General features: G+C 46.4%; 1 protein-coding gene and 1 long non-coding RNA gene across 2 annotated transcripts; both read right to left on the reverse strand.

The window, feature by feature from the left end:
* Positions 1-24,900: 24,900 nt before the first annotated feature.
* LOC144673434 (RNA-binding protein 39-like) lies at positions 24,901-37,384 on the reverse strand. Its single transcript, XM_078535274.1, has 8 exons — positions 37,273-37,384; positions 36,336-36,488; positions 32,318-32,455; positions 31,376-31,441; positions 29,182-29,386; positions 27,684-27,773; positions 26,150-26,231; positions 24,901-24,961 (listed from the first exon to the last, which is right to left on the reverse strand). Exons 3-8 carry the CDS (start codon positions 32,393-32,395, stop codon positions 24,901-24,903), a joined length of 582 nt encoding a protein of 193 aa, XP_078391400.1. The 5' UTR covers positions 32,396-32,455; positions 36,336-36,488; positions 37,273-37,384.
* Positions 37,385-45,705: 8,321 nt separating this feature from the next.
* Positions 45,706-48,046, reverse strand: LOC144673432 (uncharacterized). The gene is made up of 3 exons (XR_013574310.1): positions 48,000-48,046; positions 46,419-46,472; positions 45,706-45,864 (listed from the first exon to the last, which is right to left on the reverse strand). It is a non-coding gene; the product is annotated as an uncharacterized LOC144673432 (long non-coding RNA).
* Positions 48,047-72,089: the final 24,043 nt, after the last annotated feature.

Consider the following 72,089-nt stretch of genomic DNA (forward strand, 5'->3'; position numbering starts at 1 on the left):
TAACACAGCGTGCGTTACTGGGTATAACGCTGTGTAAATTACATAATCACACACCGTGTGTTACTGGGCATAACGCTGTGTATATTATATAATAACACACCGTGCGTTGCTGGGTATAACGCTGTGTATGTCATATAATAACACACCGTGCGTTACTGGGTATAACGCTGTGTATATTATATATTAACACCCCGTGCGTTAGTGGGTATAACGCTGTGTATATTATATAATAACACACCGTGCGTTTCTGGGTATAACGCTGTGTATATTACATAATCACACACCGTGCGGTACTGGGTATACCGCAGTATATATTATATAATCACACACCGTGAGTTACTGGGTATAACGCAATGTATATTATATAATCAGACAACGTGCGTTACTTGGTATAACGCTGTATATATTATATAATAACACACCGTGCGTTACTCGGTATAACGCTATGTATATTATCTAATCACACACCGTGCGTAACTGTGTATAACGCTGTGTATATTATATAATCACACACCGTGCGGTACTGGGTATAACGCTGTATATATTATATAATCACACACCGTGCGTTACTGGGTATAACGCTGTGTATATTATATAATAACATACCGTGCGTTACTGGGTATAATGCTGTGTATATTATACAATTGCACACCGTGCGTTACTGGGTATAACGCTGTGTATATTATATTATCACACACCGTGCGTTACTGGTTATAACGCTGTGTATATTATATAATCACACACCGTGCATTACTGGGTTTAACGCTGTATATATTATATAATCACACACCGTGTGTTACTGGGTATAACGCTGAGTATATTATATAATCACACACCGTGCATTACTGGGTATAACGCTGTGTATATTATATAATAACAGTCCGTGCGTTACTGGGCATAACGGTTTGCATATTATATAATCACACACCTAAGGTTACTGGGTATAACGCTGTGTATATTATATAATCACACACCGTGCGTTACTGGGTATAACGCTTTGTATATTACATAATCACACACCATGCGTTACTGGCTGTAACGCTGTATATATTATATAATAACACTCCTTGCGTTCCTGGGTATAACGCTGTGTATATTGCATAATCACACACCGTGCGTTACTGGGTATAACGCTGTGTATATTATATAATAAAACACCGTGCATTACTGGGTATAACGCTGTGTATATTATATAATCACACACCGTGCATTACTGGGTATAACGCTGTGTATATTACATAATAACACACCGTGCGTTACTGGGTATAACGCTGTGTTTATTACATAATCACACACCGTGCGTTACTGGGCATAACGCTGTGTATATTATATAATAACACAGCGTGCGTTACTGGGTATAACGCTGTGTAAATTACATAATCACACACCGTGTGTTACTGGGCATAACGCTGTGTATATTATATAATAACACACCGTGCGTTGCTGCGTATAACGCTGTGTATATCATATAATAACACACCGTGCGTTACAGGGTATAACGCTGTGTATATTATATAATAACACACCGTGCGTTAGTGGGTATAACGCTGTGTATATTATATAATAACACACCGTGCGTTTCTGGGTATAACGCTGTGTATATTACATAATCACACACCGTGCGTTACTGGGTATAACGCTGTATATATTATATAATCACACACCATGCGTTACTGGGTATAACGCTGTATATATTATAAAATAACACACCGTGCGTTACTGGGTATAACGTTGTGTATATTATATAATCACACACCCTGCGTTACTGGTTATAACGCTGTGTATATTATATAATCACACACCGTGCGTTACTGGGTTTAACGCTGTATATATTATATAATCACACACCGTGTGTTACTGGGTATAACGCTGAGTATATTATATAATCACACACCGTGCATTACTGGGTATAACGCTGTGTATATTATATAATAACAGTCCGTGCGTTACTGGGTATAACGCTGTGTATATTGCATAATCACACACCGTGCGTTACTGGGTATAACGCTGTGTATATTATATAATAACACACCGTGCGTTACTGGGTATAACGGTTTGCATATTATATAATCACACACCTAGCGTTACTGGGTATAACGCTGTGTATATTATATAATCACACACCGTGCGTTACTGGGTTTAACGCTGTATATATTATATAATCACACACCGTGTGTTACTGGGTATAACGCTGAGTATATTATATAATCACACACCGTGCATTACTGGGTATAACGCTGTGTATATTATATAATAACAGTCCGTGCGTTACTGGGTATAACGCTGTGTATATTGCATAATCACACACCGTGCGTTACTGGGTATAACGCTGTGTATATTATATAATAACACACCGTGCGTTACTGGGTATAACGGTTTGCATATTATATAATCACACACCTAGCGTTACTGGGTATAACGCTGTGTATATTATATAATCACACACCGTGCGTTACTGGGTATAACGCTTTGTATATTACATAAGCACACACCATGCGTTACTGGGTGTTACGCTGTATATATTATATAATAACACTCCTTGCGTGACTGGGTATAACGCTATGTATATTATATAATCACACACCGTGCGTTACTGGGTATAACGCTGAGTATATTATATAATCACAAACCGTGCGTTACTGGGTATCACGCTGTGTATATTATATAATAACATACCGTGCGTTACTGGGTATAACGCTGTGTATATTATATAATAACACACCGTGCGTTACTCAGTATAACGCTGTGTATATTGTATAATAACACACCGTGCGTTACTGTGTATAACGCTGTGTATATTATATAATAACACACTGTGCGTTACTGGGTATAACGCTGTGTATGTTATATAATAACACACCTTGCGTCACTGGGTATAACGCTGTGTATATTATTTAATAACAAACCGTGCTTAACTGGGTATAACGCTGTGTATTTTATATAATAACACACCGTGCGTTACTGGGTATAACGCTGTGTATATTATATAATCAGACACCGTGCGTTACTGGGTGTAATGCTGTGTATATTATATATTCACACACCGTGCGTTACTGGGAATAACGCTGTATATATTATATAATAACACTCCGTGTGTTTCTGGGTATAACGCTGTGTATATTATATAACACACCGGTTGTTACTGGGTATAACGCTGTCTATAGTATATAATAACACACCGTGCTTTACTGTGTATAAAGCTGTGTATATTAGATAATAACACACTGTGCATTACTGGGTAGAACGCTTTGTATATTATATAATAACACACCGGGCGTTATTTGGTATAACGCTGTGCATATTATATAATACACACCGTGCGTTACTGGTTATAACGCTGTGTATATTATATAATCACACACCGTGCGTTACTGTGTATAACGCTGGTTAAATTATATAATCACACACCGTGCGTTACTGGGTATAACGCTGTCTGTATTATATAATCACACACCGTGCGTTACTGGGTATAACGCTGTATATATTATATAATCACACACCGTGCATTACTGGGTATAACGCTGTGTATCTTATATAATCGCACACCGTGCGTTACTGGGTATAACGCTGTATATATTATATAATCACACACCGTGCGTTACTGGGTATAGCGCTGTGTATGTTATATAATCGCACACCGTGTGTTACTGGGTATAACGCTGTTTATATTATATAATCACACACCGTGCGTTACTGGGTAAAATGCTGTATATATTATATAATCACACAACGTGCATTACTGGGTATAACGCTGTGTATATTATATAATAACACACCGTGCGTTACTGGGTATAACGCTGTGTTTATTACATAATCACACACCGTGCGTTACTGGGTATAACGCTGTGTATATTATATAATAACACAGCGTGCGTTAGTGGGTATAACGCTGTGTAAATTACATAATCGCACACCGTGCGTTACTGGGCATAACGCTGTTTTTATTATATAATAACACACCGTGCGTTACTGGGTATAACGCTGTGTATATCATATAATAACACACCGTGCGTTACTGGGTATAACGCTGTGTATATTATATAATCACACACCGTGCGTTACTGGGTATAACGCTGTGTATATTACATAATCACACACCGTGAGTTACTGGGTATAAAGCTGTATATATTATATAATAACACACCGTGCGTGACTGGGTATAACGCTATGTATATTATATAATCACACACCCTGCGTTCCTGCGTGTAACGCTGTGTATATTATATAATCACACACCGTGCGTTACTGGGTATAATGCTGTGTATATTATATAATAACATACCGTGCGTTACTGGGTATAACGCTGTGTATATTATATTATAACACACCGTGCGTTACTCAGTATAACGCTGTGTATATTGTATAATAACACACCGTGCGTTACTGGGTATAACGCTGTAAATATTATATAATAACACACCGTGCGTTAGTGGGTATAACGCTGTGTATATTATATAATAACAAACCGTGCCTTACTGGGTATAACGCTTTGTATATTATACGATAACACACCTTGCGTCACTGGGTATAACGCTGTGTATATTATTTAATAACACACCGTGCTTAACTGGGTATAACGCTGTGTATTTTATATAATAACACTCCGTGCGTTACTAGGTATAACGCTGTGTATATTATATAATCAGACACCGTGTGTTACTGGGTATAATGCTGTGCATATTATATATTCACACACCGTGCGTTACTTGGTATAACGCTGTATATATTATAAAATAACACACCGTGTGTTTCTGGGTATAACGCTGTGTATATTATATAATAACACACCGTTTGTTACTGGGTATAACGCTGTGTATATTATATAATAACACACCGTGCTTTACTGTGTATAAAGCTGTGTATATTAGATAATAACACACTGTGCATTACTGGCTAGAACGCTTTGTATGTTATATAATAACACACCGTGCGTTATTAGGTATAACACTGTGCATATTATATAATAACACACCGTGCGTTACTGATTATAACGCTGTGTATATTTTATAATCACACACCGTGCGTTACTGTGTATAACGCAGTTTAAATTATATAATCACACACCGTGCGATACTGGGTACAATGCTGAGTGTATTATATAATCACACACCGTGCGTTACTGGGTATAACGCTGTGAATATTATATAATCACACACCGTGCGTTACTGGGTATAACGCTGTGTATATTATATAATAACACACCGTGGGTTACTGGGTATAACGCTGTGTATATTATATAATCGCACACCGTGCGTTACTGGGTATAACGCTGTGTATATTAGATAATCACGCACCGTGCGTTACTGGGTATAACGCTGTATATATTATATAATCACACACCGTGCATTACTGAGTATAACGCTGTGTATATTATATAATAACACACCGTGCGTTATTGGGTATAACGTTGTGTATATATTATATAATCACACACCGTGCATTACTGTGTATAACGCTGTGTATGTTATACAATCGCACACCGTGCGTTACTGGGTATAACGCTGTGTATATTATATAATCACACACCGTGCGTTACTGTGTATAACGCAGTTTAAATTATATAATCACACACCGTGCGATACTGGGTACAATGCTGAGTGTATTATATAATCACACACCGTGCGTTACTGGGTATAACGCTGTGAATATTATATAATCACACACCGTGCGTTACTGGGTATAACGCTGTGTATATTATATAATAACACACCGTGGGTTACTGGGTATAACGCTGTGTATATTATATAATCGCACACCGTGCGTTACTGGGTATAACGCTGTGTATATTAGATAATCACGCACCGTGCGTTACTGGGTATAACGCTGTATATATTATATAATCACACACCGTGCATTACTGAGTATAACGCTGTGTATATTATATAATAACACACCGTGCGTTATTGGGTATAACGTTGTGTATATATTATATAATCACACACCGTGCATTACTGTGTATAACGCTGTGTATGTTATACAATCGCACACCGTGCGTTACTGGGTATAACGCTGTGTATATTATATAATCACACACCGTGCGTTACTGGGTATAACGCTGTGTATATTAGATAATCACACACCGTGCGTTACTGGGTATAACGCTGTATATATTATATAATCACACACCGTGCATTACTGGGTATACCGCTGTGTATATTATAGAATAACACACCGTGCGTTACTGGGTATAACGCTGTATATATTATATAATCACACACTGTGCATTACTGGGTATAACGCTGTGTATATTATATAATCACACACCGTGCGTTACTGGGTATAACGCTGTGTTTATTACATAATCACACACCGTGCGTTACTGGGTATAACGCTGTGTATATTATATAATAACACAGCGTGCGTTACTGGGTATAACGCTGTGTAAATTACATAATCACACACCGTGCGTTACTGGGCATAACGCTGTGTATATTATATAATAACACACCGTGCTTTACTGGGTATAACGCTGTGTATATTATATAATAACACACCGTGCGTTACTGGGTTTAACGCTGTGTATATTATATAATAACACACCATGTGTTAGTTTGTGTAACGCTGTGAATATTATATAATAACACACCGTGCGTTACTGGGTATAACGCTGTGTATATTACATAATCACACACCGTGCGTTACTGGGTATAACGCTGTATATATTATATAATCACACACCGTGCGTTACTGGGTATAACGCTGTATATATTATATAACAACACACCCTGCGTTACTGGGTATAACGCTATGTATATTATCTAATCACACACCGTGCGTTACTGCGTATAACGCTGTGTATATTATATAATCACACACCGTGCGGTACTGGGTATAACGCTGTAATATATTACATAATAGCACACCGTGCGTTACTGGGTATAACGCTGTGTATATTATATAATCACACACCGTGCGTTACTGGGTATAACGTTGTGTATATTATATAATTACACACCGTGCGTTACTGGGTATAACGCTGTGTATATTATATAATAACATACCGTGCGTTACTGGGTATAATGCTGTGTATATTATACAATCGCTCACCGTGCGTTACTGGGTATAACGCTGTGTATATTATATAATCACACACCGTGCATTACTGGGTATAACGCTGTGTATATTATACAATCACACACCGTGCATTACTGGGTATAACGCTGTGTATATTATATAATAACACGCCGTGCGTTTCTGGATATAACGCTGTGTATATTACATAATCACACACCGTGCGTTACTGGGTATAACGCTGTGTATATTATATAATCACACACCGTGCGTTACTGGGTATAATGCTGTGTATATTATATAATAACATACCGTGCGTTACTGGGTATAACGCTGTGTATATTATATAATAACACACCGTGCGTTACTCAGTACAACGCTGTGTATATTGTATAATAACACACCGTGCGTTACTGGGTAGAACGCTGTGTATATTATATAATAATACACCGTGCGTTACTGGGATTAACGCTGTGTATATTATATAATCACACTCCGTGCGTTACTGGGTATAACGCTGTGTATATTATATAATAACACACCGGGCGTTACTGGGTATAACGCTGTGTATATTATATAATCACACACCGTGCGTTACTGGGTATAACGCTGTGTATAATATACAATAACACACCGTGCGTTACTGTTTATAACGCTGAGGATATTATATAATCACACTCCGTTTGTTACTGGATATAACGCTCTGTATATTATATAATCACACACCGTGCGTTACTGGGTATAACGCTGTGTATAGTATATAATAACACACTGTGCGTTACTGGGTATTACGCTGCGTATATTATATAATAAAACACAGTGCGTTACTGAGTATAACGCTGTGTATATTATATAATAACACACCGTGCATTACTGGGTATAACGCTGTGTAAATTATATAATAACACACCGTGCTTTACTGTGTATAAAGCTGTGTATATTAGATAATAACACACTGTGCATTACTGGGTAGAACGCTTTATATATTATATAATAACACACCGGGCGTTATTGGGTATAACGCTGTGCATATTATATAATACACACCGTGCGTTACTGGTTATAACGCTGTGTATATTATATAATCACAGACCGTGCGTAACTGTGTATAACGCTGGTTAAATTATATAATCACACACCGTGCATTACTGGGTATAACGCTGTGTGTATTATATAATCACACACCGTGCGTTACTGGGTATAAGGCTGTATATATTATATAATCACACACCGTGCATTACTGGGTATAACGCTGTGTATGTTATATAATCGCACACCGTGCGTTACTGGGTATAACGCTGTATATATTATATAATCACACACCGTGCGTTACTGGGTATAACGCTGTGTATGTTATATAATCGCACACCGTGCGTTACTGGGTATAACGCTGTGTATATTATATAATCACACACCGTGCGTTATAGGGTATAATGCTGTATATATAGTATAATCACACAACGTGCATTACTGGGTATAACGCTGTGTATATTATATAATAACACACCGTGCGTTACTGGGTATAACGCTGTGTTTATTACATAATCACACACCGTGCGTTACTGGGTATAACGCTGTGTATATTATATAATAACACAGCGTGCGTTACTGGGTATAACGTTGTGTAAATTACATAATCGCACACCGTGCGTTACTGGGCATAACTCTGTTTATATTATATAATAACACACCGTGCGTTACTGGGTATAACGCTGTGTATATCATATAATAACACACCGTGCGTTACTGGGTATAACGCTGTGTATATTATATAATCACACACCGTGCGTTACTGGGTATAACGCTGTGTATATTACATAATCACACACCGTGCGTTACTGGGTATAAAGCTGTATAAAATATATAATAACACACCGTGCGTGACTGGGTATAACGCTATGTATATTACATAATCACACACCCTGCGTTCCTGGGTATAACGCTGTGTATATTATATAATCACACACCGTGCGTTACTGGGTATAATGCTGTGTATATTATATAATAACATACCGTGCGTTACTGGGTATAACGCTGTGTATATTATATAATAACACACCGTGCGTTACTCAGTATAACGCTGTGTATATTGTATAATAACACACCGTGCGTTACTGGGTATAACGCTGTATATATTATATAATAACACACCGTGCGTTAGTGGGTATAACGCTGTGTATATTATATAATAACAAACCGTGCCTTACTGGGTATAACGCTGTGTATATTATACGATAACACACCTTGCGTCACTGGGTATAACGCTGTGTATATTATTTAATAACACACCGTGCTTAACTGGGTATAACGCTGTGTATTTTATATAATAACACTCCGTGCGTTACTGGGTATAACGCTGTGTATATTATATAATCAGACACCGTGCGTTACTGTGTATAATGCTGTGCATATTATATATTCACACACCGTGCGTTACTGGGTATAACGCTGTATATATTATATAATAACACACCGTGTGTTTCTGGGTATAACGCTTTGTATTTTATATAATATCACACCGTTTGTTACTGGGTATAACGCTGTGTATATTATATAATAACACACCGTGCTTTACTGTGTATAAAGCTGTGTATGTTAGATAATAACACACTGTGCATTACTGGGTAGAACGCTTTGTATATTATATAATAACACACCGTGCGTTATTAGGTATAACACTGTGCATATTATATAATAACACACCGTGCGTTACTGATTATAACGCTGTGTATATTTTATAATCACACACCGTGCATTACTGTGTATAACGCTGTTTAAATTATATAATCACACACCGTGCGATACTGGGTATAACGCTGTGTGTATTATATAATCACACACCGTGCATTACTGGGTATAACGCTGTGAATATTATATAATCACACACCGTGCGTTACTGGGTATAACGCTGTATTTATTATATAATAACACACCGTGCGTTACTGGCTATAACGCTGTGTATATTATATAATAACACACCGTGCCTTACTGGGTATAACGCTATGTATATTATATAATAACACACCTTGCGTCACTGGGTATAACGCTGTGTATATTATTTAATAAGACACCTTGCTTCACTGGGTATAACGCTGTGTATTTTATATATTAACACACCGTGCGTTACTGGGTATAACGCTGTGTATATTATATAATCAGACACCGTGCGTTACTGGTGTAACGCTGCATATATTATATAATCACACACCGTGCGTTACTGGGTATAACGCTGTGTATATTATATAATAACACACCCTGCGTTACTGGGTATAACACTGTGTATATTATATAATAACACACCGTGAATTACTGGGTATAATGCTGTGTATATTATATAATAACACACCGTGTGTTACTGGGTATAACGCAGTGTATATTACATAATCACACACCGTGCGTTACTGGGTATAACGCTGTGTATATTATATAATCACACACCGTGCGTTACTGGGTATAACGTTGTATATATTATATAATCACACACCATGCGTTACTGGGAATAACGCTGTGTATATTATATAATAACACACCGTGCGTTACTGGGTATAACGCTGAATATATTATATAATAACAGACCGTGCGTTACTGGGTATAACGCTGTAAATATTATAGAAAAACACACCGTGTGTTACTGGGTATAACGCTGTGTATATTATATAATAACACCGTGCGTTACTGGGAATAACGCTGTATATATTATATAATAACAGACCGTGCATTACTGTGTATAACGTTGTATATATTATATAATAACACACCGTGCGTTACTGGGTATACCGCTGTATATATTATAGAATCACACACCGTGTGTTACTGGGTTTAACGCTGTGTATATTCCATAATCACACACCGTGTGTTACTGGGTATAACGCTGCGTATATTAAATAATAACACACCGTGCGTTATTGGGTATAACGCTGTGTATATTATATAATCACACACCGTGCGTTACTGGGTATAACGCCGTATATATTATATAATAACACACCGTGCGTTACTGGGTATAACGCTGTATATATTATAGAATCACACACCGTGTGTTACTGGGTATAACGCTTTGTATATTATATAATCACACACCGTGCGTAACTGGGTATAACACTGTATATATTATAGAATCACACACCGTGTGTTACTGGGTATAACGCTGTGTACATTATATAATCACGCACCGTGCATAACTGGGTATAACACTGTGTATATTATATAATAACACACCTTGCGTTACTGGGTATAACGCTGTATATATTATATAATAACACACCGTGCGTTACTGGGTATAACGCTGTGTATATTATATAATAACACACCGTGCGTTACTGGGTATAACGCTGTGTATATCATATAATCACACACCGTGCGTTACTGGGTATAACGCTGTATATATTATATAAACACACACCCTGCGTTACTGGGTATAACGCTTTGTATATTATATAATAACACAGCGTGCGTTACTGGGTATAACGCTGTGTATATTATATAATAACACACCATGCGTTACTGGGTATAACGCTGTGTATATTATGTAATCACACACCGTGCGTTATTGGGTATAACGCTGTGTATATTATATAATCACACAACGTGCGTTTCTGGGTATAACGCTGTGTATACTATATAATCACACACCGTGCGTTACTGGGTATGACGCTGTGTATATTATTTAATCACACAACGTGCGTTTTTGGGTATAACGCTGTGTATATTATATAATCACACAGCGTGCGTTACTGGGTATAACGCTGTGTATATTATATAATCACACACCGTGCGTTACTGGGTAAAACGCTGTGTATATTATATAATCACACACCGTGCTTTACTGGCTATAACGCTGTGTATATTTTATAATAACACACCGTGTGTTACTGCGTATAACGCTATGTATATTATATAATCACACACCGTGCGTTACCGGGTATAACGCAGTGTATATTATATAATAAAACAGCGTGCGTTACCGGGTATAACGCTGTGTATATTATTTAATCACACACCGTGCGTTACTGTGTACAACGCTGTGTATATTATATAATAACACACGGTGCGTTACTGGGTATAACGCTGTGTATATTATACAATAACACACCGTGAGTTACTGGGTATAACGCTGTGTATATTATATAATATCACACCGTGCGTTACTGGGTAAAATGCTGTGTATGTTATATAATCACACACCTTTCGTTAATGGGTATAATGCTGTATATATACTATAACACACCGTGCGTAACTGGGCATAACGCTATGTATATTATATAATAACACACCGTGCGTTTCTGGGTATAACGCTGTGTCTATTATATAATAACACCCCGTGCGTTACTGGGTATAACGCTGTGTAAATTATATAATCAATCACCGTGTGTTACTGGATATAACGCTCTGTATACTATATAATAACACACCGTGCGTTACTGGGTATAACGCTGTGTATATTATATATTCACACACCGTGCATTACTTGGTATAACGCTGCATAACTTATATAATCACACACCATGTGTTACTGGGTATAACGCTGTGTATATTATATAATAACACACTGTGCGTTACTGGGTATAACGCTGTGTATATTATATAATAACACGCCGTGCGTTATTGGGTATAACGCTGTGTATATTATATAATAACACACCGTGCGTTTCTGGGTATATCGCTGTATATATTATATAATCACACACCGTGCGTTACTGGGTTTAACGCTGTGTATATTATATAATAACACACCGTGCGTTACTGGGTATAACGCTGTGTATATTATATAATCACACACCGTGTGTTACTCGGTATAACGCTGTATATATTATATAATAACACACCGTGCGTTACTGGGTATAATGCTGTGTATATTATATAATCACACGCCGTGCGTTACTCGGTATAACACTGTGTATATTATATAATAAGACACCGTGCGTTACTGGGTATAATGCTGTGTATATTATATAATAAGACACAGTGCGTTACTGGGTATAACGCTGTGTATATTATGTAATCACACACCGTGCGTTATTGGGTATAACGCTGTGTATATTATGTAATCACACACCGTGCGTTATTGGGTATAACGCTGTGTATACTATATAATCACACAACGTGCGTTACTGGGTATAACGCTGTGTATACTATATAATCACACACCGTGCGTTACTGGGTATAACGCTGTGTATATTATATAATCACACAACGTGCATTACTGGGTATAACGCTGTGTATATTATATAATCACACACCGTGCATTACTGGGTATAACGCTGTGTATATTATATAATAACACTCCGTGCGTTACTGGATATAAAGCTGTGTATATTACATAATCACACACCGTGCGTTACTGGGTATAACGCTGTGTATATTACATAATAACACACCGTGCGTTACTGGGTATAACGGTTTGTATATTATATAATCACTAACCGTGCGTTACTGGGTATAACGCTGTGTATATTATATAATCACACACCGTGGTTACTGGGTATAACGCTGTGTATATTACATAATCACACACCGTGCATTACTGGGTATAACGCTGTATATATTATATAATAACACACCGTGCGTGACTGGATATAACGCTATGTATATAATATAATCACACACCGTGCGTTACTGGGTATAACGCTGTATATATTATATAATAACACACCGTGCGTGACTGGGTATAACGCTATGTATATGATATAATCACACACCGTGCATTACTGGGTATAACGCTGTATATATTATATAATAACACACCGTGCGTGACTGGGTATAACGCTATGTATATGATATAATCACACACCGTGCATTACTGGGTATAACGCTGTGTATATTATATAATCACACACCGTGCGTTACTGGGTATAATGCTGTGTATATTATATAATAACATACCGTGCGTTACTGGGTATAACGCTGTGTATATTATATAATAACACACCGTGCGTTACTCAGTATAACGCTGTGCATATTGTATAATAACACACCGTGCGTTACTGGGTATAACGCTGTATATATTATATAATAACACACCGTGCGTTAGTGGGTATAACGCTGTGTATATTATATAATAACAAACCGTGCCTTACTGGGTATAACGCTGTGTATATTATATGATAACACACCTTGCGTCACTGGGTATAACGCTGTGTATATTATTTGAGAACACACCGTGCTTAACTGGGTATAACGCTGTGTATTTTATATATAACACACTGTGCGTTACTCGGCATAACGCTGTGTATATTATATAATCAGACACCGTGCGTTACTGGGTATAATGCTGTGCATATTATATATTCACACACCGTGCGTTACTGGGTATAACGCTGTATATATTATATAATAACACACCGTGTGTTTCTGGGTATAACGCTGTGTATGTTATATAATAACACACCGTTTGTTACTGGGTATAACGCTGTGTATATTATATAATCACACACCGTGCATTACTGGGTATAACGCTGTGTATATTATATAATAACACTCCGTGCGTTACTGGATATAACGCTGTGTATATTACATAATCACACACCGTGCGTTACTGGGTATAATGCTGTGTATATTACATAATAACACACCGTGCGTTACTGGGTATAACGGTTTGTATATTATATAATCACACACCGTGCGTTACTGGGTATAACGCTGTGTATATTACATAATCACACACCGTGCATTACTGGGTATAACGCTGTATATATTATATAATAACACACCGTGCGTGACTGGGTATAATGCTATGTATATAATATAATCACACACCGTGCGTTACTGGGTATACCGCTGTGTATATTATATAATCACACACCGTGCGTTACTGGGTATTATGCTGTGTATATTATATAATAACATACCGTGCGTTACTGGGTATAACGCTGTGTATATTATATAATAACATACCGTGCGTTACTCATTATAACGCTGTGTATATTATATAATAACACACCGTGCGTTACTGGGTATAACGCTGTATTTATTATATAATAACACACCGTGCGTTACTGGCTATCACGCTGTGTATATTATATAATAACACACCGTGCCTTACTGGGTATAACGCTATGTATATTATATAATAACACATCTTGCGTCACTGGGTATAACGCTGTGTATATTATTTAATAACACACCGTGCTTCACTGGGTATAACGCTTTGTATTTTATATATTAACACACCGTGCGTTACTGGGTATAACGCTGTGTATATTATATAATCAGACACCGTGCGTTACTGGTGTAACGCTGCATATATTATATAATCACACACCGTGCGTTTCTGGGTATAACGCTGTGTATATTATATAATAACACACCCTGCGTTACTGGGTATAACACTGTGTATATTATATAATAACACACCGTGCATTACTGGGTATAATGCTGTGTATATTATATAATAACACACCGTGTGTTACTGGGTATAACGCAGTGTATATTATATAATCACACACCGTGCGTTACTGGGTATAACGCTGTGTATATTATATAATCACACACCGTGCGTTACTGGGTATAACGCTGTATATATTATATAATCACACACCATGCGTTACTGGGAATAACGCTGTGTATATTATATAATAACACACCGTGCGTTACTGGGTATAACGCTGAATATATTATATAATAACAGACCGTGCGTTACTGGGTATAACGCTGTAAATATTATAGAAAAACACACCGTGTGTTACTGGGTATAACGCTGTGTATATTATATAATAACACCGTGCGTTACTGGGAATAACGCTGTATATATTATATACTAACAGACCGTGCATTGCTGGGTATAACGTTGTATATATTATATAATAACACACCGTGCGTTACTGGGTATACCGCTGTATATATTATAGAATCACACACCGTGTGTTACTGGGTTTAACGCTGTGTATATTCCATAATCACACACCGTGTGTTACTGGGTATAACGCTGCGTATATTAAATAATAACACACCGTGCGTTACCGGGTATAACGCTGTGTATATTATATAATCACACACCTTGCGTTACTGTGTACAACGCTGTGTATATTATATAATCACACACCGTGCGTTACTGGGTATAACGCTGTGTATATTATATAATAACACACCGTGTGTTACTGGGTATAACGCTGTGTATATTATATAATATCACACCGTGCGTTACTGGGTATAACACTGTGTATATTATATTATCACACACCTTGCGTTAATGGGTATAATGCTGTATATATTATATAATAACACACCGTGCGTTACTGGGCATTACGCTGTATATATTATATAATAACACAACGTGCATTTCTGGGTATAACGCTCTGTCTATTATATAATAACACTCCGTGCGTTACTGGGTATAACGCTGTGTAAATTATATAATCACACACCGTGTGTTACTGGATATAACGCTCTGTATACTATATAATAACACACCGTGCGTTACTGGGTATAACGCTGTGTATACTATATATTCACACACCGTGCATTACTTGGTATAACGCTGCGTAACTTATATAATCACACACCATTTGTTACTGGGTATAACGCTGTGTATATTATATAATAACACACCGTGCGTTACTGGGCATAACGCTGTGTAAATTATATTATCACACACCGTGTGTTACTGGTTATAACGCTGTGTATATTATATAATATCACTCCGTGCGTTACTGGGTATAACGCTGTGTATATTATGTAATAACACACCGTGCGTTACTGGTTAAAACGCTGCATATATTATATAATAACACACCGTGCGTTATTGGGTATAACGCTGTGTATATTATATAATATCACACCTTGCGTTACTGGGTATATCGCTGTATATATAATATAATCACACACCGTGCGTTACTGGGTTTAACGCTGTGTATATTATATAATAACACACCGTGCGTTGCTGGGTATAACGCTGTGTATATTATATAATCACACACCGTGCGTTACTCGGTATAACGCTGTATACATTATATAATCACACACCGTGCGTTACTCGGTATAACGCTATGTATATTATATAATAAGACACCGTGCGTTACTGGGTATAACGCTGTGTATATTATATAATAAGACACAGTGCGTTACTGGGTATAACGCTGTGTATATTATTTAATCACACACCGTGCGTTACTCGGTATAACGCTGTGTATATTATATAATCACACACCGTGCGTTACTGGGTATAACGCTGTGTATATTATATAATAACACACCGTGCGTTACTGGGTATAGCGCTGTGTATATTATATAATAACACAGCGTGCGTTACTGGGTATAACGCTGTGTATATTATATAATCACGCACTGTGCGTTACTGGTTATTACGCTGCGTATATTATATAATAACACACTGTGCGTTACTGGGTATAACGCCGTGTATATTATATAATAACACACCGTGCGTTACTGGGTATAACGCTCTGTATATTATATAATAACACACCATGCGTTACTGGGTATAACGCTGTGTATATTGTATAATAACACACAGTGCGTAACTGGGTATAACGCTGTATATATTATATAATCACACACCGTGCGTTACTGGGTATAACGCTGTTTATATTATATAATCACACACCGTGCGTTACTGGGTATAACGCTGTGTATATTATCTAATCATACACCGTGCGTTACTGGGTATAACGCTGTGTATGTTATATAATAAAACACCGTGCGTTACTGGGTATAACGCTGCCTATATTCTATAATCACACACCGTGCATTACTGGGTATAACGCTTTGTATAATGTATAATGACACACCGTGCGTTACTGGGTATAACGATGTGTATATTATATAATCACACACCATGCGTAAGTGGGTATAATGCTGCATATATTATATAATAACACACCGTGCGTTACTGGGTATAACGCTGTGTATATTATATAATAACACACCGTGCCTTACTGTGTATAACGCTGTGTATATTATATAATAACACACCGTGCGTCACTGGGTATAACGCTGTGTATATTAAATAATAACACACCGTGCGTTACAGGGTATAACGCTGTGTATATTATATATTAACACACCTTGCTTTACTGGGTATAACGCTGTGTATTTTATATAATCACACACCGTGCGTTACTGGGTATAACGCGGTGTATATTATATAATCACACACCGTGCATTACTGGGTATAACGCTGTATATATTATATAATCACACACCGTGTGTTACTGGGTATAACGCTGTGTATATTATATAATCACACACCGTGCGTTACTGGGTATATCGCTGTTTATATTATATAATCGCACACCGTGCGTTACTGGGTATAACGCTGCGTATGTTATATAATAACACACCGTGCGTTACTGGGAATAACGCTGTGTATATTATATAATCACACACCGTGCGTTCCTGGTATAACGCTGTATATATTATATAATCACACACCGTGCGTTACTGGGTATAACGCTGTGTATATTATATAATAACACACCCTGCGTAACTGGGAACAACGCTGTGTATATTATATAATCACACACCGTGCGTTAGTGGGTATAACGCTGTATATATTATATAATAACACACCGTGCGTTACTGGGTATAACGCTGTGTATATTATATAATAACACACCGCGCCTTACTGTGTATAACGCTGTGTATATTATATAATAACACACCGTGCGTTACTGGGTATAACGGTGTGTATATTAAATAGTAACACACCGTGCGTTACTGGGTATAACGCTGTGTATATTATATAATAACACACCTTGCGTTATTGGGTATAATGCTGTGTATATTATATAATCACACATCGTGCGTTACTGGGTATAACGCGGTGTATATTATATAATCACACACCGTGCTTTACTGGGTATAACGCTGTATATATTATTTAATCACACACCGTGTGTTACTGGGTATAACGCTGTGTATATTATATAATCACACACCGTGCGTTACTGGGTATAACACTGTGTATATTATATAATCACACACCGTGCGTTACTGGTTATAACGCTGTGTATATTATGTAATAACACACCGTGCGTTACTGGGTATAACGCTGTGTATATTATATAATCACACACCGTGCGTTACTGGGTATAACGCTGTATATATTATATAATTACACACCGTGCGTTACTGGGTATAACGCTGTGCATATCATATAATAACACACCGTGCGTTACTGGGTATAACACTGTATATATTATATAATAACACAACGTGCGTTACTGGGTATAACGCTTTGTATATTATATAATCACACACCGAGCGTTACTTGGTATAACGCTGCATATACTATATAATAACACACCGTGCGTTACTGGGTATTACGCTGTGTATATTATATAATCACACACCGTGCATTACTGGGTATAACGTTGTGTATATTATATAATAACACAACGATCGTTACTGGGTATAACACTGTATATATTATATAATCACACACCGTGCGTTACTGGGTATAACACTGTATATATTATATAATCACACACCGTGCCTTACTGGGTATAACACTGTATATATTATATAATCACACACCGTGCGTTACTGGGTATAACACTGTATATATTATATAATCACACACCATGCGTTACTGGGTATAACGCCGTGTATATTATATAATAACACACCGTGCGTTACTGGGTATAACGCTGTGTATATTATATAATCACACACCGTGCGTTACTGGGTATAACGCTGTGTATATTATATAATAACACACCGTGCGTTACTGGGTATAACGCTGTATATATTATATAATCTCACACCGTGCGTTACAGGGTATAACGCTCTATATATTATATAATCACACACCGTGCGTTACTGGGTATAACGCTGTGTATATTATATAATAACACAACGTGCTTTACTGGGTCTAACGCTGTGTATATTAAATAATAACACAACGTGCGTTACTGGGTATAACGCTGTATATATTATATAATAACACACCGTGCGTTACTGGGTATAACGCTGTGTATATTATATAATAACACACCGTGCGTTACTGGGTATAACGCTGTTTATATTATATAATCACACACCGTGCGTTACTGGGTATAACGCTGTGTATATTATATAATCACACACCGTGCATTACTGGGTATAACGCTGTGTATATTATATAATAACACACCGTGCATTACTGGGAATAACGTTTGTATATAATATAATAACACACCGTTCATTACTGGGTATAACGCTGTGTATATTATATAATCACACACCGTGCGTTACTGGGTATAACGCTGTGTATATTATATAATCACACACCGTGCGTTACTGGGTATAACGCTGTGTATATTATATAATAACACACCGTGCGTTACTGGGTGTCACGCTGTGTATATTATATAATAACACGGCGTGTGTTACTGAGTATAACGCTGTGTATATTATATAATAACACACCGTGTGTTACTGGGTATAACGCTGTGTGTATTATATAATAATACACCGTGCGTTACTGGGTATAACGCTGTGTATATTATATAATAACACACCGTGCGTTACTGGGTATTTCGCTGTGTATATTATATAATTGCACACATTACGTAACTGAGTATAACGCTGTGTATATTATATAATAACACACCGGGCGTTACTGGGTATAACACTGTGTATATTATATAATCACAAACCGTGCCTTACTGGGTATAACGATGTGTATATTATATAATAACACACCGTGCGTTACTGGGTATAACGCTGTGTATATTATATAATCACACACCGTGCGTTACTGGGTATAACGCTGTGTATATTATATAATCACACACCGTGCGTTACTGGGTATAACGCTGTGTATATTATATAATCACACACCGTGCGTCTTTGGGTATAACGCTGTGTATATTATATAATCACACACCGTGCGTTACTGGGTATAACGCTGTGTATATTATATAATAACACACGTTGCGTTACTGGGTATAACGCTGTATATATTATATAATCACACACCTTGCGTTACTGGGTATAACGCTTTGTATATTATATAATAACACACCGTGCGTTACTGGGTATAATGCTGTGTATATTATATAATCACACACCGTGCGTTACTGGGTATAACGCTGTGTATATTGTGTAATCACACACTGTGCGATACTGGGTATAACGCAGTGTATATTATACAATCACACACCGTGCGTTACTGGGTATATCGCTTTGTATATTATATAATATCACACCGTGCGTTACTTGGTATAACGCTGTGTATATTATATAACAACACACCGTGCGTTACTGGGTATAACGCTGTATATATTATATAATCACACACCGTGCGTTACTGGGTATAACGCTGTGTATATTATATAATCACACACCGTGCGTTACTGGGTATAACACTGTGTATATTACATAATCACACACCGTGCGTTACTGGGTATAACGCTGTGTATATTATATAATCACACACCGTGCGTTACTGGGTATAACGCTGTGTATATTATAGAATAACACACCGTGCGTTACTGGGTATAACGCTGTGTATATTATATAATCACACACCGTGCGTTACTGGGTATAACGCTGTGTATATTATATAATAACACACTGTGCGTTAAAGGGTATAACACTGTATATATTATATAATAAAACATCGTGTGCAACTGGGTATAACACTGTATATATTATATAATAATACACCGTGCGTTACTGGGTATAACGCTGTGTATATTATATAATAACAGACCGTGCGTTACTGGGTATAACGATGTGTATATTATATAATAACACACCGTGTGTTACTGGGTATAACGCTGTGTATATTATATAATCACACACCGTGCGTTACTGGGTATATCGCTGTTTATATTATATAATCACACACCGTGCGTTACTGGGTATAACGCTGTGTATAATATATAATCACACACCGTGCGTTACTGGGTATTACGCTGTGTATATTATATAATCACACACCATGCGTTACTGGGTATAACGCTGTGTATATTATATAATCACACACCTTGCGTTACTGGGTATAACGCTGTGTATATTATATAATCACACACCGTGCGTTACTGGGTATAACGCTGTGTATATTATATAATCACACACCGTGCCTTACTGGGTATATCGCTCTGTATATTATATAATCACACACCGTGCATTACTGGATATAACAGTGTGTCTATTATATTCTAAATGGTTATATTGTCGTGTTATATAAAACTGACTCATCCTCTCTCAGCTTCTCTGAGTCACTACCCACTGCAGTTTAGAAATTGTGATGATTATTTGGCACTTTCTGATCGCTTTTGTCTATTTTCTGCCGCACTAACTTCCTCGTCATGTCAGCGGTCTGGATAAATTATTGTTCCAGTGTTCACCAGAACATCATCATTTTCTTCACATGCCGCGAGGCAGAGGTTAAGAGACAGAGATGGAGGGAGAGAGATAGATGCAGTCAGGCCGAGAGAGAGAGAGAGACTAGCAGAGACAGAGATAGAGGGGTGAGAAACAGTGACAGAGAGAGGCAGAGACAGGCAGAAAGTGAGGGGACTGCAAGGGAGCCAGACAAGGAGAGAGAGAGAGAGGCAGGAAAGCAGGGAGAGACAGTGGGAGTGATGTGAAGGCGAGACACAGAGGGTGAGGCAGAGATAGATTGAGACAAGGTGAAACTGTTATACCGGCAGATAGGTTGGAGATTGAGAGAGAGAGAGAGAGTGATGGAGAGGCAGCGAGAGAAAGGGAGAGGGGTAGACAGAGAGAGAGAGAGAGTGGGGGAGAGGGAGACAGAGACACAGACAGAGGCATAGCGAGAGAGAGACCTGGAGAGAGAGAGAGAGAGAGAGTGAGATACGGGGACACATCGAGAGACCTGTAGAGAGTGAGAGAGAGAGAGAGAGAGACAGAGGGGGAGAGGTAGATAGAGACACAGACAGAGGCACAGCGAGAGAGACCTGGAGAGAGAGAGAGAGAGTGAGATACGGGGACACATCGAGAGACCTGTAGAGAGTGAGAGACAGAGAGAGGGGAGAGGGGGAGAGTGAGAGAGATGAAGAGGGAGAGAGAGATACAGAGACACATTGAGAGAGCAATAGAGGGGCATAGAGCAAGTGAGGGGGAGAGAGAGAGAGAGAGTCAGAGAGATATGGAGACACATGAAGCAACCAATAGGGTTACACAGAGAGAGTGAGAGACAGAGAGAGAGACAGAGGGAGAGAGAGAGAGAGACAGAGGGGGAGAGGTAGAGAGAGAAAGAGAGAGACAGAGGGGGAGAGGTAGAGAGAGAGACACGCACACGCAAAGAAAGGGAGAGATAGGGAAACTGAGACACACAGAGGGAGAGGATGATGCAGAGAGTCTGAGGGAGATGTAGAGACAGAGAGGAAGAGAGAGAGAGACAGAATGACAGAGAGAGAGAGAGAGAGAGTGAGCGAGGGAGGGAGACAGATAGGCAAAGATAGACAGCGAGAAAGCTAGGCAGAACAAGATAGACAGAGGGAGAGAGATGGAGAGAGGCAGAGAGGGGGAAGATAGACAGAGAGTGACAGTGTGAGAGAGAGAGAGAGAGAGACGTGGATGAAAAAATGTTAATGTTTTTCACCTCCCAGTCAGAATGCGATCCCAGGAACAATGATCAGTCGGAAACCATCCACCTTTGGAAGTTTTTAATGAACTGGAGCGAGGTTCCAGCAGGCATTAAATATTCTCCTCCATCGCTGTGAAAATCCTTCAGCCCTTTGCCTGCCAAAACCTCTCAAATCCTGGGCAGAAAAAAGTGCTGGGCCGAGGGGAAGTGGGCGGGATAGGGGCCCAGTCCGCAGAGACACGTCCAAATTTTGGGAACATGGGTATCATTTTTAATCGGATGAAATGGATTTCAATTCAGGGCACCCTCTGCGGAGACAGTCATTGGACAGGGACAGGAATCAAAGCAAAGGAGCCAACATTAAAGACAAATAAATCACACAGGGACCTCCCGGACACTGTCCCCATCCAACACTCCCAGGACAGGTACAGCACGGGGTTAGATACAGAGTAAAGCTCCCTCGACACCGTCCCCATCAAAAACTCCCAGGACAGGTACAGCATGGGGTTAGATACAGAGCAAAGCTCACTCTACACCGTCCCCATCAAACACTCCCAGGACAGGTACAGCACGGGGTTAGATACAGAGTAAAGCTCCCTCTACACCGTCCCCATCAAACACTCCCAGGACAGGTACAGCACCGGGTTAGATACAGAGTAAAGCTCCCTCTACACTGTCCCTATCAAACACTCCCAGGGCAGGTACAGCACGGGGTTAGATACAGAGTAAAGCTCCCTCTACACTGTCCCCATCAAACACTCCCAGGACAGGTACAGCACGGGGTTAGATACAGAGTAAAGCTCCCTCTACACTGTCCCTATCAAACACTCCCAGGGCAGGTACAGCACGGGGTTAGATACAGAGTAAATCTCCCTCTACACTGTCCCCATCAAACACTCCCAGGACAGGTACAGCATGGGGTTAGATACAGAGTAAAGCTCCCTCTACACTGTCCCCATCAAACACTCCCAGGACAGGTTCAGCACGGGGTTAGATACAGAGTAAAGCTCCCTCTACACCGTCCCCATCAAACACTCCCAGGACAGGTACAGCACGGGGTTAGATACAGAGTAAAGCTCCCTTTACACTGTCCCCATCAAACACTCCCAGGACAGGTACAGCACGGGGTTAGATACAGAGTAAAGCTCCCTCTACACTGTCCCCATCAAACACTCCCATGACAGGAACAGCACGGGGTTAGACACAGAGCAAGAGAGGAGGTTGTGACGCACACTCTGTAGGCACATTGTCCGGAATTAATTTGTGTCCTCATCCAACGATGCAAAGGCTTTGGTCACGTGTCCTCGGCCTGTTTTGCACGCTTCATTTTTATCCGAATTAGGAGGTGTTTCCATCTCTTTTGACATCCTCAGATGAATCCTTCGCTCCTTGGGCTAGGATTTCTCCTCAGTCACAGCGTTCGATAACTTCTGGCTCACGCTGGGGTCGATGTCTCTGCTAAAGGAGGCAAAAAGAACTCCTTTCAGTTTAATACCCCCACCGTGCAGAGCAGAAGAGGCCTGATCTCACAGCCGGCTCGTTGTATTACAGCCTGCACACATTCTGAACCTCGGACTTCACCACTTACAATTAGTCTCTAGGTGACCCTCAACTTTAGCCTATTTACAGTTTGGACTCAAAGCAATCCTATATTTTACCGTTTACAATTATTCTCCAACTGATCCCAATTTTAGCCTCTTTACAATTGGTCTTGAGGTAATCCCTGGATTTCCCTATTTACAATTAGTCTCTAAGTGACCCTTAATTTTTGCCTATTTAGAATTTGTCTCAAAGTGACCCTAAGATTTCACTATTTACAATTATTCTCCAAGTTATCCCAATTTTAGCCCCTTTAGATTTGGTCTTGAAGTCATCCCTGGATTTCCCTATTTACAATTAGTCTCTAAGTGACCCCGGTTCTCTAGTCCTTACAGCGCCAGATGCTGCAGTGGACAGGACTGGGACGGTAAGCAGTCCCCAGAGCCCAAGTCCCAGGTGTCCAGGACCAGGTAAGTTTTGGTGGTTTCAGTACAGGGTGGGGAGGTGGACGTAGGGGGCGGGTGGACGGGGCACTGGGGTGTCGGTCGAGAGGCTGGGCGGACGATGGGCTCCTGCAGGGGTTAGACATCTTTTGTGAGGGGTGGGGGGGCAACCGATGTTAAACGGAGGCTGCTGATGGAGGTGTCCCCACCCCCCCCCCCCCCCACCTACAAACACACCAGTGAAGCAAGGTTAAATTCTGCCGTAAGTAACCCCAATTTTGGTCTATTTACAATTTGTCTTGAAGTGACCCTAAGACTTCACAATTTACAATTAGTCTCTGCGTGACCCCAATTTTAGCTGCTTTACAATTAGTCTCTAGGTGACCCGGGATTGTCCAATTTGCAATTGGCCTCTAAGTGACCCGCGAAGCCTGTTCTCCCTGCTGCTTGGTTACCACGGTTTTCATGACCTCAAGTGCAATGGCTGGAGATGGGATATTAGGAGGGTAGGAGGGAGGGAGAGAGAGAGAGAGACAGCATGGGGCATAATGGACTGAATGGCCTGTGTATTCCTAGCTACTCCGGTAGATTCAAGTTCTTTTTGATGAGGTTACTAAGTTTCCAACCTCCCCTTCAACCCTCCTGGATGCAGACCATTTACCTGGGGGTCTTGGGGGTCTGGAGTGATGGAATGGAATCCGGGAGAGGGGCTGTTGATGGGATCTGGGCCTTTTGGAGGCTCCCTGGAGAGAGAAAGACGGACAGTAAGAATAAAGGGCCTGTTAAACATCCCCACCCCTGCACTGACCCACCTCCCCGGTCTTAATACCCCACCAACCCTTCAAATCCCTCCCCCACCCTTCAAAGACCATCCAGCAACCTTCACTTCCACCCCCCACCCTTGAAGCTTCTCCCCTTCCCCTTCAAAGCCCTCCTCCACCCTTCAAAACCCCACCCCACCCAATCAAAACCCTCCCCTACTTTCAAACCCCCTCCTCCACCATTGATAGCATCACACCACACTCCAAATTCCTCCCCACCCTTCAAACCCTCCCCCACTCTTCAAACCCTCCCCCACCCTTCAGACCCTCCCCCAGCCCTCAGATTCCCTTCCCAATCATTCTAACCCCTACCCCCACCCTTAAAATCCCTACCCCTACCATTCAAACCCCCTTTGCCCCACTTGGCAAACCACCTCCTCCACTTGGCAAACTCCCTCGTCACCCTTCAAAACACGTCCCTCACCCTTCATACCCCTCTCCAATTCTTCAAACCCCTCCCCCATTCCTCAAACCAGCTCCCCACTCCTTAAACCCCCTCCGCTACTCTTCATACCCCTCCCCAATTCTTCTAATCGCACCCTCCACTCCTCAAAACACCTCCCATTCATCAGACCCCCTTCCCCCACTCCTCAAAACCCCTTCCATACCCTTCAAAACCCCACCCCCCCATGCTCCATACCCACTCCCCAATCCTTCTAACGCCTCCCCATGCTTCAAACTCCCTCCCCCACACTTCAAACCTTCTCCCCCACTTCTTAAAACCCCTCCCCCACTCCTCAATCCCCCTCCCCCACTCCTCCATCCCCCTCCCCCACTCCTCGATCCCCCTTCCCCACTCCTCAATCCCCCTCCCCCACTCCTCAATCCCCCTCCCCCACTCCTCAATCCCCCTGCCCCACTCCTCAATCCCCCTCCCCGACTCCTCAATCCCCCTGCCCCACTCCTCAATCCCCCTGCCCCACTCCTCAATCCCCCTCCCCCACTCCTCAATCCCCCTCCCCCACACCTCAATCCCCCTCCCCCAGTCCTCAATCCCCCTCCCCCAGTCCTCAATCCCCCTCCCCCACTCCTCAATCCCCCTCCCCCACTCCTCAATCCCCCTCGCCCAATCCTCAAACCCCCTCGCCCACTCCTCAATCCCCCTCGCCCACTCCTCAATCCCCCTCGCCCACTCCTCAATCCCCCTCGCCCACTCCTCAATCCCCCTCGCCCACTCCTCAATCCCCCTCCCCCACTCCTCAATCCCCCTCCCCCACTCCTCAATCACCCTCCCCCACTCCTCAATCGCCCTCGCCTGCTCCTTAATTCCCTCTCCCCTGCCCTTCAAGCTCCGAAGGTCTGTGCGCAGTCCGGACAGCACACCCCCCCTCCCCCCACTGAAACCCAGACCCCAAGCCTGGCCCTCAGAATTACCTGTGATCGGAGGCATCAGAACCCCGAAAGGGAAGACGGAGCGGAGCTGCAGGGCGGCCTGAGTCACAGCCGGAATCTCAATCCCCGATCCTGCCGGGGATAACAGAAGGATAACATCCACACGGCAGCCTTCCCGAGCTTCTGGGCTAGTCAATGGCTTCACCCAACCACGACAGAACCCCGATTCAAACCAGATTATTATGCAAGAATTCGGTCTGTAACTCACTCCCGGGTATCTGTTATTCTATATATAAACCCCCCGAACCCCTCGATTAGATTCCAGACTGTAACTCACTCCCGGGTATCTGTTATTCTATATATAAACCCCCCCCCCGAACCCCTCGATTAGATTCCAGTCTGTAACTCACTCCCGGGTATCTGTTATTCTATATATAAACCCCCCGAACCCCTCGATTAGATTCCAGTCTGAACTCACTCCCGGGTATCTGTTATTCTATATATAAACCACCCCAAGCCCCTCGATTAGATTCCAGTCTGTAACTCACTCCCGGGTATCTGTTATTCTATATATAAACCCCACCCCGAACCCCTCGATTAGATTCCAGTCTGTAACTCACTCCCGGGTATCTGTTATTCTATATATAAACCGCCCCGAACCCCTCGATTAGATTCCAGTCTGTAACTCACTCCCGGGTATCTGTTACTCTATATATAAACCACCCCGAACCCCTCGATTATATTCCAGTCTGTAACTCACTCCCGGGTATCTGTTATTCTATATATAAACCCCACCCCGAACCCCTCAATTAGATTCCAGTCTGTAACTCACTCCCGGGTATCTGTTATTCTACATATAAACCACCCCGAACCCCTCGATTAGATTCCAGTCTGTAACTCACTCCCAGGTATCTGTTATTCTATATATAAACCACCCCGAACCCCTCGATTAGATTCCAGTCTGTAACTCACTCCCGGGTACCTGTTATTATATATATAAACCACCCCGAACCCCTCGATTAGATTCCAGTCTGTAACTCACTCCCGGGTACCTGTTATTATATATATAAACCACCCCGAACCCCTCGATTAGATTCCAGTCTGTAACTCACTCCCGGGTACCTGTTATTCTATATATAAACCACCCCGAACCCCTCGATTAGATTCCAGCCTGTAACTCACTCCCAGGTATCTGTTATTCTATATATAAACCACCCCGAACCCCTCGATTAGATTCCAGTCTGTAACTCACTCCCGGGTATCCGTTATTCTATATATAAACCACCCCGAACCCCTCGATTAGATTCCAGTCTGTAACTCACTCCCGGATATCTGTTATTCTATATATAAACCACCCCAAGCCCCTCGATTAGATTCCAGTCTGTAACTCACTCCCGGGTATCTGTTATTCTATATATAAACCCCACCCCGAACCCCTCGATTAGATTCCAGTCTGTAACTCACTCCCAGGTATCTGTTATTCTATATATAAACCCCACTGAGCCCCTCGATTGGCGCCCAGACACCCTCACGATCTTACCTTCTGCCAATCGTGCCATGAGCTGGAGACGGCCTGTTGGGCCCAGGCTGATTCCAGATCGATCCGCCTCTTCATTGTCCATGATGGAGATCTGTCCGTCCTGCTCCGATCGATCCGACACCAGCCCAACTTTGAGAGGACGTCCCGCTAACTCAAAGCCGTGGAGCTGTTCCAACGCCCTCCGGGCGCAATCCGACTCAGAGAACTGCACCACCAGCGAGAAAGAGGAGAGAGGGATGGGGCAGGTGGCGGGGGGGGTGGTGGGTGGGGTGGAGGAGAGGAGGATGTGTTTAGAAAATATCAAGTTCCTCGAACTCGGGCTCGGCAAAAGAGGCAGGACCGATCCGGAGTTCAAGTAGCGATCGTCCAGGCTCCATCTCGGGCCTAGTCTGCCGACGGAATAGGGGCGCTAACGCAGGCTCCATCCCGGGCCTACCACCTCCCAAACAGCGCGGAACGATGGTCCAGGCTCCATCACGGGCCTGTTATCTCCCTGAGGATCAGGAGCGATAACACAGGCTCCATCCCGGGCCTACCATCTCCCAGACAACACTGAGAAATGGTCCAGGCTCCATCTCGGGCCTAGTCTGCCTATGGATCAGGAGCGATAACACAGGCTCCATCTCAGGCCTACCATCTCCCAGACAACACGGAGCGATGGTCCAGGCTCAATCTCAGGCCTGTTATCTCCCTGAGGATCAGGAGTGATAACACAGGCTCCATCTCAGGCCTACCATCTCCCAGACAACACGGAGCGACGGTCCAGGCTCCATTTCGGGCCTGTTAACTCCCTGAGGATCAGGAGCGATAACGCAGGCTCCATCACGGGCCTACCATCTCCCAGACAACACGGAGCGATGGTCCAGGCTCCATCTCGGGCCTGTTATCTCCCTGAGGATCAGGAGCGATAACACAGTCTCCATCTCAGGCCTACCATCTCCCAGACAACACGGAGTGACGGTCCAGGCTCCATCTCAGGCCTATTGCCTCCCTGAGGATCAGGAGCGATAACGCAGGCTCCATCACGGGCCTACCATCTCCCAGACAACACGGAGCGATGGTCCAGGCTCCATCTCGGGCCTATTATCTCTCTGAGGATCAGGAGGGGTAACACAGGCTCCATCTTGGGCCTAGTATCTCCCTAAGGATCAGGAGTGATAGCACAGGCTCCATCTTGGGCCTACCTCTCGGGCCTATTCTCACAGAGGCCCAGGAGAGAAAACACAGGCTCTAGCCTCTCCCAGACAAGTAGAGGAAGTCATAGAGATAGAGAGGGTTGTAGGGGCTGGAGGAGGTTACTGAGATAGGGAGGGTCGTAGGGGCTGGAAGAGGTTACAGAGATAGGGAGGGTTGTAGGGGCTGGAGGAGGTTACAGAGATAGGGAGGGATGTAGGGGCTGGAGGAGGTTACAGAGATAGGGAGGGTTGTAGGGGCTGGAGGAGGTTACAGAGATAGGGAGGGGTGTAGGGGACTGGAGGAGGTTACAGAGATAGGGAGGGATGTAGGGGCTGGAGGAGGTTACAGAGATAGGGAGGGATGTAGGGGCTGGAGGAGGTTACAGAGATAGGGAGGGTTGTAGGGACTGGAGGAGGTTACAGAGATAGGGAGGGTTGTAGGAGCTGGAGGAGGTTACAGAGATAGGGAGGGGTGTAGGGGCTGGAGGAGGTTACAGAGATAGGGAGGGGTGTAGGGGACTGGAGGAGGTAACAGTGATAGGGAGGGGTGTAGGGGGCTGGAGGAGGTTACAGAGATAGGGAGGGTTGTAGGGGCTGGAGGAGGTTACAGAGATAGGGAGGGGTGTAGGGGCTGGAGGAGGTTACAGAGATAGGGAGGGGTGTAGGGGCTGGAGGAGGTTACAGCCCCCTATCCTTCCCTAAATGGGGGAATTAGTGCCCCTGATGGGGTTTTTAACAACCATCGATGATCATTTCATAGCCGCCTTTACCCTTATTAATCAATCCCAGTGTCTGCCGTGCTAGGATTCGACCCCAGGTCCCCGGGATTTTGACCCTGGGTCTCTTGGTCACTGGTCCAGCGACAATACCACTTCGCCATCGCCTCCCCCTCCGTCGGAGAGGCTGAGGTTTTCACTGGAAGCTGTCGGAAATCCCACTGGGGGTGGGTGGGGGGAGCTCGGTGTTCCCAGTGGGAAAGGCTGGGAATTTCTGGCATGTGGGGCTGGGGGATGACTCACCGTGACGAATCCATACCCTCTGGATATCCCCGTGTCTGGATCCTTGATCACGTGTAAACTGTCGATCTAGGAGGGAGAGAGAGAGAGAGAGCAAAGGATCATTCGTTTGAGTAAACTGAAGACAAGAGAGAGAAGCAGGGAGAGAGAGATACAGAGAGAGAGAGAGATATACAGGGAGAGAGAGAGAGATATACAGAGAGAGAGAGGGAGGGGGAGAGAGCGACAGTGAGAGAGAGAGAGAGAGAGAGACAGTGACAGAGGGAGAGGGAGAGACAGCGAGAGAGAGACAGTGAGAGAGAGACAGTGAGAGAGAGAGGGAACCAGAGATGGAGACAGAGAGAGACAGGGAGACAGAGAGAGACAGGGAGACAGAGAGAGACAGGGAGACAGAGAGAGAGAGAGAGAGACCGAGAGGGAGAGACCGAGAGGGAGAGACCGAGAGAGAGAGACCGAGAGAGAGAGACCGAGAGAGAGAGAGACAGTGAGAAAGAGAGGGAGAGAGGGAGAAAGGAAACCAGAGATGGAGAGAGAGAGAGAGAGAGAGGAACAGACTGAGAGGGACAGACTGAGAGAGAGGGACAGACTGAGAGAGAGGGACAGACTTAGAGAGAGGGACAGACTGAGAGAGGGAGACAGGGAGAGAGAGAGACAGGGAGAGAGAGAGACAGGGAGAGAGAAGGTCCAAGAGAGAGGGGACCCGAGAGAAACAGGGAGAAAGAGCTAGAGACAGGGAGAGGGAGCGAGACAGAGAGTGAGACAAAGAGAGAGTGAGAGACAGGGAGAGAGAAGGCCAGAGAGAGAGGGGGGCCGGAAAGAAACAGGGAGACAGAGATAGAGACAGAGAGAGGGGGGAAGATAGAGAGAGAGAGGGGAGAGAGAGGCAGAGAGAGAGGGAGAGGATGTGTGGGAGAGAGAGGATGAGTGAAGTCTGAGGATACCCACCTTCCCGAAGGGTTGAAAGATTCCCCTGAGCATCTCCTCGGTGATGTTGGAGTGGAGTGATCCCACGTAGAGCCTCATGGGCCCCGCCAGCCCTTTCTGCTGATTGCTGACCAGCGCGTTTGGCCGATTCTTTTCTGCCTGCTCGGGGTGGGGGAAGGTGACAGTGGGCGGGGAGGGGGGGACGTTGTGGGGGGAGGGTGGGAGGATATATTAGCATCGACCAGGGATTGGTTAATGGACAAAAAACAGAGAGTAAGAATCTTTGGGTTGAAGACTGAACCATTTTCTGATGATATACAGCTCGATGAGAAGGAAGCTGTGTGGAGGACACAAAGAGGCAGCAAAGAGATACAGGCAAGTTAATTGAGCAGGGCAACAAGATGGCAGATGGAGTATCTTGTCGGGAAGTATGAAGTTATTCACGTTGGTCATGACAAAAGCAGAATATTTTGCAACCGGTGAGGTACTATTCCAACGTTGGCGTTCAACGAGATTCGATGGTGCTCGCAAGGAAGGCTTGTTACAACCGTGAACGGGCTTGGGTGAGACCACACATGGAGTACCGTGCGCTGTTATAGCATATGGCGGAGGGCACGAAGATTGGCCGGGTGGTCAACAGTGAGGTTGAGTGTCTTGGGCTACAGGAAGATATAGACATGATGGTCAAATGGGCAGATAAGCGGCAGATGGAATTTAACCCTGAAACGTGTGAGGTGATAACACTTTGGAAGGAGTAATTTGACAAGGAAGTATTCGATGAACGGCATGACACTAGGAAGTTCTGAGGAACAAAGGGACCTTGGCGTGTGTGTGTCCATAGATCTCTGAAGGCGGAGGGGCATGTTAGTGGGGGTGGTGAAAAAGGCATAGGGGACACTTGCCTTTATCAATCGAGGCATCGATTACAAAAGTAGGGAGGTGATGTTGGAGTTGTATAGACCCTTGGTGAGGCCACAGCTGGAGTACTGGGTGCAGTTCTGGTCGCCACATTATAGGAAGGATGTGATGGCACTGGAGGGGGGTGCAGAGGAGATTCACCAGGATGTTGCCATGGGGATGAAACATTTAAGTGATGAAGAGAGGTTGGGATAGACTTGGGTTGTTTTCGTTGGAGTAGAGAAGACTGAGGGGCGACCTGATCGAGGTGTACAAGATTATGAGGGGCATGGACAGGGTGGATAGGGAGCAGCTTAGTTGAAGGGTCAGTCACAAAGGGGGCATAAGTTCAAGGTGAGGGGCAGGAAGTTTAGAGGGGGGGGATGTGAGGATAAGCTTTTTTACCCAGAGGGTGGTGAGGGTCTGGAATGCGCTGCCTGGGAGGGTGGTGGAGGTGGGTTAGCCTCACATCCTTTTAAAAAGTACCTGGATGAGCACTTGGCACCTCATAAACATTCAAGGCTATGGGGCCAAGTGCAGGTCAATGGGGTTAGGGAGGTAGGTCAGGTGTTTCTCACGTGTCAGGTGCAGAGTCGATGGGCCGAAGGGCCTCTTCTGCACGGTGAGATTCTGATCCTGTTCACTCCGTGGGCTGTTAAATTGTGGAACTCTCTGCCTCAGGGGGCTGGAGGTGATCAGTCATCGAGTATACTCGAGACAGAGATTGATAGATCTTTTGAGACCCGGGGGAATTAAGGGATAGCGCGGGAAGGTGGAGTTGAATTGGAAGGTCGGCTGTGGTCATATTGAATGGAGAAGCAGGCTTGAGGAGGGGCTGAAAGGCCTCCTCCTGCCCCCAACTACTTGAGACTGTGGTGGGTTAGGTAGGGGTGGGGTTCGTTTTCGTTCGTTCATGGGGTGTGGGCGTCGTGACTGGCCAGGCCAGCATTTATTGCCCGTCCCTGGTTGCCCTAGTTCAGATGGGGCATTTAAGAGTCAACCACCTTGCCGTGGGGTCTGGAGTCACATGTAGGCCAGACCAGGTAAGGTCAGCAGAATTCCTTCCCTGAAGGGCATGAGTGAACCAGATGGGGTTTTTTTTTTTACAACGATCGACAATGGTTTCATGGTCCTCCTCAGACTTTGAATTCCAGTTTTTTATTGAATTCAAATTCTACCATCTGCCGTGACAGGATTCGGACCCGGGTCCCCAGGGCATTACCCGGGGTCTCTGCATTACTAGTCCAGCGACAATATCGCCACACCATCACGCTGGAGTGGGGGCGGGGCTGGAGTGGGGGGGCGGGGCTAGAGTGGGGGGACGGGGCTGGAGTGGGGGCGGGGCTGGAGTGGGGGCGGGGCTGGAGTGGGGGCGGGGCTGGAGTGGGCTGGAGTGGGGGTGGGGCTGGAGTGGGGGCGGGGCTGGAGTGGGGGCGGGGCTGGAGTTGGGGCGGGGCTGGAGTGGGGGGCGGGGCTGGAGTGGGGGCGGGGCTGGAGTGGGGGCGGGGCTGGAGTGGGGGGCGGGGCTGGAGTGGGGGTGGGGTTGGGGCTGGAGTGGGGCGGGGCTGGGGTGGAGCGGGGCGGGGCTGAGTGGGGGCGGGGCTGAGTGTGGGCGGGGCTGAGTGGGTGTGGGGCTGAGTGGGGGCAGGGCTGGAGTGGCGGCGGGGCTGGAGTGGGGGCGGGGCTGAGTGAGGCTTGTTTTATCATTACTCATTCATGGGATGTGGGCTTCTTTGGCTGGGCCCAGCATTTATTGCCCATCCCTAATTGCCCCCTTGAGAAGGTGGTGGGTGAGCTGCCTTCTTGAACCGCTGCAGTCCCCTGTGGTGTAGGTACACCCACAGTGCTGTTAGGGAGGGAGTTCCAGGATTTTGTCCCTGTGGTGTAGGTACACCCACGGCGCTGTTAGGGAGGGAGTTCCAGGATTTTGATCCAGCGACAGTGAAGGAACGGCCGATATATTTCCAAGTCGGGATGGTGAGGGGCTCGGAGGGGGAACTTCCAGGTGGTGGGTGTTCCCCATGTGTCTGCTGCCCCTTGTCCCTCTAGATGGTAGAGGTCGTGGGTTTGGAAGCTGCTGTCGACGGAGCCTTGGTGAGTTGCTCAGTGCATCTTGTAGATGGTACACACGCTGCTGCTACTGTGCGTCGGTGGTGGAGGGAGTGAATGTTGGCGGATGGGGTGCCGATCGAGCGGGGCTGCTTTGTCCTGGACGGTGTCGAGCTTCTCGAGTGTTGTGGGAGCTGCACTCATCCAGGCAAAGTGGGGAGTGTCCCCATCACACTCCTGACTTGTGCCTTGTAGATGGTGGACAGGCTTTGGGGAGTCAGGAGGTGAGTTACTCTCCGCAGGATTCCCAGCCTCTGACCTGCTCTTGTAGCCACAGTATTTATATGGCTGGGTCCAGGATTTGGTGTGGGCTGGGTTGAGGTGGGCGGGGTTGAGTTGGGCAGGGTTGGGTTGTGCTGAATTGGTTTGACTTGGGTTGTTTTGAACTGAGTTCAGATTATCAACCTGGATTCAGTGAAATCCCTCTGAGTCTCTCAATTACCTCGGCTACAACCCATTACACACAACAGACTAAAAGGATTCTCCCTCACTACTGACCTACAGAGAGTGCAGTACTCAATTAACAGAAGTGTAATCATCCATCATTACTACCTTGCAACAGTGCGGCTCTCCCTCAGCACTGACCCTCCGACAGTGCGGCTCTCCCTCAGCACTGACCCTCCGACAGTGCGGCTCTCCCTCAGTACTGACCCTCCGACAGTGCGGCTCTCCCTCAGCACTGACCCTCCGACAGTGCGGCTCTCCCTCAGCACTGACCCTCCGACAGTGCGGCGCTCCCTCAGCACTGACCCTCCGACAGTGCGGCTCTCCCTCAGCACTGACCCTCCGACAGTGCGGCTCTCCCCCAGTACTGACCCTCCGACAGTGCGGCGCTCCCTCAGCACTGACCCTCCGACAGTGCGGCTCTCCCTCAGCACTGACCCTCCGACAGTGCGGCTCTCCCTCAGCGCTGACCCTCCGACAGTGCGGCGCTCCCTCAGCACTGACCCTCCGACAGTGCGGCGCTCCCTCAGCACTGACCCTCCAACAGTTCGGCGCTCACTCCGCACTGACCCTCCGACGGTCCATGTACCTGGGAGGCCTGGACAATGATGGGAATTCCCAACAGTCTCTGTCCTGAGAGACCGATTGCCAATGCGACAGATTCAATCTCGTAAAACTCAACATAAGCGATGCCTTTGGACCTCCGCGAACTCCTGTCTGATATGATCTTCACATCGCGAACCTGTTGAGGTACAGCACAGCGTTACAGCACACTCTTACAGCACAGGGTTAGGTAGAGAGTAAATCTCCCTCTACACCGTCCCCATCAAACACTCCCAGAACAGGTACAGCATGGGGTTAGATATAGAGTAAAGCTCCCTCTACACTGTCCCCATCAAACACGCCCAGGACAGGTACAGCAAGGGGTTAGATACAGAGTAAAGCTCCCTCTACACTGTCCACATCATACACTCTCAGGACAGGTACAGCACGGGGTTAGATACAGAGTAAAGCTCCCTCTACACCGTCCCCATCAAACACTCCCAGGACAGGTACAGCATGGGGTTAGATACAGAGTAAAGCTCCCTCTACACTGTCCCCATCAAACACTCTCAGGACAGGTACAGCATGGGGTTAGATACAGAGTAAAGCTCCCTCTACACTATCCCCATCAAACACTCCCAGGACAGGTACAGCACGGGGTTAGATACAGAGTAAAGCTCCCTCTACACTGTCCCCATCAAACACTCCCAGGACAGGTACAGCACGGGGTTAGATACAGAGTAAAGCTCCCTCTACACCGTCCCCATCAAACACTCCCAGGACAGGTACAGCACGGGGTTAGATACAGAGTAAAGCTCCCTCTACACTGTCCCCATCAAACACTCCCAGGACAGGTACAGCACGGGGTTAGATACAGAGTAAAGATCCCTCTACACCGTCCCCATCAAACACTCCCAGGACAGGTACAGCACGGGGTTAGATACAGAGTGAAGATTAGGGAATGTGTACCAATCTGTTCTTACTTTCCCTACTGTGGAGAAGAATTCAGCGAGGTCTCTGGGGCGGATGCGTGCAGAGAACTGCAGACACAACACTGTGCAGGAGTCTCTCTCTTCAGGGCTCCGATTCCAAGAACGATCCCTGGATAAATGATGGACAGCCGTGAGATGGCGGAGTACCTGACCAAATCCCATTCAGCCCCTGTGTTCACTGATCCCCACTGCCCCTAACCCAGCAACATCTCGATTTTCAAATTCTCATTCTTGTTTCCATATCCCCTCATGTCTCTGTAACCTCCTCCAGCCCCTACACCACTCCCTATCTCTGTAACCTCCTCCAGCCCCTACACCCCTCCCTATCTCTGTAACCTCCTCCAGCCCCTACACCCCTCCCTATCTCTGTAACCTCCTCCAGCCCCTACACCCCTCCCTATCTCTGTAACCTCCTCCAGCCCCTAACCCCTCCCTATCTCTGTAACCTCCTCCAGCCCCTACACCCCTCCCTATCTCTGTAACCTCCTCCAGCCCACTACACCCCTCCCTATCTCTGTAACCTCCTCCAGCCCTCTACACCCCCTCCCTATCTCTGTAACCTCCTCCAGCCCCTACACCCCCTCCCTATCTCTGTAACCTCCTCCAGTCCCCTACAACCCTCCCTATTCCTGTAACCTCCTCCAGCCTCCTACAACCCTCTCTATCTCTGTAACCTCCTCCAGCCCCCTATAACCCTCCCTATCTCTGTAACCTTCTCCAGCCGCTACACCCCTCCCTACCTCTGTAACCTCCTCCAGCCCCCTATAACCCTCCCTGTCTCTGTAACCTCCTCCAGCCCCCTAAAACCCTCCCTATCTTTATAACCTCTTCCAGCCCCTACACCCCTCCCTATCTCTATATCCTCCTCCAGCCCTACAACGCTCCCTATCTCTGTAACCTCCTCCAGCCCCTACCACCCTCCCTATCCCTGTAACCTCCTCCATGCCCTACACCCCTCCCTATCTCTGTAACCTCCTCCAGCCCGGTACACCCCTCCCTATCTCTGTAACCTCCTCCAGCCCCCTAAAACCCTCCCTATCTTTGTAACCTCTTCCAGCCCCTACACCCCTCCCTATCTCTATATCCTCCTCCAGCCCTACAACCCTCCCTATCTCTGTACCCTCCTCCAGCCCCTACACCCCTCCCTATCTCTGTAACCTCCTCCTGCCTCTACGACACACCATTAGTGGCTGTGCTTTTGGCTGCCCGGACCCCGGGCTCTAGAATTCTTTCCCTAAAACTCTCCATCTTCTCCATCTCCTCCTTTAAAATGATCCTTAAAACCAACCTCTTCGACCAAGGTTTCGTTCGTCTGTTCCTAACATCTCGCCTGTTTCGGTGCCCAATTTTCTTTGAAAATCTCTCCTGTGAAGTGTCTTGGAAACATTTTCCTGCGTTAAGTTGCTATGTAAATGCAGAATTTTGTTTTGTGTATTAACTGCAAGTTGAGGTCAGTCAGAGTGCAATTGCTTGAAGAAGCAAGTTGCACAGGGTTACGTCGAGCTGAGTTGAATCGTTTGAGTGAGGGAGTGGTGCGTATCGAGGTCAGTCAGAGTGCAATTGCTTGAAGAAGCAAGTTGCACAAGGTTTAGTCGAGCTGAGTTGAATTGTTTGCGTGAGGGAGTGGTGCGTATCGAGGTCAGTCAGAGTGCAATTGCTTGAAGAAGCAAGTTGCACAGGGTTTAGTCGAGCTGAGTTGAATTGTTTGTGTGAGGGAGTGGTGCGTATTGAGGTCAGTCAGAGTTCAGGAACACTGGACTTAGGATCAGGATGCAGCCATTCAGCCCTTCCTGCCTTCTCCACCATTCGTCAAGATGATTGTTGATCCGGTGGTGTTCTCAACTCCACTTACCTGTCTGCCCCACCCCATAACCCTGATTCCCTTGTCTACCAAATAGCCATCCGACTCAGCCATGTCTATACTCAATGATCCAGCCTCCAGTTCTCTTTTGGGAAAGGGAACTCCCACAGATTGACCACCCTCATGAGGAGGAAAAAAAATCCCCTCATCTACATCTTGAAAGCCGGGCGTCTTATTCTTTAACCATGTCCCCTAGTTCTAGTCTCCACCATAAGAAGAAATATTCTCCAAGTATCCACCCTGTCGAGAACCCCCCCTCAGAATCTTATATCTTTCATCACAATCATATCTCATTCTTCTGAGCGCCAGAGGATATGGGGCATACCTGTGCAAAGTAGGATAAGTCCTTCATCCCAGGAATGAGTCAAGTGAACCTTCTCTGAACTGCTTCTAACGCAATGATATCTTTTTTTTCTCAAATGAGGAGACCAAAACTGTGCATGGTACTCCAGATGTGGTCTCACCGACGCCCTAGACAACTGCAGTAAAATGTCCCTGTTTTAATACTCCATCCCCCTCGCAATGAAGGCCGACAGTCCATTTACCTTCCTGATCACTCGCTGTGTCTGCATAGTAACTTTCTGTGATTCATGGACCAGGACACCCAGATCCCTCCGCACCGCACAGTTCCGCGATATCTCTCCCCGTGTAAATAATATCCCTGCTTTTCTATTCTTCCTGCCGAATTGGACAAACTTTTTTCCCACATTATACTCCACCTGCCAATTTTTTCCCCACTCACTTAACCTGTCTCTATCCCTTTTCTGCCCCCTCTTTGTAACTCACTTTCCTCCCTAGCTTGGTGTCATCAGCAAATTTAGTGGCCGGACGTTCGGTCCCTTCGTCCAAGTCATCGCTGCCGATTGTAAATAGTTGAGGCCCCAGCGCCGATCCATGTGGCACTCCACTAGTTACAGCTCACTGACCCCCCCAAAAAAAAGACCCATTTATGCCTACTCTCCGCTTCCCCGTTCGCTAACCAATCCTCTAACCAGGCTAACACGATACCCGCTACACCACGTGCTCCCATCTCGTGTGGTCATCTTTGATGTGGCACCTTTATCAAATGCTTTCTGGAAATCCAAAGTACGCCACATCTACAGGTTCCCCTTCATCCACCTTTCGTTTTTTTTTTAAATTCATTCATGGGAATGTGGCCATCACTGGCTAGCGACCAGCATTTACTGCCCATCCCTAATTGCCCTCGTTCAGAGGGCGTTTAAGAGCCAACCACATTGCTGTGGATCTGGAATCGCGTGTAGGCCAGACCAGGTAAGGACGACAGATTTCCTTCCCTAAAGGACATGAGTGAACCTTCCCGAAAGGGCATTAGTTACTTCCTCACAGGGCCCAAACAAATTAGTGAAACACGATTTCCCTTTCACCAAACCATGGTGACTCTGCCTGGTCCCATTACGGTTTTCCATATATCCTGCCGAAATCCTCCTCAATAATGCATTTGAGGAATTGCTCCGTGACAGATGTTAAGCTAACTGGTCTGTAGTGTCCTGCTTCCTGTCTCCCTCCCTTTCTGAATAAAGGTGTTGCATTCGCCATGTTCCAATCCACTGGGACCTCTCCAGAAGCTGTGGAATTGTGTAAGGTTATAACCGATGCCTCTCCTCTCTCTGCAGCCTCTATTTTTAAGGCTCTGACATGCAGGCAATCATGTCCTGGGGACTCCTCAGCCTTTCGGTCTCATAGTTTCTCCAGATCCTCTTCCCCTGGTGATGGTGACAGTTCCATGGAGCCTCCCTTGCTCTACTAATACGGTGGCTACGGAGAGCAGATCAGAGGCTGGGAATCCTGCCGGGAGTAACTCCCCTCCTGACTCCCCCAAAGCCTGTCCACCATCTACAAGCACAAGTCAGGAGTGTGATGGAGTACTCCCCCACTCGCCTGGACGAGTCCCGGCAGTCCTGCCACACCCAGTCGGGAATGGTGGTGGACAGTTAAACAACTCACTGGAGGAGGAGGCCCCACAAATATCCCCATCCTCAGTGATGGGGGAACCCGGCTCATCAGTGCAAAAGACAAGGCCGAAGCACTTGCTACAACCTTCAGTTAGAAGTACCAAGTGGAATGTAACGTTCACTGAATGTGACATTCTATCGTGTTGTGATCACTGTCACCTGCAGGCTCCTTGACCCATGGGGTTATCGATTAATCATGTCTCATTTCTCCTCACCAGCTCTAGAATAACCTTCTTCCTGGTTGGCTCTGCAACGTACCACTCTAAGAAATTGTCCCGAATACACTCAATTAACTCATTTCCTAGGATCTCTTTGCCAATCTCATTCACCCAATCTACATGTAGATTAAAGTCACCCACGGTCATTGCAGTAACTTTCTTACACAAATTTATTAGAATTCTTTGAGGAGGCAACAAGGAGGATAGATTAAGGGGAACCGGTAGATGTAATATATTTGGATTTCCAAAAGACATTCGATAAGGTACCACACATAAGTCCACTTAATAAGATAAAAGCCCATGGTGTTGGGGGCAGTATATTAACATGGATAGAGGATTGGCTAACTAATAGAAGACACGGAGTTGAGATAAGGGGGGCATTTTCAGGATGGCAACCTGTAACTAGTGGAGGGCCACAGGGATCAATGCTGGGGCCATAATTATTTAGAATATATATTAATGACTTGGATGAGGGAAGTGAATGTACTATCGCCAAGTTTGTGGATGACACACATATAGGTGGGAAGGCAAGTGGTGAGGATGACACCAGAAGTCTACAGAGGGATAGAGACAGGTGAAGTGAGTGGACAAAAACTTGGCAGGTGGAATATAATGTGGGAAAATGTGAGGTTATGCACTTTGGCAGGAAGAATAGAGGAGCTGAACATTATTTAAATGGAGAAAGGCTGCAGAAAGCTGCAGCACAGAGGGATTTGGGGGTCCTCGTGCATGAATCACAAAAAGCTAACATACAAGTTCAGCAGGTAATAGGGAAGGCAAATGGAATGTTGGCCTTTATTTCAAAGGGAATGGAGTATAAAAATAGGGAAGTCTTGCTAAAACTATACAAGGCACTAGTTAGACCACACCCAAGATACTGTGAACAGCTTTGGTCCCCTTATCTAAGGAAAGATATACTGGCATTGGAGGCAGTCCAGAGAAGATTCACTAGGGTGATCCCAGGTGTGGAGGGATTTTCTTATGAGGAGAGGTTGAGTAGGTTGGGCCTGCACTCGTTGGAGTTTAGAAGAATGAGAGGCGACCTTATTGAAACATATAAGATTCTTAGGGGGTTTGACAGGGTAGATGCTGAGAGGTTGTTTCCCCTTGTGGGAGAGTCTAGGGCCAGAGGCAATAATCTCAGAGTAAGGGGTCGCCCATTAAAGACAGAGATGAGGAGGAATTTCTTCTCTCAGAGGGTAGTGAATCTGTGGAATTCTTTACCGCGGAGGGCTGTAGAGGTTGGGTCATGAAGTACATTCAAGGCTGAGATAGACAGATTTTTAATCAGTAAGGGAATCAAGGGTTATGGGGAAAAGGCAGGAAAGTGGAGTTGAGGATTATCAGATCAGCCATGATCTCATTGAATGGTAGAGAATACTTGATCAGCCAAATAGCCTTCTTCTGTTCCTATGTCTTATAGTCTTACTCCATTTATTTCTTCCTGCATACTCTATCTTACAGTCTAACTGCTATTAGGGGGCCTATAAACTACTCCCACAAATTACCTCTTACTTTTCCTATTTCATATCTCTACCCCAACTGATTCTACATCTTGCTCTTATAAGCTAAGGTCATCTCTCACTACTGTACTCATGACATCCTTAATTAACAGAGCTACCCCACCACCTTTTTCTAGCTTTCTGTCTTTTCAAATTGCCAAATATAATGTTTATGTCAAATGTCAATGCTTAACTGCTGAGTGAGCAAGGTGCACAGGGTGACGTCAGTCAGAGTTCAATAACTCGGTGAAGGAAAACCACGCAGTGAGGTCAGACAGAGTTCACTTGTTTTCAGCAAAGGAACTCTGCACAGTGAGGTCAAGCAGATTTCACTTGTTCAGCTAAGGAACTGTGCACAATGAGGTCAGGCAGAACTTAATTGCTTCTTGAGTGAGGCAACAGTGCAGCCTGTGGTCAGTCAGAGTTCAAGTGCTGCATCTTGTGATGAGAATTTTCACTGTCCTTGTTGCCACCAAAGTGGCTACATCTTTAATAATGGGGGCGGAGGGGGGAAGAGGATGAGGCTTCATGCACCTTTGAGTCCTCACCTGCTGAAACTTTTATCCCTGAAGAATGGGCGAGGAAACAGTGCAGCCTGTGGTCAGTCAGAGTTCAAGTGCTGCATCTTGTGATGAGCATTTTCACTGTCCTTGTTGCCATCAAAGTGGCTACATCTTTAATAATGGGGGCGGAGGGGGAAGAGGATGAGGCTTCATGCACCTTTGAGTCCTCACCTGCTGAAACTTCTGTCCCTGAAGAACGGGCTCCGGCTCCTACTATGGGATCGGCGATGCCTGAAACACAATTGGAGTTGCATTAAGTCCCTAGGTTGACAGTTGAGGATAGACCTCACATCTTAAACTCCCCAGACTAATAGACTATCTTTGGAGGTCCTGAGATGGGGGCACACCTTTTCTGGACCTACATTTTCAACATGCCCATCCTTATCCGGCTTATCTGGCAACCCAATGCTTGGAACCAGGAAATGTAACTCACCAACCCAGTACAGAGATAGATCAGTCAGAGTTCAATTGTTTGAATGAGTGGGGTCAGTGAGAGTTTAGTTGATTGAGTAAGGGAGCTGTGCAGGACATGGTTAGTCAATGTTTAGTCACCTTGGTGTGGCAGCCATGCAGGCAGGGGTCAGTCAGAGTTTAATTGGGTTTAGGAAGTGTGCAGGCAGGGGTTAGTCAGAGTTTGTTTGCGTAAGGGCAACTGCACGAGCAGAGATCGGTTAACTGATTGAGTGAGGCAACTGTGCAGAGTGAGGTCAGTCAGAGTTTAATTGTCTCAGTGTGGGAGCATGTAAAAGTAGAGGTCAGTCAGAGTTTAATTGTTTGCGTGTGAGAGCTGTGCAAAGCAAAGGTTAATCAGATTGTAATGACTTGAGTGAGTGAGATGATCAGGGTGAGGGCAGAGGAAAATCTGCAGTGTGAGGTCACAGAATCACAGAGTGCAGAGGAGGCCCTTTGGCCCATCGAGTCTGCACTAACACGTGAGAAACACCTGACCCACCTGCCTAATCCCATTGACCAGCACTTGGCCCCATAGCCTTGAATGTTATGATGTGCCAAAGTGCTCATCCAGGTACTTTTTAAAGGATGTGAGGCTAACCCGCCTCCACCACCCCTCTCAGGCAGTGCATTCCAGACCCATCAATCACTGCTTAATCAAGGGTTTTGTGTGCTGTGAGGTCAATCAGAGCTCAATGGATTTATGAGACGGTTAAGCAAGTTTGGGGGCAATCAGAGATCAATTGCATGGTGAAGCTAACGTTAGGGCCAGCTTCAAGACTGTCTCCGGATTGGAGGATCTGAGGATAGCCTCAAAACCAGCCTGGCAGTGAGGGGGAAACTGGTTCCGAGTTCAGTTATGACCAACTTGCAGTTTGACCCTAATTCCCGGAGGCTACCTTGTCATATTCATTCAGGCAAACTGCCCTTCTCAAATTTCTCCCACCTCCCACAGTACTCCACAGTATGAAGAAACAATCAGGACCTCAGACCAAACGATTGAGATGCACAGAATGAGGTCAGACAGAGGACAATTGTGGAGAAAATTGCACAGGGTGTGGTCAGTCAGAGTTTAATTGCCTGGTAAGCGTGGTGAGATTAGTCAGAATGGAATTGCTTAGTCGGCAAAATCTGAAAAGCGAGGCCAATTAGGGAAGCAAAAGTGAGCAAACTTCACAAGGTCCGGTCAGCCAGAGTGTAATTGCTAGATGAATAAACCCTGCTATCTGTACACGAGGTCAGTGAGAGCGAAATACTTTGGTGAGAGAATTACACAGGGTCAGTCAGAGTCAAAAATAAGAGATGAAAAACGTTGGCAGAGTGAGGTCAGTCAGAGCGCAACTGCTCGTTGAACAAACTCTTTGGTGGAGTTAGTGAAAGTTGAGCTGTTTGGTGGAAGAGATGCACTGGCTAAGGTCAGGCACAGTTCAAGCACTGGCACTGCACTCCCCAGGGTGAGGCCAGTCAAAGTGGTTTTGCGAAGCGAGCAAACTCTACAGGTTGAGGTCAGTCAGAGTTCAACTGCTACTTGTGAAAGCTGCAGAGCCTGAGGTCAGTCAGAGTTCAATTGCTGGGTGAGGAAAAGAGCAAGGAGGAGGTCAGTCAGAGTTCAATCGCTACTTGTGAAAGCTGCAGAGCCTGAGGCCAGTCAGAGTTCAATTGCTGGGTGAGGGAAAAGAGCAAGGAGGAGGTCAGTCAGAGTTCAATTGCTACTTGTGAAAGCTGCAGAGCCTGAGGCCAGTCAGAGTTCAATTGCTGGGTGAGGAAAAGAGCAAGGAGGAGGTCAGTCAGAGTGCAATCGCTGGCTGAGAGCATCACGTGAGGTCGTCCGTGGCATGCCCAGCATAGCAGCCGCACCTGTGGCTGCCGCGGTGAGAGTGACGATGACCCCTGCTCCGGCTGTGGTGCCCCCTCCGGCTGTGCCTTGCCTTCCCCCGCGGGTGCCGTCTCCGTCGCTCGTGGCTTCTCCTCCTGTGCCGGTGGTGGCCTTTTGCCTGTTTCCTCTCATGACTGGTGCTGCGGGGCGAGAGAAGGAATTAAAAAGGAAACGTGGGAGGTTGAGGGTGAGGAGGTATCGGCTGAGGGGAGGGAGAAATGTAATGAGAGACAAGGGTCCATGAACAAGTATCTCCCTGGGAGAGAGAGAGAGAAAGAGCAGGAGAGAGAGAGAGAGAGAGAGGACTGAGAGACACCAGTCAGTGTACAGATATCTCCCTGAGAGAGAGAGGGGACTGAGAGACACCAGTCAGTGTACAGATATCTCCCTGAGAGAGAGGGACCGAGAGACACCAGTCAGTGTACAGATATCTCCCTGAGAGAGAGGGGACTGAGAGACACCAGTCAGTATACAGATATCTCCCTGAGAGGGAGAGAGGGGAATGAGAGACACCAGTCAGTGTACAGATATCTCCCTGAGAGAGAGAGAGGGGACTGAGAGACACCAGTCAGTGTACAGATATCTCCCTGAGAGAGAGAGAGGGGACTGAGAGACACCAGTCAGTGTACAGATATCTCCCTGAGAGAGGGAGAGGACTGAGCGATGGGATATATGGAGTCAGGAAGTGACATACCTGCTGCTGTGTTCATGACTTGGGCTCCTGCTCTCACTGGCCTCCCGACTCACACTGGAAAGCACAGGAAGATCCAAATAAGACCAAGAGATGTCGCTGCAACGCGCACCTCAGCTTATCTGATACTGATTCACTGAGTTGCGCCTTTTGTCAGGCCCATGCTTCCCTATTTCGACAAGGCAACCCCAACGTCACCAACGGCACTGTCCGACACCAAACACTCATCTAAAACTCCCTCCGAGCTCAGCATCCAAAGATGGAAATGCCCCGTTCACAACTCAGGACCTATCCTCAGCAGCCAAAAACTGCCTCACGTTCCTGTTCCCGTTGAAAATGCTCATCCTAGTTTCAACTCCATCCAACCCTCCCTATCTCTGTAACCACCTCCAGCCCCCTACACCCCTCCCTATCTCTGTAACCTCCTCCAGCCCCTACACCCCTTCCTATCCCTGTAACCTCCTCCAGTCTCCTACACCCCTCCGTATCTCTGTAACCTCCTCCAGCCCCTACAACCCTCCCTATCTCTGTAACCTCCTCCAGCCCCCTACACCCCTCCCAATCTCTATAACCTCCTCCAGCCCCCTACACCCCTCCCTATCTCTGTGACCTCCTCCAGCCCCTACAACCCTCCCTGTCTATGGGGCAGTGTAAAGGAAGCATTACTCTGTATCTAACCCCGTGCTGTACCTGTCCTGGGAGTGTTTTTTGGGGACACTGTAGAAGGAGATTTACTCTGTATCTAACCCCGTGCTGTACCTGCCATTGGAGTGTTTAATGGGGACGGTGTAGAAGGAGATTTACTCTGTATCTTTCCCCCTGCTGTACCTGTCCTGGGAGTGTTTGATGGGGACAGTGTAGAAGGAGATTTACTCTGTATCTAACCCCAAGCTGTACCTGCCATGGGAGTGTTTGATAGGGACAGTGTAGAAGGAGATTTACTCTATATCTAACCCCGTGCTGTACCTGTCCTGGGAGTGTTTTTTGGGGACGCTGTAGAAGGAGATTTACTCTGTATCTAACTCCCTGCTGAACCTGTCCTGGGAGAGTTTGATGGGGACAGTGCAGAGGAAGCTTTACTCTGTATCTAACCCCGTGCTGTACCTGTCCTGGGAGTGTTTGATGGTGACATAGTAGAAGGAGATTTACTCTGTATCTAACCCCGTGCTGTACCTGTCCTGGGAGTGTTTGATGGGGACAGTGTAGAGGGAGCTTTAATCTGTATCTAACCCCGTGCTGTACCTGTCCTGGGAGTGTTTGATGTGGACAGTGTAGAGGGAGCTTTACTCTGTATCTAACCCCGTGCTGTACCTGTCCTGGGAGTGTTTGATGGGGACAGTGTAGAGGGAGCTTTACTCTGTATCTAACCCCGTGCTGTACCTGTCCTGGGAGTGTTTGATGGGGACAGTGTAGAGGGAGCTTTACTCTGTATCTAACCCCGTGCTGTACCTGTCCTGGGAGTGTTTGATGGGGACAGTGTAGAGGGAGCTTTACTCTGTATCTAACCCCGTGCTTTACCTGTCCTGGGAGTGATTAATGCGGACAGTCTCAATTTAACCTCTATTTCTCTCGTTCTGAACCTACCTCCTGTTGTTCTCCTTGTTGTAACCTTTGGTCTTGAACTTTTTGTCCTAAGTCAGGAGGAAGGAAAAAGTATAGTGTAAGTGTTTGTCCACAACAATTGGGCTTTATTCTGCCAATAGAAAGAATAGGAATGTGGCAAGTTAATATGGAGGAGGGATCAGAATCTCGACGCACCACACTGTCGGAGGGTCAGTGCTGAGGGAGCGCCGCACTGTCGGAGGGTCAGTGCTGAGGGACAGCCGCACTGTTGGAAGGTCAGTGCTGAGGGAGAGCCGCACTGTCGGAGGGTAGGTGCTAAGGGAGAGCCGCACTGTCGGAGGGTCAGAACTGAGGGAGAGCCGCACTGTCGGAGGGTCAGTACTGAGGGAGAGCCGCACTGTCGGAGGGTCAGTACTGAGGGAGTGCCGCACTGTCGGAGGGTCAGTACTGAGGGAGTGCCGCACTGTCGGAGGGTCAGTGCTGAGGGAGAGCCGCACTGTCGGAGGGTCAGTGCTGAGGGAGAGCCGCACTGTCGGAGGGTCAGTGCTGAGGGAGAGCCGCACTGTCGGAGGGTCAGTGCTGAGGGAGAGCCGCACTTTCGGAGGGCCAGTACTGAGGGAGAGCCGCACTGTCGGAGGGTCAGTACTGAGGGAGAGCCGCACTGTCGGAGGGTCAGTACTGAGGGAGAGCTGCACTGTCGGAGGGTCAGTACTGAGGGAGTGCCGCACTGTCGGAGGGTCAGCACTGAGGGAGAGCCGCACTGTCGGAGGGTCAGTGCTGAGGGAGCGCCGCACTGTCGGAGGGTCAGTGCTGAGGGAGAGCCGCGCTGTCGGAGGGTCAGTACTGAGGGAGAGCCGCACTGTCGGAGGGTCAGTGCTGAGGGAGCGCCGCAATGTCGGACGGTCAGTTCTGAGGGAGAGCCGCACTTTCGGAGGGTCAGTGCTGAGGGAGCGCCGCATTGTTGGATTGTCAGTACTGAGGGAGTGCCGCACTGTCAGAGGGTGAATCTTTCTGACGGGACCTGAAGATCTGGCCACATCTACCCTCTGAAGTGTCGGGAAACGGATCCCACTCACATTGTAAACACGGCCGGGGTCCGTTCTGGCCGATGTTCTGTCGCAAATTGATTGAGAACGTCGCCATCCAGTGGCCAGACCCTGCAGGTACAACGTGATGGTTGACATAGCAAATCTTCAATGGGAAGTGTTGACATAGCAAATTCACACTGGCAATACGGTCACAGCCAAGATGTGACAACAAGTCGCGGGCCAGATGGTAGACTTGGAGACAGGGATTTCAGGGGTCTGATGTTCGGAGCCAGGCGATGAAGTTGATTTCTCCCTGAGAAACATTGGGAAACTTGGAAGAAAAGGAGAGGATGGTCCTTCAGATGCCCATGCCCTTCCCAAACGCCTACCTGTTTCTTGTATGGAGCCTCCAGCATCGCCTCAATCACAACATCAAAATCCTCGGAAGTCATGATCGCGATATCGAGCTCAGGGCCCTCAGCCCTAACAAAACAAAGCAACAAGCAAAATAGATTCCAGTCTGTAACTCACTCCTGTGTGTCTGTTATTCTATATATAAACCACCTCGAGCCCCTTGATTAGATTCCAGTCTGTAACTCACTCCCAAGTATCTGTTATTCTGTATATAATCTCCCCCGATCCCCTCGATTAGATTCCAGTCTGTAACTCACTCCCGGGTATCTGTTATTCTATATATAAACCACCCCGAACCCCTCGATTAGATTCCAGTCTGTAACTCACTCCCGGGTATCTGTTATTCTATATATAAACCAGCCCGAGCCCCTCGAATAGATTCCAGTCTGTAATTCACTCCCGGGTATCTGTTATTCTATATATAAGCCACACTGAACCCTTCAATTAGATTCCAGTCTGTAAATCAATCCCGGGTATCTCTTATTCTATATATAAACCACCCCGAACACCTCAATTAGATTCCAGTCTGTAACTCACTCCCGGGTATCTGTTATTCTGTATATAAACCATCCCGAACCCCTCGATTAGATTCCAGTCTGTTACTCACTCCCAGGTATCTGTTATTCTATATATAAATCCCCCCGAACCCCTCGATGACATTCTAGCCTGTAACTGACTCCCGGGTATCTGTTATTCTATATATAAACCACCCCGAACCCCTCGATTAGATTCAAGTCTGTAACTCACTCCCGGGTATCTGTTATTCTATATATAAACCACCCCTAACCCCTTGATTAGATCCCAGACTGTAACTCACTCCCGGGTATCTGTTATTCTATATATAAAACACCCCGAACCCCTTGATTAGATTCTAGTCTGAAACGCACTCCCGGGTATCTGTTATTCTATATATAAAACACCCCGAACCCCTTGATTAGATTCTAGTCTGAAACGCACTCCCGGGTAAGTGTTATTCTATATATAAACCAGCCCGAGCCCCTCGAATAGATTCCAGTCTGTAACTCACTCCCGGGTATCTGTTATTCTATATATAAGCCACACTGAACCCTTCAATTAGATTCCAGTCTGTAAATCACTCCTGGGTATCTGTTATTCTATATATAAACCACCCCGAACCCCTCGATTAGATTCCAGTCTGTAACTCACTCCCGGGTATCTGTTATTCTATATATAAACCACCCCGAACCCCTCGATTAGATTCCAGTCTGTAACTCACACCCGGGTATCTGTTATTCTATATATAAACCACACCGAACCCCTCGATTAGATTCCAGTCTGTAACTCACCCCCGGGTATCTGTTATTCTGTATATAAACCACCCCGAACCCCTCGATTAGATTCCAGTCTATCACTCACTCCCTGTTATCTGTTATTCTATATATAAACCCGCCCGAAACCCTCGATTAGATTCCAGTCTGTAACTCACTCCTGGGTATCTGTTACACTACATATAATAGATCCCGAACCCCTCGATTAGATTCAAGTCTGTTACTCACTCCCGGGTATCTGTTATTCTATATATAAACCACACCAAACCCCTCGATTAGATTCCAGTCTGAACTCACTACCGGGTATCTATTATTCTATATATAAACCACACCGAAACCTTCAATTAGATTCCAGTCCGAAAATCACACCCAGCTATCTGTTACTGTAAACATAAACCACCCCGAACCCCTCCATTAGATTCCAGTCTGTAACTCACTCCCGGGTATCTGTTATTCTATATTTAAACCTCCCCCCGAACCCCTCGATTAGATTCCAGCCTGTAACTCATTCCCGGGTATCTGTTATTCTATATATAAACCCACCCGAAACCCTCGATGAGATTCCAGCCTGTAACTCACTCCCGGGTATCTGTTATTATATATATAAACCACCCCGAGCACCTCGATTAGATTCCAGCCTGTAACTCAATCCCGGGTATCTGTTATTCTATATATAAACCCCCCCCCAAACCCCTCGATTTGATTCCAGTCTGTAACTCACTCCCGGGTATCTGTTATTCTATATATAAACCCACCCGAACCCCTCGATGAGATTCCAGCCTGTAAATCACTCCCGGGAATCTGTTATTATATATATAAACCACCCCGAACCCCTCGATTAGATTCCAGTCTGTAACTCACTCCCGGGCATCCGTTATTCTATAAATAAGCCACACCGAACCCTTCAATTAGATTCCAGTCTGTAAATCACTCCCGGGTATCTCTTATTCTATAGATAAACCCCACCAAACCCCTCGATTAGATTCCAGTCTGTAACTCATCCCGGGTATTTGTTATTCTATGTATAAACCACCCCGCACCCCTCGATTAGATTCCAGTCTGTAACTCACTCCCGGGTATCTGTTATTCTATATATAAACCACCCCAAACCCCTCGCTTAGATTCCAGTCTGTAACTCACTCCCGGGTATCTGTTATTCTATATATAAACCACCCCCGAGCTCCTCGATTAGATTCCACTCTGTAACTCACTCCCGGGTATCTGTTATTCTATATATAAACCACCCCGAACCCCTCGATTAAGTCCAGTCTATAACTCACTGCCGGGTATCTATTAATCTATATATAAACCACCCCGAAACCCTCGATTAGTTTCCAGTCTGTAAATCACTCCCAGGTATCTCTTATTCTATATATAAACTACCCCGAACCACTCGATTAGATTCCAGTCTGTAACTCACTCCTGGGTATCTGTTATTCTATATATAAACCACCCCGAACCCCTCGATTAGATTCAAGTCTGTTACTCACTACCGGGTACCTATTATTCTATATATAAACCACACCGAAACCTTCAATTAGATTCCAGTCCGAAAATCACACCCAGCTATCTGTTACTGTAAACATAAACCAACCCGAACCCCTCGATTAGATTCCAGTCTGTAACTCACTCCCGGGTATCTGTTATTCTATATATAAACCCACCCGAACCCCTCGATGAGATTCCAGCCTGTAACTCACTCCCGGGTATCTGTTATTCTATATATAAACCACCCCGAGCACCTCGATTAGATTCCAGTCTGTAACTCACTCCCGGGCATCTGTTATTCTATAAATAAGCAACACCGAACCCTCCAATTAGATTCCAGTCTGTAACTCACTCCCGGGTATCTGTTATTCTATATATAAACCACCTCGAACACCTCGATTAGATTCCAGTCTGTAACTCACTCCCGGGTATCTGTTATTCTGTATATAAATCACCCCGAACCGCTCGATTAGATTCCGGTCTGTAACTCACTCCCGGGTATCTGTTATTCTATATATAAACCACCTCGAACCCCTCCATTAGATTCCAGTCTGTAACTCACTCCCGGGTATATGTTATTCTATATATAAACCACCCCGAGCCCCTTGATTAGATTCCAGTCTGTAAATCACTCCCAAGTATCTGTTATTCTATATATAAGCCACACTGAACCCTTCAATTAGATTCCAGTCTGTAAATCACTCCTGGGTATCTGTTATTCTATATATAAACCACCCCGAACCCCTCGATTAGATTCCAGTCTGTAACTCACTCCCGGGTATCTGTTATTCTATATATAAACCACCCCGAACCCCTCGATTAGATTCCAGTCTGTAACTCACTCCCGGGTATCTGTTATTCTATATATAAACCACACCGAACCCCTCGATTAGATTCCAGTCTGTAACTCACCCCCGGGTATCTGTTATTCTGTATATAAACCACCCCGAACCCCTCGATTAGATTCCAGTCTGTAACTCACTCCTGGGTATCTGTTACACTACATATAATAGATCCCGAACCCCTCGATTAGATTCAAGTCTGTTACTCACTCCCGGGTATCTGTTATTCTATATATAAACCACCCCGAACCCCTCGATTAGATTCCAGTCTGAACTCACTACCGGGTATCTATTATTCTATATATAAACCACACCGAACCTTCAATTAGATTCCAGTCCGAAAATCACACCCAGCTATCTGTTACTGTAAACATAAACCACCCCGAACCCCTCCATTAGATTCCAGTCTGTAACTCACTCCCGGGTATCTGTTATTCTATATTTAAACCTCCCCCCGAACCCCTCGATTAGATTCCAGCCTGTAACTCATTCCCGGGTATCTGTTATTCTATATATAAACCCACCCGAACCCCTCGAAGAGATTCCAGCCTGTAACTCACTCCCGGGTATCTGTTATTATATATATAAACCACCCCGAGCACCTCGATTAGATTCCAGCCTGTAACTCAATCCCGGGTATCTGTTATTCTATATATAAACCCCCCCCCAAACCCCTCGATTTGATTCCAGTCTGTAACTCACTCCCGGGTATCTGTTATTCTATATATAAACCCACCCGAACCCCTCGATGAGATTCCAGCCTGTAAATCACTCCCGGGAATCTGTTATTATATATATAAACCACCCCGAAACCCTCGATTAGATTCCAGTCTGTAACTCACTCCCGGGCATCTGTTATTCTATATATAAACCCCCCCGAACCCCTCGATTAGATTCCAGTCTGTAACTCACTCCCGGGTATCTCTTATTCTATAGATAAACCCCACCAAACCCCTCGATTAGATTCCAGTCTGTAACTCATCCCGGGTATTTGTTATTCTATGTATAAACCACCCCGCACCCCTCGCTTAGATTCCAGTCTGTAACTCACTCCCGGGTATCTGTTATTCTATATATAAACCACCCCCGAGCTCCTCGATTAGATTCCACTCTGTAACTCACTCCCGGGTATCTGTTATTCTATATATAAATCCCCCCGAACCCTCGATTAAGTCCAGTCTATAACTCACTGCCGGGTATCTATTAATCTATATATAAACCCCCCCGAACCCCTCGATTAGATCCCAGTCTGTAACTCGCTCCCGGGTATCTGTTATTCTATATATAAACCGCCCCGAACCCCTCGATTAGATTCCAGTCTGTAACTCACTCCCCGGTATCTGTTATTCTATATATAAACCACCCCTGAACTCCTCGATTAGATTCCGGTCTGTAACTCACTCCCGGGTATCTGTTATTCAATATATAAGCCACCCCGAACCCTTCGATTAGGTCCAGTCTATAACTCACTGCCGGGTATCTATTAATCTATATATAAACCCCCCCGAACCCCTCGATTAGATTCCAGTCTGTAACTCACTCCCGGGTATCTGTTATTCTATATATAAACCACCCCTAACCCCTCGATTAGATTCCAGTCAGTAACTCACTCCCGGGTATCTGTTATTCTATATATAAACTCCCCCGAACCCCTCGATTAGATTCCAGTCTGTAACTCACTACTGGGTATCTGTTATTCTATATATAAACCACCCCGAACCCCTCGATTAGATTCCAGTCTGTAACTCACTCCCGGGTATCTGTTATTCTATATATAAACCACCCCAAACCCCTTGAGTAGATTCCAGACAGTAACTCATTCCCGGCTTTCTGTTATTCTATATATAAACCCCCCCGAACCTCTCGAAGAGATTCTAGCCTGTAACTCACTCCCGGCTATCTGTTATTCTATATATAAATCCCCCCGAACCCCTCGATGACATTCTAGCCTGTAACTCACTCCCGGGTATCTGTTATTCTGTATATAAACTCCCCCGAACCCCTCGATTAGATTCCAGTCTGTAACTCACTCCAGGGTATGTTATTCTATACATACACCACCCCAAATCCCTCGTTTAGATTCCAGTCTGTAACTCACTCCCGGGTATCTATTATTCTATATATAAACCACCCCGAACCCCTCGATTAGATTCCAGTCTGTAATCACTCCCGGGCATCTGTTATTCTATATATAAACCACCCCGAACCCCTCGAATAGATTCCAGTCTGTAACTCACTCCCGGGTATCTGCTATTCTATACATAAACCACCCCAACCCCTTGATTAGATTCCAGCCTGTAACTCACTCCCGGGTATCTGTTATTCTATATATAAACCACCCCGAACACCTCGATTAGATTCCAGTCTGTAACTCACTCCCGGGTATATGTTATTTTATCTATAATCTACCCCGAACCCCTTGATTAGATTCTAGTCTGTAACTCACTCCTGGGTATCTGTTATTCTATATATAAACCACCCCGAACCCCTCGATTAGATTCCAGTCTGTAACTCACTCCCGGGTATCTGTTATTCTACATATAAACCACCCCAAACCCCTCGATTAGATTCCAGTCTGTAACTCACTCCCGGGTATCTGTTATTCTATATATAAACCACCCCGAACCCCTCCATTAGATTCCAGTCTGTAACTCACTCCTGGGTATCTGTTACACTACATATAATATATCCCGAACCCCTCGATTAGATTCCAGTCTGTAACTCACTCCCGGGTATCTGTTATTCTATATTTAAACCCCCCACCGAACCCTTCAATTAGACTGCAGTCTGTAAATCACTCCCAGATATCTGATACTGTATATATAAACCACCCGAACACCTCGATTAGATTCCAGTCTGTAACTCACTCCCGGGTATCTGTTATTTTATATATAAACTACCCCGAACCCCTTGATTAGATTCTAGTCTGTATCTCACTCCCGGGTATCTGTTATTCTATATATAAACCACCCCGAATTCCTCGATTAGATTCCAGTCTATAACTCACTCCCGGGCATCTGTTATTCTATATATAAACCACCCCGAGCCCCTCGATTAAATTCCAGTCTGTAACTCAGTCCCAGGTATCTGTTATTCTATATATAAACCACCCCGAGCCCCTCGATTAGATTCCAGTCTGTAACTCACTCCCGGGTATCTGTTATTCTATATATAAACCCCGCCCGAACTCCTCCATTAGATTCCAGTCTGTAACTCACTCCCGGGTCTCTGTTATTCTATATATAAACCCGCCCGAACCCCTCGATTATATTCCAGTCTGTAACTCACTCCCGGGCATCTGTTATTCTATATATAAACCAACCCAAACCCCTCAATTAGATTCCAGTCTGTAAATCACTCCCGGGTATCTGTTATTCTATATATAAACCACCCCGAAACCCTCGATTAGATTCCAGTCTGTAACTCACTCCCGGGTATCTGTTATTCTATATATAAACCACCCCAAACCCCTCGATTAGATTCCAAGCTGTAACTCACTCCCGGGTATCTGTTATTCTATATATAAACCTCCCCGAAACCCCCGAATAGATTCCAAACTGTAACTCACTCCCGGGTATCTGTTATTCTATATATAAACCACCCCAAACACCTCGATTAGATTCCAGTCTGTAACTCACTCCCGAGTATCTGTTATTTTATATATAAACCACCCTGAAACCCTCGATTAGATTTGACTTTTCTCTCTCCTGTACCAAGTGTTAGTTGCTATCTCTTTATGTATCTTTAGAGAGAGTCTCTCTCTCCCTGTCTCTCTCTCTATCACTCTCTGTATCGCTCTCTTGCTCTCACTCACACTCTGTATCTCTCACTCTCTCCCTCTCACTCTCCCACTTTGCCTCTCCCTCTCTCTCTCCTCTTGATCTCTCTCTCTCTCTCTCTCTGCCTCTCTCTGTCTCTCTCTTTCTCCCTCCGTCTCTCTCTCTCTCTCTATCTCCTTCTCTTCCTTGGTATCTTGCTCTGTTGCTATCTTACTCTCTCTCTCTCTCTCTCTCTCTCAGTCCATAACCACCCCACCCATTAAGACAGTCGGTATCAAGTCAACCATTGACCTCGCTCTCCCCCCTTTGGCAAGACCTCCCCGGTGTCCTGGGGCCACACCTTCTCAGGCAAGTAAGTCCCCCCCCTTCCATCCAACTGAACCTGCCGTGTGTCGGCGCAGGCTTCCACAGCGGAACAGCCAACCTCCCCCCTCGGCGCCGTCTGGGGCTCAGGGTCCACCGGAGGTCCGGAGGGCTCCGCGTTTCTTACTCACCGTCCAAATCGAGCGACGTCCTCCTCTCACGCCACTGGAGATCACATCTCTCTCTCTCTCTGACAGAGACACACGAGCGCTACACACACACACACACACACACAGACACACAGAGGGACCGAGGGTGGACTGACTCTCCCACTTGCCTGGGGAAGCTTAGCTCCTTGCCTTGACGCAGCTGAAATGTATCCAATAACTATTACATTTATAACCAAATGCTGCCGGAACTTGGGCAAGGCTGGGTGACCGTCGGCAATAAACACACTGCCGCTCTCCTGGTGGCGGAGGCTGCTGAGGGGGAGATCAGCTCAGGTGACGGCAGAGACGAGGCACCTCAGTTCCCGCCGGGAGGTCCCTCAGCGCTGACCCTCCGACAGTGCGGCTCTCCCTCAGCACTGACCCTCCGACAGTGCGGCTCTCCCTCAGCGCTGACCCTCCGACAGTGCGGCTCTCCCTCAGCGCTGACCCTCCGACAGTGCGGCTCTCCCTCAGCGCTGACCCTCCGACAGTGCGGCTCTCCCTCGGCGCTGACCCTCCGACAGTGCGGCTCTCCCTCAGCACTGATCCTCGACAGTGCGGCTCTCCCTCAGTTCTGACCCTCCGACAGTGCGGCTCTCCCTCAGCACTGACCCTCCGACAGTGCGGTGCTCCCTCAGTACTGACCCTCCAACAGTGCGGCTCTCCCTCAGCACTGACCCTCCGACAGTGCGGCTCTCCCTCAGTACTGACCCTCCGACAGTGCAGCTCTCCCTGATTGCTGACCCTCCGACAGTGCGGCTCTCCCTGAGCGCTGACCCTCCGACAGTGCGGCTCTCCCTCGGCGCTGACCCTCCCACAGTGCGGCTCTCCCTCGGCGCTGACCCTCCGACAGTGCGGCTCTCCCTCAGTGCTGACCCTCCGACAGTGCGGCTCTCCCTCGGCACTGACCCTCCGACAGTGCGGTTCTCCCTCAGCGCTGACCCTCCGACAGTGCAGCTCTCCCTGAGTGCTGACCCTCCGACAGTGCGGCTCTCCCTGAGCGCTGACCCTCCGATAGTGCGGCTCTCCCTCGGCGCTGACCCTCCCACAGTGCGGCTCTCCCTCGGCGCTGACCCTCCAACAGTGCGGCGCTCCCTCAGTACTGACCCTCCGACAGTGCGGCTTTCCCTCAGCACTGACCCTCCGACAGTGCGGCTCTCCCTCAGCACTGACCCTCCGACAGTGCGGCTCTCCCTCAGCACTGACCCTCCGACAGTGCGGCTCTCCCTCAGCACTGACCCTCCGACAGTGCGGCTCTCCCTCAGTACTGACTGTCTGACTGTCGGAGTGTTTCTTGCATTACAACTGGGAACAGACTGGGTTATAATACTTCCTTATCTCTTAAGTGTGTTTGGGATGTCTGCAGTGGTGACAGACGCTATGTTAATGCAAGTCTTGTTTATTCTCCACATGCTTGGGTTGTTCGCTAATATTTCCTGGTGGCTTTTATTTCAGGCTGGGTGAAGGAGGGTGGAATGTTGTTTATTGAACGAGGAAGCTCATGTGAGCCCAAGGTTAGTCCCTCTGCAAGGCCAATCTCTGAAAAATAGATACAGACACAATGTTACACATCAGAACAAAACGCAGAGGGTCGGGTCAGTGAGTGACCGACACTCTCCCCGCCACACACACCCGCACGCGTACACATACACACACACTCCACACGCACACACCAAACACGCACATACACACACCCCACCCCCCACACACACACCCCGAACACATGCGTGCGCGCACACACACGTGCATGCGCGCGCACACACCTGCACGTGCACACACACACACGTGCACGCATACACACATGTGCAGACACACCACGCGTGCATGCAGGCACACCACGCGTGCACGCACGCACATGTGCATGTACACACACGCGTTCACACACACACACATGTGCGTGCACACACACACACATGTGCGCACACACACACACACCCACACGTGCACACACACACCCACACGTGTGCACACACACCCACACGTGTGCACACACACACACACCCACACGTGTGCACACACACACCCACCCACACGCGCGCGCACAGACACGCGCGCACACACACCCACACGTGTGCACACACACCCACCCACATGCGCGCGCACACACACACACACACCCACCCACACACGCGCGCCCACACACGCACACGCGCACACACGCGCACACCCACATGTGCGCGCACACACCCACATGTGCACGCGCGCGCACACACCCACCCACACGTGCGCGCACACACGCACACACCCACACGTGCGCGCACACACACACACACCCCCACACATGCGCGCACACACACACACACCCACACGTGCGCGCACACGCACACACCCACAGGCACGCGCGCACACACACCCGCGTGCGCGCGCACACACATATACACACACCCACGCGCGCGCACACACATACCCACACCCATGCGTGCGCACACACATGCACACACACACACACAACACACAGTATCACACAAAGTTTCAGTTTGAGTTTCTGCAGTTGGGCAGAGAGACAGACTGTGCGACTGACAGAATGGCAAACAGGCAGACTGAGAGACAGGCGGACTGACAGTTGGAGAGACTGGACTGAGAGGCAGACAAACTGACAGTCAGAGAGACAGGCAGATGGACAGACACACTGAGAAACAGGCTGGGAGACTGTCAGACTGAAAGACAAAGACAGACCACAAGTTCATAAGACATGGGAGCAGAAAGTAGGCCATTCGGCCCATCGAGTCTGCTCCGCCATTCAATGAGATCGTGGCTGATCTGTTAATCCTCAACTCCACTTTCCTGCCTTTTCCCCATAGCCCTCGATTCCCTTACTGATTAAAAATCTGTCTATCTCGGCCTTGAATATACCTAATGACCCAGCCTCTACAGCCCTCTGCGGTAAAGAATCCCACAGATTGACTACCCTCTGAGAGAAGAAATTCCTTCTCATCTCTGTCTTAAATGGGCGACCCCTTACTCTGAGATTATCCCCTCTGGTCCCTAGACTCTCCCACAAGGGGAAACAACCTCTCAGCATCTCCCCTGTCAAGCCCCCTAAGAATCTTATATGTTTCAATAAAGTCGCCTCTCATTCTTCTAAACTCCAATGAGCACAGGCCCAACCTACTCAACCTCTCCTCATAAGAAAATCCCTCCATCCCCGGGATCAACCTAGTGAACCTTCTCTGGACTGCCTCCAATGCCAGGATATCTCTCCTTAGATAAGGGGACCAAAACTGTTCACAGTATCCTAGGTGTGGTCTAACTAGTGCCTTGTATAGTTTTAGCAAGACTTCCCTATTTTTATACTCCATTCCCTTTGAAATAAAGGCCAACATTTCATTTCCCTTCCCTATTACCTGCTGAACTTGTATGTTAGCTTTTTGTGATTCATGTACGAGGACCCCCAAATCCCTCTGTGCTGCAGCTTTCTGCAGCCTTTCTCCATTTAAATAATATTCAGCTCCTCTATTCTTCCTGCCAAAGTGCAGAACCTCACATTTTCCCGCATTATATTCCACCTGCCAAGTTTTTGCCCACTCACTTCACCTGTCTCTATCCCTCTGTAGACTCCTGGTGCCATCCTCACCACTTGCCTTCCCACCTATCTGTGTGTCATCCACAAACTTGGCGATAGTACATTCACTTCCCTTAATATATATTGTAGATAATTGTGGCCCCAGCACTGATCCCTGTGGCCCTCCACTAGTTACAGGTTTCCATCCTGAAAATGACCCCCTTATCCCAACTCTCTGTCTTCTATTAGTTAGCCAATCCTCTATCCATGCTCATATACTACCCCCAACACCATGGGATCTTATCTTATTAAATAGCTTTATCGAATGCCTTTTGGAAACCCAAATATATTACATCTACTGGTTCGCCTTCATCTATCCTGCTTGTTACCTCCTCAAAGAATTCTGATAAATTTGTCAGGCATGATTTCCCCTTCATGAATCCATGCTGACTCTGCCTGATTAGATTATGTATTTCTAAATGCTCTACTAGTGCATCCTTTATAATAAACTCCAACATTTTCCCAATGACAGGTATTAAGCTAACTGGCCTAGAGTTACCTGTTTAATTGTCTACCTCCCTTTTTGAATAAGGGTGTTACATTGGCTGCTCTCCAATCCTCTGGGGCTTTTTCCAGAATCTAAGGATTCTTGGATTCTTGGACAGACTGAGTGACAGGCAGACTGAGAGGCAGGCAGACACTCTGACAGTCGGAGAGACTGACAGTCGGAGGGACTGAGAGACAGGCAGACTGACTGAGAGACAGGCAGACTGACTGAGAGACAGGCAGACACTCTGACAGTCGGAGAGACTGAGAGACAGGCAGACTGACTGAGAGACAGGCAGACTGACTGAGAGACAGGCAGACTGACTGAGAGACAGGCAGACTGACTGAAAGACAGGCAGACACACTGACAGTTGGAGAGACTGAGAGACAGGCAGACTGACTGAGAGATAGCCAGGCAGACTGAGCGACAGGCACAAACAGATGGATGGACAGACACACAGAGACAACCTGATATTCCCTGGGCCAACCCATTGCACAATGCGTCACGGGGGCTGGAACAGGACATTTGGAGGGACAGGCAAAAGCCGACTGACTTTCGGGGACACCGGAAAAACCCCACCTGCGGCCCAAGAGACAGGCGGACGGATAGACGACGGAGAGACAATTGGATGAACAGAGAGGGGCAGACGGACAGGTGGCCTGTCTCCCTGTCCGTCTGCGAATCGCCCAGTCTGTCCCCGTCCGCCTGTGTCTCTGGCTCTGTTTGTCTTTCTGAGTTGGCCACTGCTGCCCTTTGCTGATTGGCTGCCATCGCCATCTTGCTCCACTCTGATTGGCTGCTGAACAGCGCCAATCCCTGGCCGGGCGCTGTCACTGCGCCCAATTCATGACCAGTGCACACCCGGCGACATCTGCTGGCAGCAGCTGGTCACTGCAATGGAGGAACCTCTAAACTCAAGAGTCCCAACATCTCTCCAGCTCTGTCTCTCTCTCTCTGTCCATCCCTCTCTCTCTCTCTCTGTCTCCCTCCATCTTTCTCTCTCGCTCTCTGTCTCTCTCTCCCTGTTTCTCTCACTCCATCTCTCTCTCTCTCCCTCTGTCTTTCTCTCACTCCCCCATCTCTCTCTCCCTCGCTCCGTCTCTCCCTCTCTCTGTATGTTAGCTTTTTGTGATTCATGCACAAAGACTCCCAAATCCCTCTGTGCTGCAGCTTTCTGCAGTCTTTCTCCATTTAAATAATATTCAGCTCCTCTGTTCTTCCTGCTAAAGTGCATAACCTCACATTCTCCCTCACTCTGTCTCTCCCTCTCTCTGTTTCTCCCCCTCTCCATCTCCCTCTCTCTCTGTCTCTGTGTTTCTTTCACTGCATCTCTCTCTCTCCATCTGTCTCTCTCTCTCCATCTGTCTCTCTCTCTCCCTCCCTCTCTCTGTCTCTCTCTCTCTCTCTCTCCATCTCTTTGTTTCTCCCTCTCTCTCTGTCTCTGTGTTTCTTTCATGAGTCTCTCTCTCTCTCCATCTGTCTCTCTCTCTCCCTCCGTCTCTCTGCCTCTCGCTCTGTCTCTCGCTGTCTATCTGTTGGTTTCTCCATCTGCCTCCCTCCCTCTGTCCCTGTCCTTCTCACTCTGTGGCCCTGTGTTTCTCCATCTCTCTCTGACTCTCGCTCTCTCTCCCTCAGGTCATTTACCTTCTCTCTCTCTCTCTCTCCCTGATCTACACAAGAGGAGAAAGAGCTTCAGCACATCAATGAACCATCCAGCAGAGAGACAGAAAGCGAGAGAGACAGAGACAAAGAGAGGGACAGAGGGACAACAGAGAGCGATAACAGAGAGAGAGAGAGAGTGACAGAGAGAGAGAACCAGAAAGAGAGAGAGACAAAGAGAGAGGCAGAGAGAGAGACTGTTGGTGAGTTTGAGTGTGTGAGTGAGTGAGTGAGGGGGAGTGAATGAATGCGTGTGAGTGGGTGAATGAGGGTGAGTGTGGGTGAGCTTGAGTGAGTGAGGGAGTGAGTGTGGGGGAGTGAGTGGATGGCAGTCGGAGTGAATCTGGATGAGTGAGTGTGTGTGGATGAGTGAGTGTGGATGAGTGAGTGTGGATGAGTGAGTGTGGATGAGTGAGTGTGGGTGAGTGAGTGTGGGTGAGTGAGTGTGGATGGGTGAGTGTGGATGGGTGAGTGTGGATGGGTGAGTGTGGATGGGTGAGTGTGGATGGGTGAGTGTGGATGGGTGAGTGTGGGTGGGTGAGTGGGTGAGTGTGGATGGGTGAGTGTGGATGGGTGAGTGTGGGTGGGTGAGTGTGGGTGGGTGAGTGTGGGTGGGTGAGTGTGGGTGGGTGAGTGTGGGTGAGTGAGTGTGGGTGAGTGAGTGTGGGTGGGTGAATGAGTGTGGCTGAGTGTGGGTGAGTGTGGGTGAGTGTGAGTGTGAGTGTGGGTGAGTGTGGGTGAGTGTGAGTATGGGTGAGTGTGAGTGTGGGTTGGGTGAGTGTGGGTGAGTGAGTGTATGTGTGAGTGTGGGTGGGTGAGTGAATGAGGTTGAGTGAGAGTGTGGGTGTGTGAGTGAGTGTGGGTGAGTGAGAGTGTGGGTGACTGCGAGTCAGCGTGGGTGTGTGAGTGTGGGTGTGTGGGGGAGTGAATTAAATGCGTGTGAGTGAGTGTGAGTGAGTGAGTGAATGTGGGGAAGTGAGTGTGTGTGAGTGGGGGTGAGTGAGTGGGGGTAGGTGAATGTAGGTGGGTGTAATTGAGTGTGAGTGAGTGAGTGTGGGTGGGTGAATGTAGGTGGGTGTGAGTGAGTGTGAGTAAGTGATTGTGAGTGGTGGTGAGTGAGTGTGGGTGGGTGAATGTAGGTGGGTGTGAGTGAGTGAGTGTGAGTGAATGGGGTGAGTGTGAGTGGGTAAGTAAGTGAGTGTGTGAGTAGTGTGAGCAGCATTTCACTTGCACTTCCCTCAATTTAGTCTACTGCATTCACTGCTCCCAATGCGGTCTCCTCTACATTGGAGAGACCAAACGCAGACTGGGTGACCGCTTTGCAGAACACCTTCGGTCTGTCCGCAAGCATGACCTAGACCTCCCTGTCGCTTACCCATTTCAACACTCCACCCTGCTCTCATGCCCACATGTCTGTCCTTGGCCTGGCTGCATTGTTCCAGTGAAGCCCAACGCAAACTGGAGGAACAGCCACCTCATCTTCCGACTAGGCACTTTACAGCCTTCCGGACTTAACACTGAGTTCAACAGCTTCGGACAGCAAGCTCTCTCCTCCATCCCCGCCCCCTTTTTCTAATCCCACTCTTTCTACATTCATTTTTACTTTTTAATCCACTTATATTTATTTTTATTCGTTTATCCATGGTTTTTCCCCCTTTTTATCCCCCCCCTTCTATCCCATTTCCTATCCTCGCCACACCCCCCTCCCTTAAACAGTATAAATTTCATCACATTTAAGCTTCCCTTCAGCTCTGAAGAAGAGTCAGACAGACTCGAAACGTTAACCCTGTTTCTCTCTTTCTCCGCGGACGCTGCCAGACCTGCTGAGCTTGTCCAGCATTTTCTGGCTTTGTTTCAGATTTCCAGCATCCGCGGCATTTTGCTTTGATCGGCGTGTAAGTTTGCCCCGGGGGCCCGTTGCCTCAAATCCTGAAATTTCTGTCCGCACGCCTCAGGGGGCCAACTCTGGAGATGGACTCAAAATGGCCTTTCCCGCCACGTCATAATCCCTAGAGACCACCTCTGACAGTGAGGCGTAAGTTTCCTGTGCTCTACCTGTCAACTCGCTCTGCAGGGGCAATGTCCAATTCTCCCTTTGGCCAGTTCATCAGTTTCGCCGTCTTTTCAAGCAAAATAAAAGAACGCTGCAACATCTTTCTCTTCGAATTTTGGAAGAGCTTTTACAAATTTAAACATCCCCCCACCACCAGTTCCCCACTGACCCCACCCCCTTCCCGGATCCTGATCTGGACATAAATCCAGCCCCACGTCCTAGTGTCTTCAGCCAGCATTCTGAGCAGGAATTCTCCGCCTCTCTCGCGCACTCTCTCTCTCTCTCTCTCTCCTGCCCTTCGGCCGGTTCCCTCTCTTTCCTCTTCCGCCTGTTCCCCTTCCGGAATCGAGTTTCCGTATTTCCGTTTCTCCTTCCCTTTCTTTACCGACTGCCCTCGAATGCAACTTTTTTCTTTTCCTCGTTTCCTTTGCTTGTCCGAGGTCGAGTTTTTTTTTTTCATTTCTAACTGGAATCTCGCTACCTCCAGCTGTGACCCACCGGTGTCGGGTTGTCACTTCCAACTTTAAATGCCGCGCCGTACCCTCGGATATCTCCGCCGCACCACCCCCCCCACCCCCCCACCCCCAAACCCTCCCAGCTTTGGACGGGCAATCCCGCTCCCAATTTACTCGCCAGTTCGATTAACCTGGCTCTTGCGATCCCTTGTGAAACCGTCAGGGTATGTCTCTTTCACTTAGAACCATAGAACACTACAGCACAGAAAACAGGCCATTCGGCCCTTCTAGTCTGTGCCGAAATATTATTCCGCTAGTCCCATTGACCTGTACCTAGTCCATAACCCTCCAGACCTCTCCCATCCATGTATCTATCCCATTTATTCTTCAAACTTAAGAGTGAGCCCGCATTTACCACGTCAGATGGTAGCTCGTTCCACACTCTCTCACCGCTCTCTGAGTGAAGACCTTTCCCCACTTGCAGAAAGGTTTTAGCAGTTTTCCTTCTTATTTTTTGACTGCAACAAACCTGGTGTTTCCATTTTTAAGCTTTTAATTACTTACTAAATCTGCAACCCGAATTATCTTTGTCTTTTGTTCCAAAAAGATTCCGGACTCGAGCCCCCAAACTTGGTCAGGACCCACTTGGGGATGGTGCGATGTGGTGTCAAATCCCACTGTTCTCCGAGCCGTGACACAGGTGAGGATTGGACCACCAAACTGCCCCAATTCTACCCAACCGTTTAATTCAGGTTAAAAGAGTAAATAACTGTTTATTAAACAAATCATCGGTAAACCAGCAGCAATAGAAAGAAATATGAACCACTAATTTCTAACTCTATGACTTAAATTCTACCCCTTCTCAAACCCCAACTGTATAAAACGCTGGTTAGGCCACAGCTAGAGTATTGCGTGCAGTTCTGGAATCCGCATTATAGGAAGGATGTGATTGCACTAGAGAGAGTGCAAAGGAGATTGACCAGGATGTTGCCTGGGCTGGAGAGTTTTAGTTATGAGGAGAGATTGGATAGACTGGGGTTATTTTCCCTGGAGCAGAGGAGATTGAGGGGGGGGGACATGATTGAGGTGTATAAAATGATGAGAAGCATCGATAGGGTAGACTAGGAAGGAACGTTTTCCCCTTGGTGGAGGGATCAATAACCAGGGGGCATAGATTTAAGGTAAGGGGAGCGGGAGTTTTAGGAGGGGATGTGAGGAAGAATTTTTTCACCCAGAGGGTGGGTGGGAATCTGGAACTCGCTGGCTGAAAGGGTGGTAGAGGCAGAAACCCTCATAACATTTAAGAAGTATTTGGATCTGCACTTGCAATGCCACACATGTTATACAAGGCTATGGGCTTAGTGCTGGAAAAGGGGATTTGCATAATTTGTTTGACCGGCGCAGGCTCGATGGGTCAAAGGGCCTTTTGCTGTGCTGTAGACCTCTATGACTCTATATATACACACACACATATGTATAAGATACTCACACACACACATAAGATACACACACATTTATATATAAGATACACATATACACACATAAGATACACACACACACATTTATATATAAGATACACATACACACACATATAAATAAGATACACATATATATATATATATAAGATACTCACACACACATATATATATATATATATATATATAAGATACTCACACACACATATATATAAGATACACACACACATATAAGATACACACACACATATAAGATACACACACACATATAAGATACACACACATATAAGATACACACACATATAAGATACACACACATATAAGATACACACACACATAAGATACACACAAGATACACACATACACATATATATAAGATACACACACCTATGTATAAGATACACACACACATACATATATATGATACACACACATTTATATATAAGATACTGACACACACACATAAGATACACACACCCACATATATATAAGATATGCACACACACATATATATGATACTCTCTCACACACACACATATAGGATACACACACATAAGATACACAAACACACACATATAAGATACACACACACACCTATATATAAGATATACACACACATATATATAAGATACACACACATACATATATATGATATACACACATATATATAAGATACACACACACACATATATAAGATACACACACATACACACACACATATATATATATAAGATACACACATATAAGATACACAAAATATGGATTTTAAGGGTGAGATAAAACAGTTCAACAGCACCAATCTGGAGTTCAGGGTTAGATGGGTTGACTTTGATTGCTCTCTTCCGAATTCCTTGCAGGTTGTTGTGGCTGACATGAGGTGCTCTCCCAGCACTTGCAGCCTGTAGTTCTCAGTTTGAAACTTGTTTTTAATGCCTCCTCTGGTGATTTTCCCCCCCCTTTTCCTCCTGACTGGGGTTTCTCAAGGAAAGCAGGATACAGCGACGCGAGGAACAGCCAGCTAGCTACTATGGCTGGAATACTGGAGTCTTACGAAACACAGGAAAGGGAGATTTCAGGTCTTTCATCTTTTCAGGCTAGGAGCTGATCGACTGCACCACCCTCACACAGAACCTGGCCACTTGGTCAGGAGACAATCAAAATGCCATTGCGAGGCAGTTTCCCTCTTAAGCCAGGTCTCCTTTCCAAGCACCATTCTGTCCAACCTGGCACGCATTTGTTCCAGGAGATAGCAACATTGTAAGGTTTTCTTCTTCCTGCTCCAGTGAACACGTCTTTTAAAAGTGCAGCCATGGTCATGTTTTTTAAAGCCGCAGTTCAATCTTAAAGCTACAGTCCAAGAAATAAAGTTACGTCCTTTACAACTGTGACGCTTTCGTCCCTCGAGGGGAGGATTTTCTGACAGGGGAGCTCAGGTCAAACGTCAGGTGGACGTCCAGTGGAGGCACTCGATTCATCAGGGCCTGAGGACCCTCGGCGATATGGAAGGAGGGGGTGGCAGCACCCGCAGTGCGGACAAACCGAACGCCTGCCCCGCCTGTGGACGTGGGTTCAGATGCCCTCGAGGGGCACCGGTGCAGGCGAGGCCAGGAGAGGCCGCGCAAGGTGCAGGGACTGCGGGAAAGGGGTTCACTCACCCCCTCCGGCCTGGAGACCCCATGGGCGCAGCCCACACCCACATGTATAGAACCTTGGTGAGGCCACAGCTGGAGTACTGTGCGCAGTTCTGGTCACCACATTATAGGAAGGATGTGATTGCACTGGAGGGGGTGCAGAGGAGATTCACCAGGATGTTGCCTGGGGATGAAACATTTAAGTTACGAAGAGAGGTTGGGATAGATTTGGGGTTGTTTTCGTTGGAGCAGAGAAGACTGAGGGGCGACCTGATCGAGGTGTACAAGATTATGAGGGGGCATGGACAGGGTGGATAGGGAGCAGCTGTTCCCCTTAGTTGAAGGGTCAGTCACGAGGGGGACACAAGTTCAAGGTGAGGGGCAGGAGGTTTAGTGGGGGGGGATGTGAGGAAAAATTTTTCTACCCAGAGGGTGGTGAGGATCTGGAATGCGCTGCCTGGGAGGGTGGTGGAGGCGGGTTAGCCTCACATCCTTTAAAAAAGTACCTGGATGAGCACTTGGCACCTCATAAACATTCAAGGCTATGGGGGCCAAGCGCTGGTCAATGGGGGATTAGGGTAGGTAGGTCAGGCGTTTCTCACGTGTCCGGTGCAGACTCGATGGGCCGAAGGGCCTCTTCTGCACTCTGTGTCGGTTTTGATCTTCAAGAGCACTCCATGTCTCAACGGAGTATGTGAAAAAGGTGCCAATTCCACAAAGCTATCCACGCCCCCCACCTCCAACCACCGCCCGCCCCAAATCCCCCAATTCAAGAAATACGAGCAGAAATTCATCTAAAGGAGCATCAGAATATTTTACTGGTCAGCACCATTACAGGTTATTACAGGGCGCTTGCAAAAGTTAAACGGGGACTTCTGTTAGTAAAACCAAATGTCAGGGGAATTCTCCAGGAAGACCTCGGGGATCATAAGGGATTAGGAGAGAGAAGTTGGGGGGGGGTGAGAATAAACAGATAAGGGTGACGACAAACAGTGCCAGGGACTGGAGACATCTGCTTACCATGTACTGAGAAGATTAGAATTTGAATAACACCATGTGTACGTGAAGGGTCGTGTACGAAACAGACGGTTTTCCTGTAATCAGTAGAGTTCTGTTTTAGCCAGTCGGAGGCAGACTCTCCCCGCGCTTGCTTGAATGAAACAATCATTAAGCTGCACCTGGGTCTCCCTGTGGTCGATTCCTAGAAGGCGCCACGACCAAGTAATTGGCAGTCGGAGTAAAAGTGACGCGAGGAAACGTTTCTTTTCCACCAACCACCAGAGGGTGGTTGGACTCTGGAACGACTGTCCTGAGAGGGTGGTGGAGGCAGGTTCGATTGAGGTATCCAAAAGGGAATTGGATTAGAGTCATAGAGTTTTGCAGCATGGAAGAAGGCCCTTCAGCCCATCGTGCGTGCGCCAGTCATCGAGCCCCTATCTGCTCTAATCCCATTTTCCAGCACTTGGTCCGTAGCCTGGTATGTTATGGCGTTTCAAACGTTCATCTAAATACTTCTTAAATGTTGTGAAGGTTCCCTACTCTACCACCCTTTCAGGCAGTGAGTTCCAGATACCCCCCACCACCCTCTGGGTGAAAAATCCCCTCTAATCCCCTCCTGCCCCTTACCTTAAATCTATGCCCCCTGGTTATTGGTCCCTCCACTAAGGGGGGAAAAGTTTCTTCCAACCTACCCTATCTATGCCCCTCATAATTTTGTATACCTCTATCAGGTTCCCCCCCGCCCCTCAGACTCTCTGCTCTAAGGAAAACAAAGGCAACCTACCTAGCCTCTCCTCATAGACAAAACACTCCAGCCCTGGCAACATCCTGGTGAATCTCCTCTGCACCCGCCTCCAGTGCCATCACATCCTTCCTATAGTGTGGCAACCAGAACTGCACACAGTACTCCAGCTGTGGCCTGACCAGCGTTTTATACAGTTCCAGCATAAACTCCCTGCTCTTATATCCTATGCCTCGGCTAAAAAAGGCAAGTGTCCCATGTGCCTTCTTAACCACCTTATCTACCTGCCCTGGCTGCCTTCAAGGACCTATGGACATGCAGGCCAAGGTACCCTCTGATCCTCTGTACTTCCTAGGGTCCTACCATTCACCATGCACTCCTTTGCTATCTGAACAGAAAGAATGTGCGGGGTTACGGGGGATAAGGCAAGGAAGGGGGACGAGGTGGAATGCTCTTTGGGAGAGCTGGTGCAGACTCGAAGGGCCGAATGGCCTCCTTCTGAACTACACAGATTCTGCGATCGCGTGAAGCATAAGGGGAGGCGATGGTGTAGTGGTACTGTCACTGGATTAGTAATCCCGAGACCCAGGGTAACGCTCTGGGGACCCGGGTTCGAACCCTGCCACAGCAGATGATGGTGGAATTTGAATTTGAATAAAAATCTGGAATTGGAATTAAAACCCATCTGGTTCTCTCATGCCCTTCAGAGAAGGAAAACTGCGAGCCGAAATGTGGCTCCAGAGATGGGCAATAAATGATAGCCTAGCCAGTGTCTCACGGGTGCTCACATCCCATGAATGAATTTTTAAAAAAACCAAATATCTCAACAAGTACGAGTGCAATAGTCTATAGATAGCAATAGCGCTTGCACACCAGACAGTCTGAATGGAGTTTCAAGACAGAATACCAACACAGATTCAAATTCTTCCAGTACTATGGGTGAATTCTACTCTAGGCGGTATTCGCCTACTGCTTTGGTAAGTTTAGCTTACTATCCCCAACTGGAATCAGTCTTCAGTTGACCAATCCTCATCTCCGCAACAAGACACAGCACGATTGCTGATGCTCCTCCACACCACCCCCACCACCGCCGCAGCCCCACCCCCCCGAATACCTGCAGAAAGTCACAGCCTCAGGACACCTCTGTGTGCAGTCGGCCACCACAACCAGAGAAGATCTGTCTTTTTTTTTTAAGCGAGATTGGTTGAGAGTGAAATGTTGGCCAGGACACCGGTGGATGGAGGGGGGAGGGGGAGGAGCTCCCCTGCTCACTTTCCAAATAATGGCGGGGGTTGGGCAGGTCTTTACATCCACCTGAGAGGGCAGACAGGGCCCCCCCACCTCGGTTTGCATCCGAACGTATGAGTTAGGAGCAGGAGTGGGCCACTCGGCTCCTCGTGCCTTCTCCGCCGTTCAATAGGATCGTGGCTGATCTGTTGGTAACCTCAACCCCACATTCCTGCCCACCGGCCCCCGATAACCTTTCACCCCCTTTTTAATCGAGAATCCATCCGGCTCTGCCTTAAAAATATTCAAAGACTCTGCTCACACCGCCTTTTGAGAAACAGAGTTCCAAAGACTCACGACCCTGTGAGTGTAAAAATTTCTCCTAACCTCTGTCTTAAACGGTGACCCCCTAGTTCTGGAATCCTCACCTAGCGTCCTCGCATCCCCTTATGTGGCTCGGGGGACACCG

This window comes from Cetorhinus maximus, unplaced genomic scaffold (assembly GCF_964194155.1).
Source record: "Cetorhinus maximus unplaced genomic scaffold, sCetMax3.hap1.1 HAP1_SCAFFOLD_363, whole genome shotgun sequence".
Lineage (NCBI taxonomy): Eukaryota > Metazoa > Chordata > Chondrichthyes > Lamniformes > Cetorhinidae > Cetorhinus > Cetorhinus maximus.

Bases quoted from the DNA above. Each gene is read 5' to 3' on its own strand.
- LOC144673434 (XM_078535274.1), bottom strand. From the start codon at position 32,395: ATGAGGCTCTACGTGGGATCACTCCACTCCAACATCACCGAGGAGATG. The intron at 31,442-32,317 runs GTGGGTATCCTC...TCTCCCTCCTAG, and splicing joins TCTTTCAACCCTTCGGGAAG to ATCGACAGTTTACACGTGAT. The intron at 29,387-31,375 runs GTGAGTCATCCC...CTGGTGGTGCAG, and splicing joins GAGGGTATGGATTCGTCACG to TTCTCTGAGTCGGATTGCGC.